The 72,089-nt window shown below is 35.7% G+C and overlaps 2 protein-coding genes across 2 annotated transcripts; one reads left to right on the top strand and one right to left on the bottom strand.

Annotated features, from left to right (window-relative positions):
* Nucleotides 1-5,733: 5,733 nt before the first annotated feature.
* CR88 (Chaperone protein htpG family protein) lies at nucleotides 5,734-12,313 on the top strand. The gene is made up of 19 exons (XM_016347465.3): nucleotides 5,734-6,178; nucleotides 6,631-6,704; nucleotides 7,007-7,132; nucleotides 7,240-7,333; nucleotides 7,433-7,516; nucleotides 7,625-7,768; nucleotides 8,073-8,189; nucleotides 8,671-8,718; nucleotides 8,808-8,888; nucleotides 8,994-9,098; nucleotides 9,187-9,327; nucleotides 9,634-9,726; nucleotides 9,878-9,955; nucleotides 10,038-10,292; nucleotides 10,516-10,618; nucleotides 10,719-10,893; nucleotides 10,991-11,096; nucleotides 11,546-11,635; nucleotides 11,722-12,313. The coding sequence occupies exons 1-19, from the start codon at nucleotides 5,900-5,902 to the stop codon at nucleotides 11,929-11,931; spliced, it is 2,403 nt and encodes an 800-aa protein (XP_016202951.1). The 5' UTR covers nucleotides 5,734-5,899; the 3' UTR covers nucleotides 11,932-12,313.
* An 8,730-nt stretch (nucleotides 12,314-21,043) lies between these two features.
* Nucleotides 21,044-37,288, bottom strand: LOC107643736 (amino acid transporter AVT6B). The gene is made up of 5 exons (XM_016347464.3): nucleotides 36,532-37,288; nucleotides 26,051-26,203; nucleotides 22,782-22,985; nucleotides 21,890-22,355; nucleotides 21,044-21,373 (listed from the first exon to the last, which is right to left on the bottom strand). The coding sequence occupies exons 1-5, from the start codon at nucleotides 36,965-36,967 to the stop codon at nucleotides 21,247-21,249; spliced, it is 1,386 nt and encodes a 461-aa protein (XP_016202950.1). The 5' UTR covers nucleotides 36,968-37,288; the 3' UTR covers nucleotides 21,044-21,246.
* Between the last annotated feature and the right edge of the window lie 34,801 nt (nucleotides 37,289-72,089).

Below are 72,089 nucleotides of genomic sequence, written 5' to 3' on the forward strand. Positions count from 1 at the left end.
TTGAATTAGCAAAAGATTAGCGTTAATGGAAATAATATTAGCTAACAACTCCAGATCACCAACACGAGTTGGGTATTCATAACTCAAGATTGCCTAATTCCTCTTTCCAAGCCAAAGAATGCTCAAAAAGCTACTCAAACATCCAACCAAGCATTTTGTCAAACACTTGAAAGGCATAAAAGGAAAGCATGGTAAATTGAAAGAAAGAATAAAATCTACAACTACCCAATTACAAGGAAACAATAACAACAACTCAATTAAAAATCAAAGGAACATAAAACATCAATTGCATTAAAGGAACCAAATCCAACAAGAGTTCATCAATAAACTAAAAGAGGCATAAAAAGTGAAATTACTAATGCAAACTAAGAGAATTAAGATGTAGAAACAAGAAATTACAAGAAAAACTAAAGGAAAACAAGAATTGAACCCTAGATCTAAGATGCAAAGTACCCTAAGAACCCTAATTCTAGAGAGAAGAGGGAGCTTCTCTCTCTAGAAAACTAAACTACATGATGATAACCTAAAACTAATTGCCCCCCTTTGCCCAAGCTTGAATTCTGCATGAAATAGCCTTAGGAATGAGTTGGATTTGGGTCTGGGCAGCTCAGAAATCGCCCCCCAACGTTTTCACTTTAATGAGGTCACGTGCGAGATGTGACGCGCACGCATGGGTCACGCGTACGCGTCGTCTAGCTTTTTCTTCTCACGTGGACGCCGGGATGCGTCATATCACGCGTACGCGTCGTCTGGACGACCTCATCTTCACTCGTGCGTGTCTGTCACACGTGCGCGTCGATGTATGCACTCCAAATCCTTGTTTTTCCATGAATTCTTCACTTTGCATGCTTTTATATTCACTTCTTTGATCCATTCCTAGCCTTCTCAACCTAAATTCACTAACAATCACATCAAGGCATCTAGAGGAATCAAAGGTGAATTAAGATTACCAATTTAAGGGCCTAAAAAGCATGTTTTCACACTTAAGCATAAATTTAGGGAGAATTACAAAACCATGTTATTTCATTAAATAAATGTGAGATAAGTTGATAAAATCTCCTAAAATAAGCACAAGATAAACCACAAAATTGAGTTTATCATAGAGTTTACTACATTAACACTACTTTGTTGATGTTATTTATGATTATGATTTTTGGCTAATTGGCCTTAAATGGTCTAGACGAACATGTGAATGGATTGGTTTTTGTGGTTGTACATGAATTTTCTCTTTTGAAACCAAAATATAAATGAAAGACATTACATGTCTAAAATAAAATAACAGTGTCAATTGCATTATTTCAAGAACTTTTGGACCCTGTCCAAAAAAAAAAAAGAACTTTTGGACAGGAGAGCTCTTTTTCTCTCAATAAGAGAGTACTCTAAGAACATTGGATTCTTCTCTAATAGGGAGTTTTTCAACCTGTAAAACTTCACAAAATATATATTTATACAATTCTCATACCATCTGAACCATCAAAGCCACCTTGAGACCTGAAATATACAGCGACCAAAGGATTAGAGACCTACAAAATGAACAATATAAAAGGAAACATCATCAAACTTAACAAGACAGGAGAACTGGAGTATAAGAAGGATTGTTTGAATATGGTGGGAAAGATAATAAGTGATAAAGAGATGAGCTTCAAAACATATAGGAATGCTTTATTGGGAATGTGAAGAAACCTAAAGGAGTTGCAGTTATTGATATTGGGTTGAAGAAAATGCTGTTCAACTTCAAAGACAAGAACAAAGAGCTTCAGATTATCCAGAATGGTCCTTGGAATGTCGAAGAAATATAGTAAATCTCTAATTATGGATGAAGGGAGAATAAGTTTTTGAAGTCGATCATGGCTTTATAGAGTTCTGGATTCAAGTTCATGGCATTCCACTTGATCACATGAATAAGAACACTAGAATCATTATCAGAGGAATGTTGGGAGTTTTGGCTGAGGTTGAAGACCTAAAAGTGGATGGCGTTCTTAGAATATCATTTTTAAGGATCAAAGTTGGCATCAATATTACCAAGGCTTTTCCTACTGGTTTCTGGTAAGAAAGAGAGGAGCTGCCACCATTGTGGGTTTTCTTTAAGTATGAAAGGCTACCGAAGAGCTATTGTTTTAATTGTTGAATAATAGAACATGAGAAGAAACACATACAAGAATTTAACAACCATGACATGCTAGGATCCAACCAAGAAGAAGTACTCACCAAGACTAGGAATAAGCCAAGTTCGACCAATTTTAGCCATGGAAGGAGGAAGAAGTTCAAAACGACATGGATGGAAAGAAGAAGAGGAAGAGTAGGCGCGTGAATAACAAAGTCTTAGAAGAGAGAGTGGTGAAGAACAAAGCACTGAAGAAAGCAAGATTAAGGCTGAACAAATTCTGTAGCGTGAATTCAGGAAGAAAAGTGTCTAGAAAAATCTAATAAGGTGAGAAAAAGAGATGGCTGAAGCAGGGGAGTAGGTGAGAGAAGTACAAAAAATCTTTGATTTTTAGGGATATGAGGATGCAGCATGACCTAAGAGTAGCATACAAATTTAGAAGTCTCATGAGGGAGATAAGATAGAGGAATAATGAATGGGCTTTCACCATACAAGTCCAAAAGAGAAAAAAGTGGCAGGAAGATCAAGGGTTGGGTAAATACGGGCCAAAAAAGGATGTTGGGCCCAATATTTTGGTTGATTAACTACAAGTTTGGAAGGGTAAGGAAGACAATCACAAGATAGATGGGCGGGCTAAATAAACACAAAAAAAAAATAGAAGGAAGTTGACTAAATCTTTATACAACAAAAGAGGTGGAGGTGAATAGCTACAAAGAAGAAGATTGGAAGTTTAGCCAGGAAAAATAAATAGAAAGGAAAAGTATAGGCCAGGAACTAAAAAGACTTATGACAACTAAGAAGAAGGAGAAATATGAAAATGTTGACTAAGAAAGGATAAATGAATCATGAAGATAGAAGTGGAAGATGGAAAAATCAGGAAGCTGTCCATGAAACTACAGGGCAGGAAAGATGCATTAGTGGAGCAGCAAGAAAACTTGGGTGAGAACACCTACTATGTTGAACAGGTGAGCGATGAAGATGAAGATGATAGAAGGAGGAAACCTACCGAATGGAAACATAACTAGCAAAGAAGATGGAAACAAGTGCTAATGCTTACTAATGAGGAATGGAAGGAGGAACAAGAGGACATAGAGGACAAAGTGGCTAAGAAAATGAAGAACAATAGTAATGCATTAGATACAGGGGAGTATGACTTATCTCTATATGCTTCTAGTGGTCAGCCATGAGTATCAATAGCTGGAATTGTTGGAGAATAGTGGCTGCCTCGACAATCTCTGAATTGTATGATTTATGTAAAAAAAGTAAAGTCGCTTATAATTTTTCAAAGAGTAAAGTATCGTTTTGTCCCCAACGTTTGGGGTAAATCCTATTTGTGTCCCTAACGTTTGTAAAAGTGATTCAATGTTATCCTGCCGTCAATTACACACCATGAATGCTTTAGTTTGAGTTTTAAAAATTTCTTCTTGAAGTTAGAATACAAATGTCTGGGATAGAATCGATGATCCACTCCGAAAAATAGCTCATCAAAAGTTGAAACTAATTCCTACAACATTTACATAATTCACTTTTCTAGGGACATAATTGAATCTAAACACAAATAGTGGGTATAATATTAAAATCGAACACATCTAAGTGAGACCTAATTGAGAATGAATACATCCAAGTGAGAATAATTGATAAATATAATCTTATTTGTTAGTATAATTGATAGTAGGATAACATTGAATCACTTTTATAAACGTTAGGGATACAAATATGACGATTTAAACGTTAGGGACACAAATAAGACTTACCCCAAACGTTGGGGACAAAAACGATACTTTACTCTTTTTCAAATGGAAACAAGGGCTAGACAAGAAAAAAATGTTTAGGATATAAAGAAGGTTTCATTTTGATAATATGTTTTGAATAGAACCTCGAGGCTTGTCCGACGGGCTATATTTGTTATGGAAATCTAATGCTAATATTAATGTATATGAGTGGTTTGATAATTATATTAAAGCTAGTATTAACATTAATAATGGGCAGATTTGGCAGTGTAACATCCTTAATATCAAAATGTCACGCTTTCAGCTACACTACTCTGATAGAGCAGATATTACGATGACTTCCATACATGTATAATAATAAAATATGAGTCTTTAACTCGAAACTGTATCACTATTTTCTTTAAAAAACTGGAAATACTTTTTCTTTTATTTTATAAGCACGCACACACGCACGCACACATACACACATATACAAAGATCTTTTAAACAAGTAACTTACAAGTATTAATCATCATTACAATCATGACTCCTATCCCTCCTTACAAAAATATAAATCTCAATAATAAGGCGAGGGAAAAAACATCTATGATAATACAAACCATAAAGCGCAAAAATCACGTCATAGGCTTTCTCGTCCACTTCATGAAAAGAGAAGTCTGTAGGGGGTGAGAACCTAACCACACGGTCTCACCAAAAGAGTTTTAGATTGTCATAAAAGGATACGTATAACGAAAAAAATGGATTTTAACTGCAGTGATTATCACTCGTCTTATGAATCTTTTTAAAAAAAAAACCAACAACTACCCATTAAAAACCCAAATTCATACTTCCATTATAAAATCTTAAAAGTTACTCAAACTGTATGAATGACCAACCTGTTCCAAGCATAGGTTCATTAAGTCTATGTTAAACCAGTTTGATTTTTAATACTTTACTAAACTTTAAACATAAATCAATCACGGCCTCCGGCCCATTATATAATCAATCATAGCCTCTGACCCAAGTAAAATCAATCAACACACAAACTACCACAAATCAATGCGCGTATCAACCTTTACCAACTTACCAAATTACGGCCTTCGGCCCAACCAGTCACGGCCTCGGCTCAAAATAATCAAATCTTGGCCTCCGACCCAAAAGAATATCATATCTCGGCCTGTAGCCTCACATATAATCGCTTACACGCCACCACACTCCAAATCAACAAGTCCCAAACTCAAGCAATGAAACAGACAAGCAGAAAATCACACATAGGGAGCAAGTACGACAAGTAGTACAATTAGTAATTAACATGCTGTCAGTTAGGCAAGCCAATTAATTATGCAGACACAAGAAAATGCAAACAAATGCAGTATGATACATGCCTGTCCTATTGACCACGAACTCACTTGTCAGTTACAGTGCTATAATCCGACACATCCGATAGCTAATCCGAACATTGTCTCTCCGTTGTATATCCCCAGGAGGAAACATAAACGAAGAAAAATGTCTTTTCCACCTTCTCCTAGAGGTATTATGTAGGAGTGTACCTTTTCATATAAAAAAAGTGTGTCTTTCCACCTTATAACTAGAGAGAAATATGAAAGAACAATACGAAAAAAAGTGTATTTTTATCTTAACGACCTATTCAATGGTTTTTGAACGGTTTGAAAATTGACGGTTTTAAGAGGAGGACCGAACCGTTTTTCACGCCGATCCCGGTTGATGTCCAAAGGTAAAGTGCACCTTGCATACTAACCCTTGTATAACTATACTACTAAACATGTGCAAAGGTAAAGTGCACCTGGCATAATAACCCTTGAGAAACGGTAACCAACGGATAGAGATGGCGTGGTTGCTGACTTGGCAGAATCTGAGCCTTACAATAAAACACAAAAGCTGCCAAATGAAATGACAATTGCCAGGTTTTCTAGAACCATCTCCTACACTCTCCTTAAACCCTTCCAAGGGTTTTTAATCCCCTTACTCTCCACTCTCTGCACCTACCAACTCAAAGAGATAAGACCCAAACTCAGTTTTCTCTTTTCTCTTTTCTCTCATTTCTCTCTAAAAGCGCTGAAACTGAATGGCTCCAGTTCTCAGCAGAACCGTGGTTACCGCTTCTTCTCTTGGATGCTCGCTCCCTTCTCCGTCCCCTTTCACACCCAAACGGGCTTCCCTTATCACAAGCGCTTTTCTTCCGCCGCAAAACGGTCTCAGAAGGGCCTTCTCTCGTGCTGGCCTCACATGGAAGCAGCAGCAACGACAGAGGAGCGACAGCTTCACCGTTCGCTGCGATGCTGCCGTTGCTGAGAAAGAAGAAGCTACTGATGTTCCTGGTGAAAAATTTGAGTACCAAGCCGAGGTAGGTTTTCTTCAAATTCATTTAAAAATTGCGCCTCTTTATGCATTTTCAAATTTTATTTTTTGCGTGTTGAGAGGATTGGAAGTTGGAACGCTCAATTGGGAAATGGCTTGTGTGCTTTTAAGCAGTGAAATTGTTGATAATTTGTTTTAGTTTTTATCATTTACTGTCTTTTGATGTATTCTAGTTTAGATGTGTTTATTGTTTCAAGAGCACAATTTTTTCCTCAGTAATTTTGGATTAATATATTTTTTGGAAGCATTAATTAAAATTCACTTCCGGTAATAACTGATTTAAGTAATTAAAAATATAGTTATGGTAAAAGTTTTATTATTTCCGTGGTCATCTTTGCCTCCACTATTAAAATTTTCTGGGTTAGTCCCTGTTTATTGATGTTTTATGTAAGGAAACGAGTTCTATTTTTTTATTTTTTATTTTTTATTTTTTTGTAGGTGAGCAGGTTGTTGGATTTGATTGTTCACAGTTTGTATAGCCACAAGGAAGTGTTCCTTCGTGAACTTGTGAGGTAATTACAATGTGAAACTTGTTTGCATCATAGGCTCAGTGGGATTGTATTTATTTTTGTTTAAAGGTATTACTAGTTAGCTGTTTTTAATGGAATGATTTTCTGTGAAATTATCTTTCCAACTTTGTGTTATATTGATGGCTATCATGAGGGAAAGCTTTTGCCTAGTTAGCACTGATTTTACAGTTGTTTCTTCCCGTCTAGGATTTTTCATGTATGTTTTGCTTGCAACATTTGCATATGTGAGCAGTGTTACCTGATTTTGTTGTATTTTGTCTTTGTTCTATTTTTGCTTTTGTCAGTAATGCTAGTGATGCTTTGGACAAGTTGAGATTCTTAAGCGTGACCGAGCCTTCTTTGCTTGGAGATGCTGGAGAACTTGAGATACGCATCAAACCTGACCCAGACAATGGGACAATTACCATAACGTTTGTAACATTCATTCTGTATTTTTTATGGCTTTTTATTTTGTTTGGTGGCCTGTTTTTGCCTATGTATTTAAGATTACTGAACTTTTGTTTTCTGACCTCTTTAGAGATACTGGCATTGGAATGACAAAAGAAGAGCTCATTGACTGTCTTGGAACAATTGCGCAGAGTGGTACTTCAAAATTTTTGAAGGCACTTAAGGTAACTCGTTATGATTTAGAAATTAGAACTGTTGATCAGAGCAATGATTCGAAGCATCAATCATCCTATCATCTCTAAATTTATCTCCACTTATTTCAGGAAAATAAGGATTTGGGGGCAGATAATGGTTTGATTGGTCAATTTGGTGTTGGGTTTTACTCTGCTTTTCTTGTTGCTGAGAAGGTATGGTAGAAAATTCTTATGCTTACGTTGCAGAATTTTTTATGTTTATAATGATTATTTTGGTTGCATGTCACTAATTGGCTATATGTTCATGTTGTTAACAAACAGGTTGTTGTTACTACTAAGAGCCCAAGATCTGATAAGCAGTATGTGTGGGAAGCTGACGCTGACAGTAGCTCTTATGTGATAAGGGAGGAAACTGATCCTGAAAAGATTCTGCGTCGTGGTACACAGATTACACTCTATTTGAGAGTAAGTGTTATTAGTTTCTTTCTTTAATGGATGTATAATCGTCTTACCAGTGCTTGATACATTGTTCAATTACTCTGATTTTGGTAGCATCTGAAGTAAACTTCACAGATGTAACAGAGAGCTCTTCATTGGTGGAGGAAGTTAGCAAATTCTTAATTTTAGATGAAAATCTTATTTCCTAGTGAATTGTTTTGCAATCTCAAAATCTTTTAGGGAAAAAGTTATAACTAGAGATAATTTTATTGAATTTATTGGATACATGTTGAACGCACTCGAATTCCTATTTTGTTCTTTGCTTATCTAGGCAGATGACAAGTATGAATTCTCAGAGCCAACCAGGATTCAGGGTTTGGTGAAGAATTACTCGCAGTTTGTTTCCTTCCCCATCTATACATGGCAAGAAAAGTCAAGAACCGTGGAGGTTAGATTGCTTGCTCTAGCATATTCTACAGTTATTTGTTGTGTGGCTGCTAGTTTTCCTATTTTCTCGTTGATGACATAATTTCAAACTATTTGTATGCCAGCTTTTAATGATAAATGTGTATGTTACACACAAATGTTTCTTTGGATCATAGGAGATGGATGTTCTTTTCAAAGTTTTCCTGTATAAAAAGAAATTAAGCTTCTTTCCTTTTCGCATTAGTTTCACTTTATTAAAACTGTTTATATAGATAATATTGAATCAAAGAAGTGAAAGTTGCAAAAGAAATTTCATAAAGAGTGTGTGTCAATAGAACTGTTTGTTATATCAAGGTGATTTCATTCTATCTGGATTCAAAATATACACACATGGAATCTTACTTTGCTATTCATAATATTGGACTGTATAAAAAACTAAAACATGCAGCTTGAAGGATTGGCAAATGAAACAACAACTTATTCCTTATTGTTATCCTACACAGGTAGAAGAGGAAGAAGAGCCCAAAGAAGGGGAAGAACCTAAAGCAGAGGTAACTTGTGTGATATTTCTGTCTGACAGGGGTGCTTCTTTCTCAAAATATGTTGTTAATACCAAATGTGTCTTGCACTCTTGTTTCAGGGTGAGAAAAAGAAGACAAAGAAGACAAAGACTGAGAAGTATTGGGACTGGGAATTGGCCAATGAAACAAAGCCAATATGGGTGAGCTGGATATCTGCTTTGCATGGTGTTAGGGTGCCAATGGCATGCATTTAACATATTCTTGATAGTGCCTTTTATATTGACTTCATTAGCCACTTTTTGTAGATGCGGCAGCCTAAGGAAGTCGAAAAGGAAGAATACAATGAATTCTACAAGAAGACTTTTAACGAGTTCTTAGAACCCCTTGCTCATACTCACTTCACCACTGAGGTATTTTGATTTGATGATATTTTAGTAACTTTTGTTAGCACATTTTCTTTAGAGAGCTGTCAATGTAACTGCCTTTCAAACTTTGTAGGGTGAAGTTGAGTTCAGAAGTATTTTGTACGTTCCAGGAATGGGGCCTCTTAACAATGAAGAAGTAATAAATCCAAAAACGAAAAACATACGCTTGTATGTCAAGCGTGTGTTTATCTCAGATGATTTTGATGGTGAACTGGTGAGTTTACTGCCATTTGAAATTGTCTTGTATATTATTTTCATGCCATCTTTTTATATTTACTTATAATGGAAAAAATGAGTAAGATATAATTTCTGTAGCATAGTGATTCATGGCAAAGTTTTAGTCATAATTATACAATCTCATGACTCAGAAGTGTCATTATATGTCATCTGCTTATACAAACCTGCACGAGCTCTAACTTAGGTCATATTTGTTGTGTGCTTATTCAATGTTTCCAGCCCTTTTGTTACTCCTCCCAGTGTTAATTGCTGTAAATCACTAATTTCATCAGTGTCTTCACAGTTTCCACGTTACTTGAGCTTTGTTAAGGGTGTGGTTGATTCAGATGACCTTCCACTCAATGTTTCTCGGGAGATCCTTCAGGAAAGCAGAATTGTAAGTGAACCCAAATTTTGCTGCTAATATTGGAAACTCTTTACATTCTAGTAACATGAATGAACGACATATTGTATGTTAGGAATGATCTTTATATATTTATTTATAGATGTGCTTCCCAAAATGTTGTCTGACAATATTTTAATTGCAGGTAAGAATAATGAGGAAGAGACTTGTGAGGAAGGCATTTGATATGATTCAAGACCTTTCTGAAAGGGAAAATAAAGAGGTTTGTTGCAGTATATTCAATTTTTCTACTTTTAAAATGTCAAGGGTCTTCATTTAATATAGGTGGTTTCATGTGGATCCAGGACTACAAGAAATTCTGGGAAAACTTTGGTAGATTTTTGAAGTTGGGATGCATTGAAGACAGTGGAAATCATAAGCGCTTAACACCATTGTTGAGGTTTTACACTTCCAAAAGTGAGGAGGAGCTGAAAAGCTTAGATGATTATGTTGAAAACATGGGTGAAAACCAAAAGGCTATCTATTATCTAGCATCTGACAGCTTGAAAAGTGCCAAGAGTGCTCCATTTTTGGAGAAATTGGTTCAAAAAGATATTGAGGTATGTGTAGCTGGTCATTTTGAGCAAACAATATAGAAAGAACTTAAGCAATTTGAGCCTGTGTAGGTTTTTATGAGACCCCCCAGTTAATATACTTAATTTTGTTGATTTAGTGAATTGAGATACAATTGAATTGAATGGGTTGCTTGATCAAATTTAGTTTTCAGTTACGTTTTTCCTTGAAAAGTTCACTTTTACTGAATAGTCTGAGTATCATTTGTAGGTTCTTTATTTGATTGAACCAATTGACGAGGTTGCCATTCAGAACTTACAAACATACAAAGAAAAGAAATTTGTTGATATCAGCAAAGAAGATTTGGAATTGGGTTTGTATTTTTCTCTTGAAAGTCATATCCTTAGATACTATATTTTATATCTGAAAATGGGATTCGGATGTATTCATGTCTAATATTTTCTCCAATGCAGGTGATGAGGATGAGGTGAAGGAGAGGGAATCCAAGCAAGAATACAACTTGCTCTGTGATTGGATAAAACAGCAGCTTGGCGACAAGGTTGCAAAAGTTCAAGTGTCTAAGCGCTTAAGCTCATCTCCTTGTGTGCTTGTATCCGGGAAGTTTGGATGGTCTGCAAATATGGAGAGGTTCGCCTTCTCCTTTCCATGTGATTTAACTTGATCACGAGAAATCATCTTCTTTAAGTCATTGTATTTAATGCTGTATTTAAGTTCTTTTCTTCAGATTAATGAAGGCACAAGCTCTTGGGGACAGTTCAAGTTTGGAGTTTATGAGGGGGAGGAGAATATTGGAGGTTAATCCAGACCATCCCATCATTAAAGACTTGAATGTAAGATAATTTAATTTGGTGCTTCCGATTTAAAATCCTATCATTATTAGCTCGGTTTTGGATAATCTTTCTGATAAAAGAAAGGAAAAAAGGGACATCAGGTGAACAAGCATCCTGCATTAATGCAGGGTCTGGGAAAGGGTCCACCCAAAGGGTGTAATGGACATCAGTGGCTATTTCTATGGCTTGAACCCATGATCTTGAGGTTGCACAAAAACAACTCAACCCTTTATACCTCATCTTCATAGTCTTTTTGATAGTCGACACAAAAAGAGCTAAGCTCTTCCTGCCTATCAAATGGCATGCTGGGAGAAGATAATTTGATTAGAAGAAACTGATAAACAACCAACCAAAAGAGCATGATTCTTGAATAGGCAAAAACAATTGGTGCACATGTTTTCTTGTTAGGCGCATACGATAATCGGTTTTCATTTTGTATTCTTTTGCAGGCTGCCTGCAAGAATGCTGCTGACAGTGATGACGCAAAGAGAGCGGTCGACCTATTATATGACACAGCACTAATATCTAGTGGATTTACTGTAAGGATTAGTATTTTGGTTCACCTGTATATTATGCACTGTCTGCAGCTCACTGAACATTAATTTCCTGGATCTCAATAATGCAGCCGGACAGTCCTGCTGAGTTGGGAGGTAAGATTTATGAAATGATGGCCCTTGCCCTGGGTGGAAGATGGGGTAGAGCAGAAGAGGGAGATGTACCTGTTGAAGCTGAATCAAGTAGCGATGCTAATTCAGGCTCGGGTGAATCTTCAGAGTCAGAAGTTTTTGAACCTTCTGAAGTCATAGCTGAGGGTGATCCATGGACAACTGATTAGGTTTCCTGTTGGAATGTCTCCATATATTAAAAAATTTTGGTGCTATAGGGAAGTAGGGAACAATGCATACAGAAACGGGAGTGGAAAGGGAGAGATTGTCACATTGGTGATTTAACTGTGTTAAAGGGAATTTTGCAATCTTCTAAAACTTTAAATGGCTTAATGGAATGTATGGTATAGGCTTTGGCTTTTGAGGATGAATCAGATCCAGTTTTTATGGGTGGGAATACATAGGATGTGTCATGTTTAGTTTAATGGCACGGATTATTTTAAGAATTTAGTTAAAACTTAAATAGAATTGTATTTAGATTTACAATATTTGGATGAAATCGCTTATGTTTGACACGAATTTAATGACCTATATGGTTAGAATTTCATTAAACATTTTGGGCTTCTCTGGTGGGCAACTTTTCTTTTTCTATTAACAGAACGAAATACAAACTAGGTTCTAGACTTCTAGTGAGTAGGGTTTAACGGTTTTTTACTTAACAAAATACTATACTTTTTGTTAACTAATCAAATTTTAAATTTTTTATTATTATATGATTTAGACTTAGAGTTTATAATTTAGAGTTTAGGATTTAAAAGAATTTAGGATTTAGGATTCAAAATTTAGAATTTAGAGTTAATGATTTAAGGTTTAGAATTCAAGGAGTAATGTATTTTTTACTTTTTTCTTTTGAAGCCCATTAGCATTCTTATTATTTAAAAAACACCAAAAATTATGTTTTATTATTGCATGAAATATTTTTTTTACAATTTAATTACTTTATTAGTCTCTATATTAGCATATCAATTGTTATATCAAAATGACAACTACATAACTATATCAGAGCAAGATATTACTCAAAATAGTATTTAAAGAGAAATACTTGAAAAATTAAAAAAAATTATTTATTTTGTTGGTCTTTATAATTTTATCATATTTATAATTAAATTTTTATATTTTTTATTTTAATTAAATTTTGACACTTTTTAATTTTGTAATTAGCCTATCTTAGTGTCAAAAACATTAAAATTAAGAGAATATTTTTTCCAAAAAGTATGTCAGATTTAATTATGTTCTTAATTATGGATAATTTTAATATGTTGAGAAATATTCCGCTAATTCTTAATATTTTTTATATTGGCAAGGGACCTAATTACAAAATTAAAAGTAGTGTACAGATCCAATTGAAAAGAAAATAAAAAGTATAAAAATTTAATTACAAATTTAATAAAATTATAAAGATCAGTAAAATAATTAAATATTTTTTTTTAAAAATTTTCAAGTATTTCTCTTTGGATACTATTTTAAGTAGTATCTTGCTTTGATGTAGTCATGTAGTTGCCACTCCAATGTAGCAATTGCCATGCTAATGTAGGCTACCACTTCATCAAATAACTATTAAAAGTGGTTTTTGTAACTGCATGAGTGCCTGTCGTGGCTGGCTTCTAGTCCTTATAGTCGTTAAATTAGTCATTGGGGTAATTGGAGGAACCTGTTTCGCGATTCCATTCACTGCTAAAGCCCAAGTAAATCTATAACAAGATTTCACTCGAAACTCACCAACTTGCAAAACAAGGAACAACACAACTCGAGCGTAAGGAGACGGATCTTTCGGGAATTTATTTTCTGTATAGATGCTGTGGAACAGACTATGAAACCATCTGGACTGGAATCAACATAAAAACCTTTGTATTGTTGATATGGAGGATAATCTGTTTCAATCCTTTTTCAGAAGCTAGATTGATGTGATCCGAATTATACAAGGGAATTATTGGTTATTCACAAAATACATTTTTAAGTTTCCAGAGATGGAGAACATGAATAGTCATTGAGAATTGTGATTTCTTTGCATGTACAAGTTTGGATTTAGATTTGGGGACTTGTCTAAGCACAATCTTCATGATGTTGTATTAGATGTATGGTTATTTTATATGAATATAAAGGAACGAAATTAAAGATCCTAAAGTGTGAAGATCTTCCAAATGCAATAATTATTGTTTTTAGAATATTTTATAGTTCATCTAATTTTTTTTAAAGCAAAGATATGCTGTATTTTTTTTTCTATGAGAAAATAAATGAGTGGACCACAAACGGACAACTGTACACGGAATTTTCAAAAGCCGAAGCATAGCTTACAATAAGAAGAAATATCTAGAAGAAATGAAACTTAAAAGAGTCAAAGAAGAAGAAGATTATCTTGAAGATGCAGAGAAAGAGGCGAACTCCACAGCAACGCTCACAGCCTGAGACAGTACTTCCTCAGTTGAGATTCTCTTTCCCTAAAAAATCATTAAATTCCTTGATAGTTAACTTCTCCATATGGTGAATATGAGCTGCATCATGAGTTGCTTACTATGGCTCCTAAATTTGATCAGATTCAAGCTCTCTTCCAATCACATCCATGAGGGTTGATTTTGGTGACCTGACAGAATATGCTGCCAGTCTAGCCTGCATCAGACCTCGGTGGAGACTGGGCATGATAAGAGATAGTGGAATACATTCTCTGATTGACGATGGTAGCGGAGGCAGGCAGGAAAGACTTGGGCCAAATTGGAATGGATTTTCATCATGGTAGGTAAGCCATTGTGACCTATCTTCCATACGAAAACTCTGAATTTTTGCTGACATTTTATTTTCCAAATTGCATTTGATACTTTGGTAGCTCTGAATCTGTGGTCTAATTGCTGTTCATGTACATGGTAGAAGTAAAAGGCTAATTCATATCCTGTAGAAACCGAATAGTGCCCATTAATTTTTTAACTCCAAATCAATTTATTTGCACCATGGGGAGCTCGATAGATTGTTTGAGCCTCTGCTTGGTTGAAGTTGCTGTTTATGATTTGTTAATCCCAATTGTCTCTGTCAACAACTATTTAACCCAAATTAAAGATTGGTCTAGGCTGTTGCCCTAGGTAATCTAAATGGGGGAGTGTCTCCAAACCAAGGATCATCCCTAATTCAGATTAACTCTATTTCCAATTTTTCATTTAAACACTCTCTCCAATATTTTTCTTCCCTCCGAGAGGCTTCTCCAAGCCTAGTATTGGGTAGAACCCCTTAGCTTAGCGATAGAATTATGATGCAACAATAATTGAATAAAGAAATCTGTGAAAATATGTATTGGAAGATTTAGCAAATGCAAAGGTATGATGGTCACACTTCTCCTTTACAATGATTTCTATTTACTTCTTCATATGGTAGTCTTTCATCCAATTGAGGGCCTTTCTCACTCTCTTGCCAACTGGGCCTGCTTCCTTAGTTGATCTAGCTCTAAGTTCTGCAATCTCTTCAATTGGGCTGGTTTGTGGGGCTGAGTTTGGAGTGCTTGTATCAGCTATTAGAGTGCTTATATCAGCTATTCCCTCCCCAGTAGGGTTGGCAATTCATACTCTACCCGCGGGTACCCAACCCGGTCCAACCCGTTTGGGTAGGGTACGGGTTTAGGGTGTACCCTACCCTACCCTATCCGCACCTCAAATATAACACATATTTTATAAAAATTAGGTATATAGTAAAGGAAGTGAGAATTAAACCCACAACCTCTCTTATGTAATGATTTACAATAAGTGAACAACCACTAAACTAGTTAGTTAATTTAGTAATTTAGAGCATTAGTTTGTTATTTTTTATGTTATTAATATGTGTAAAATTTGAAATGATTGATTTTTATATTTACTTTGAAAAAATTTGATATTTCTGCGGGTAGGGTAGGGTAGGGTAGGATTTAGAACTTTAGGGTGCGGGTAGGGTTAGGGTTGAGAGATTCTCAACCCACGGATAGGGTAGGGTAGAGTTTTAATAGAATTTTCAACCCGCGGGTAGGGTTAGGGTATGGTCAAAACCCTACCCTACCCTACCCATTGCCAGCCCTACTCCCCAGACAATAACCTTGCCCTCAAGGTCCAACTCTGGAAACATATGCAACAGCTGGTCGAAGTCCACCCAAGTTGTTTCCTCCTGTGGTAAGCCCTCCCAATCCACGAGGACCTGCTCCACTTGTTTCCCATCTCTTGAGACGGAGCACCTTCCTAAAATCGCTGTAGGTGCGGGTTGAAACGTCGCTGCCAGCACTGGGGTTGCCGTTGGTGGTTCTCCATGGAACTCCTTCAACATGGAGACATGGAAGACGGGGTGAATCGTGCTACCAGCTAGAAGCTCGAGGCGGTACGCCACTTTCCCAACACGGTGTAGGATGCGGAAAGAAGCGCCTGCCGAGCTTTGGATGCTCCCTATGGAAGAGGGATATTTGACGGTAAGGCTTCAAGTTGAGCGAAACCCAATCCCCCTCTTTGAATTCCTTGTCACGACGATGCCGGTCTGCTTGTTTCTTCATGCGGGTTCTTGCTTGGTGTAGGTAGAAACCCAACTCATCATTCAATATCTCACGAGTCCACAAAAAGAGATCGACCTCTAGCATAGGGGACGTGCCAGGGCAGTAGCCAGGGGGCAAGTTCATGGGAAAACCGTGCAACGCCTCTTGTGGTGTCATCTGTATAGCGGAGTGAAATGAGCTATTATAGCAAAATTCAGCCCAGGGAAGAAAGGCCACCCACTGTTATGGCTGCGAATGAGAGAAAGCACATAGATATTGCTCAAGGGAACGATTAGTGACCTCAGTCTGGCCGTCACTCTGCGGATGATACACCGTACTGTGTTGCAATTGGGTGCCGCCGAACTCAGAGGCTGCGCCAGAAGCGACTGAGGAAGAGGGGGTCTCGGTTAGAAACAATGATAGAGGGAAATCTGTGTAATTTTACCCCCCCCCATGCAATAAAGACCTTTGCCACTGAACTCGCAATGAAGCCAGCTCTCAGGGGTTCAAAATGAGCAGGTTTGCTGAAGCGATCAACCACCACCATAATAGCAGTGTAACCTGCTAACTAGGGTAACTGAACAATACCATTGAAAGTTCTGTCCATGGTCCATACGGCACAGAAAAAGGATTGCGGAGTCCCTGAGATTTGGAAGTCATGTATTTGGTAGATTGGCATGTGTTACATTGCCGAACAAATTTGTATATGTCCCTACGTAGGCCCGGCCAAAAAAATAATTCATCAACAGCCTTATAAGTCTTAAGTACCCCCGGATGCCCAGCCATAGGCGTCGCATGAAATTCAGTAAGTAGCTGGGTACAAAGGCCCTCAAAATCCGGCACCCATATCTTTCCTTTATACATAAGGAGCCCTTCTTGCAATAGATACTCAGGAGGCAACACTCTCTTCCGATATTGCTCCATCAATAACTGAGTGTCAGGGTCCTCCCTCGTAGCCCGTAAGAGTGATGGAGTCAATGAGGTATTGACAGTAGATAAAGCTTGAAGGCAGGCCTCAGAGGGTTCTTCACCCTGTCTTGATAAGGCATCAGCAGCTAAGTTCGTCTTGCCAGATCGATACACTACCTCAAAGTCGAATCCCAATAACTTTGTAAGGTAATATTGCTGTTCTGGTGTGATGACCACTTGGTTTATGAGTTCACGCAGACCCTGATGATCAGTCTTACTGCAGAACCAATGCCCCAACAAATAGTGCGGCCACTTGGCCACTGCCTGGATAATAGCGTAAAGCTCCCGAATATAAGCCGAAGCAGCTGACAAGCGCTGGTTAAGTCTTTTACTAAAGTAAGCTATGATGTCCCTGCTGTGAGAGTATTGCTCCTATGCCATGACCCGAGGCATTCGTCTCAACTGTGAAAGGTACAGAGAAATTAGGAAGAGCCAGCACTGGTGTGTGTGTCTGGGCTGATTTGAGTCTCTTAAAGGCAAGGTCAGCTATGTGGTCCCAGTGGAAGTTGTTGTGCTTGAGGAGTTCTGTCAATGGGGCAGCGAGGTGTGCGTACTTAGTCACCACATGCCCCAAATACTTGAGGTGTGGGTTTGGGCACCTAAGGCGCCATACTTGAGTGCCTAGAATTGGTGGCTCTGGAGAGGAGTTGCAATGGCGCTTGAGGTGCCAATTTGGGCGCCTAAGGCGCCACTATTGAGGCACCAAACTGGTGCCCTGGAGGTAGTGTGTGAAGGGCGTTTGGGGCACCAATTTGGGCGCCTAGAGCGCCACTATTGAGGCACCAAATTGGTGCCTTGGAGGTGGTGGGTGAAGGGCGCTTGGGGTGCCAATTTGGGCACCTAGAGCAGCACTCTTGATGTCCACAATGTTGGTGTCTTGGAGAAGGTTGCAAGGGCGCTTTAGGCGCCACTACAGGTGCCTCCCAAATGGTGCTTGCTCCCTTGTTCGAAGGCGCTAGAAAATTCAAGCACTTCGTTCTTCTTTTCTTCTCAGGCGTTGGAAGCGCCACTATAGGCGCTTGAGGTGCCATTATAGGAGCTCGAGGCGCCATTATAAGTGTCTCCAGGATGATGGTTCGAGCCTTGCTTGCTTGGATTTATGTTGCATGCTTCCTTAACTTTCACTGACTCCAAGACATGCATTCTTCATGTTCCTTACTTTATTAACTTCTAATCCCTTGTAACAAGAAATCAATAAACAACATTGCATCAAAGCATGGCTCATATAATCATGAATAATCCTTAAATACACAAATTCACAATCTAAGCTCATATATTCATGAATGAACCCAAATTCTACTTAATGTTTAATGATTTTCTTCATGTACAAATAAGTGATGATTAGCCATGAAACCACTTAATTATTGAATGAAATTCATGAAATAAAACCCTAAATAATTGAATAACTAACTAAGATGCAAAAGCATAACTAGTACCTTTGAATTTCTTCTCTCCAACTCTCCACCCAAAGTATTCAGACTTTATATCTTCTTGGATTCGATTTTTCCTTTAACTTCAAATTGCTTTCCATTCAGATAAATTAAATTCATTTTGTTGTCTAGTATCTTAGTTGCATCCTGACTAATCCTTGCCTTTACGATTCTGCTCTCCCTTTCCTGCACACGAAAAAAATAAACCTGTAATGTCCCTTCTAATGTCTCCCTTATCTTGTGACCAAGTTCTAGGATTTTACACTATGCTGGTAAACCCAAAAATTAGACCCAAATATGTACTTTGTGTAATCCTCTTCTCCTATTTCCATGCGAATACTCCACCGCCTAAGGTATATGATATAATTCTTAAAGAGCAACGATGATTCTCTCTCAATTCTTATCATATCAGTTTTCTTATTGAAGGAGAATTGATACCTCTATTATGACAACAAAGTAGGTTGAATCTGTCATTAGCCAGAGTTCTCTCACAAGTTTTCTCAGAAGCACAGGTTTAGTATGAGTAACTCCTACAGAATCCAAGCTATTGATAATGATTAAGAATCTCTCAAACATTTTATCAATGATTTTTCTTTCTTTCATAGAGAACATTTCATACTCTTTTCTAAGTATATCAATTCTTGTTTTCTTCACTTGTTGTGTGCCTTCATGTGTGATTTGGAGTTTATCCCTTTTTGATGTTTTGCATCTTGAAACCTTACGAAATTCTTCAAAGCTAATGGCGTAGTACATCATGTTGATAGCCTTGACATTGAGTTCCACCTTCTTTTTGTCTTCATCATTCCACTCGATCTCTTCTTTAAGAACCACTACTCACTCGGTGTTGGTCTTTGTTGGAATGTTCGGATCATTTATCATTATCTTCCATATGTTGTAATCGACAGACTGCACAAATATCCTCATTCTTTCTTTTCAATAGGTGTAGTTTTTGCCATTGAAAAATGGTGGTCTATTGTTGGATTGCCCTTCGGTAAGTGTGTAAGCAACAACATATGCTCCCATGTTGAACCTAGAGAAGGAGGTTGAACCTAGAGTCACTTTTTGCCTTTTTACTTAAATACCAAAACAGCTTTGAAACTTAGTTGATTCCGTCTGCAAAAACGATTTGTCTCATAAAATGTGAACTAAAAAATAGAGCAGAGAAGAGTTTGCACCACCAAATTTACAACTTTGATTTGCAATTTCGCCTCCAAATTTCATCCTTTCTCTCCATCAATTTGATGAACAAAAAAAAGCTTTCTTCTTTGCTGATATTTTTACCCAAATTAATATTTGGACAATGTTGCAGCAGCACATAAGCTTTAATGTTTGTCTAAATTGGTTCAAAAGACTGCATCTTTCTATTCAATATTTGGTCCAATATTCGCTACTGAAGTGCTTGGCCTTTTTGTTATTAGCAAGTCTACTATGAGTCTGCACAAATAAAACATTCATTAAACAAATTTTGGGCTTTAAACCTAACTAAATAATATTTGTTATTATTAAAAATAATATTATTATTTTCTAAACTTAACATTTTACTAATCCATTTCAATCCTACTATTTTTCCCCCTTTTTTTTTATCTTTCTTTTTTATCTCTCATTTAAATTTTATTGAGTAAAATTTTATGTTTTTCTATGTTAGAAGAATATAATAAAATTAAAGCAAACTTACTATAGGTATAAATTTTACAGTTAATTTACCTAAAATCACTTATTCACATAAATAATATTATCTTTTTTCTCTCTCGAGCTCATCAATATATAAAGTAAAAAAAAAAAAAAAAAGAAGCTCCCTGATGCTAATTCAAAGGATTTTCATTCATATAACACATATTTACATGTGTTGAAGGCTTTTTTTATAGACAAAACTGACAACAATTAAATAATATTAATATGAACACATTTGCATGGTGGTGATTAAGTGAGGACAACTTGAAAGAGTTGTATCCAAAGAACACATGAATTGTCATAGTAGTGTTAATCCAAATTAAGTTTGACTTGCCAAATTTTGCGTCTTCAAACTCTCTTATTTTTTTAGCATACGGAAATAATGATAGTTTTTTAAAATTTTTTGGGACTAAAATAAAAAATTTAAAATATTAAAAATTAAATTAAAATTTAACTCAAATATTGGTGACTAAAATAATATTTTATACTAATATTTTAACTTGGGTGTTCAAGCTTATAATTTTCTTTAGACTTCTAAATAAAATTGATTTAATGACTATCAATTATTAAAGGGGATATTTTTGTCTTCAATAATTTTAGAAATGATCGAAAATGTTTTATTTTTTTTTTGTCTCTAAATAAAACAGAAAAATACGATGGCGGCGAGCTGCTGATGGTATATTGTTACAATGCGAATATGGACAAATTGTAAAAGAGGTGATGAAAGTAATTCAATAAATATTTATATAAACATCATGATAGTATGCATTAATGAAGCCAAGTGGTTTTTCAAATAAATCACTTGGAAAAAAGATAAAAGAAAATTTACATTTTACAATAAATCACTCGAGGATAAGATAAAAGAAAATTTACATTTTACAATAAATCACACATTTTACACAAACACCAAATAAAGATCACTCCTTTAATAAGAGGAATGAATCTTAAGATGTTATTCCAGACATGGAAGCTGCATTACTGTATATGGCCAAACTATTTGAGAACACAGCAAGAACAATCATGACAACGGATAAAATCTTATCCTTCTCTGTTGCAATTCCATGAGGGTCCCTGAAAAAATAATGAAAATATACAGGCTAGTCATCATGATAAAAATACCTCTAAAAACAACTAACTTGGTGTAGCTTTAATTTGTACTATTCAAGCATATAATACCAGCTTTGATTAATAGTAAACATTACTTTCCAACACCAATTAACTGTGACATGTTGAAACTAGTTTATTAAAATTAATTTTAAAAATATATTTTTAAAAGTTGTGGTATTTATATTTGATAAACTGAACTAAAAATAATTTTTAATAAACACAAAGAATAATAATTATGTTTAATAAAATAATTTTTAAAAATTATAATGAATAAAAAATTAAAATAAATTTAAATATTTATTAATATAAAATTATATTAGACTTTTAAATTTTAATAACTACAAACTAATTTTAAAATAAAACTTAGATATTTTCAGAAGTATTTTTAACTCGCACCAACCTTTAATTATGTGAACATAACTCTATCACTAATAAATAACTTAATTTAGAAGAAAGGTAAAAAGAGAAACAAAAACTCACCTTATAGATATTGCAGCCGGGAAAACAAAGCCTATGCAAACTGTGGCAGTTGCTCCTGTGAACTGTAGAGCATACCATATGCTAGGCATAAAATTTGCAGCTATATACACTAAAGCAACGAGTACAATGGTGGTAGAAACAAACTTATACTTAGTTGCATTCAAAGACTTAGATGAAGCAAAGATAAATTCATCAAAGTTAAACCGTAGCGAAAAGAAGATAACAGGGAAGACAAGCATAAGGTGGAAGGCATAACTAATGCGAACAATGTCGTTCAGTAGACTGCTGTATGGGATTCCGAGGTCAACGTCGAAGTTGGCGAGAACGTCGTCAAGCGTTGACTCACCAAATAAAAGGAATCCAAATATGGCGGTAAGAATATAGATAACTGAACTCAAAGTCAATGATGCACGCACAACTGGCTGGATTCGGGAAGAATCTTGTAGCTCCATGTTTATTGTATGCACTGCAAAAAATATCCTTTTGTACATCAAACACTAAAAATTACTAAACATCATTGAATATATTGTGTAACCCACACATATACTGGTAGATTCTATATTGATAGTTTTTCTAAAATAATACATCAAAATCAAATTTGACAATTTTAGCATAATTTTAAAAATCATTAGAGAATTGACATATATATTGAAAATTAGTTTTTAAATTAATCATTTTGTGTTTCAAAATATTTACATATATTTCATATACTCTTAAAAGAGTAGTTATTTATATATTAAAATAATCAAACCTTTTTAAAAACCAAAAAGTAAATCAGTATCCTACTATATTTTTGTACTTTTCTTTATATTTCTTTGTTAAATTGATGTAATGAACGAAATAATAGTAGAACATTGAAAATTTAGAAACTACTAAATAGATGATGTCATACCATTGGAATGGCAAACAAATGCATTCACAAGAATTGGAACGGCTGTAAAGAGATTCCATATAGAATTCATGTCTGTAATATTTGGAAGCAACCTCGGAGTAGTTATGCCGCCATTAAATAATTTCATGAATGTGATTCCCACAATTATGACTAGAAAAACAAGTGCCAAAGCTACTGCAATAGCAGAAGTATATCGCAGTGAATCTGCAACCAAGAAAAGTAATGTCATATATTAGTTAGCATTTATTATAGACTATACATTAATAATTATGCTTAAATTCAAAGAGGGTAAAAATATAATATTTCAATAAGATTAAACTCTCAAATTATTTCTCGATGGTTTATATTGTGTCGGAAATAACATCATTTACTATTGAGAATCTTCAAGATCACATACTGCCTGATAAAGCACTAGAGAAATTCGTCACTCCTTAAGCAAAAGCAGCTAGAACAATATTATGTAACTGTTCCTGTTAGGTTAGACCGCGTATATTATACTCTTTAGTGCAATCTTTTTTGGATTTTGTGTTAATGCGGAATACTTATATATCAGACTGCCTTTTTATTTAGAATAATGGGTACTTCAAGATTATAATTTGAGTTCTTGGCTCCTTGTTTCGGTTGATAGTACATTCAAGAATAGCCTGGTACAGTGTTCTTCTGCATTTGAAATTTAAGACAAAATTCAGCAGATTTTCATTTCCTCCACCAAGACTACTATCAAACAGTTGCGCTATCAACTAAAGGCAGTCAATAAACTCAATCTTTCTACCATTGAGCATATTGAAAAAATCAAAACCCTTGTTGATTTACTTCATGCAGTTGGCTACATTATCATCACGGAAGATCATATTTCAGCCATTTGTGATGAATTATCTGAAGAATTCTCTACATACATGCATCCCTAGAATTCAAGCTATGCCTGAATTGTACACTACGGTGGAAATTGAGTCCATGATCAATTTTCATGAAGAAATATTAGAAAGATTTCATCAATCCTGAACCAATATTGCTCAAGCAAATCTGGCGTAGGAAACTTTCAATAATTCAAGATTTTGGCTCAAGGAGAAGGTGGAAGAAGAGGCATTGGAAGAGGTCGATTTGGTAGAGGCTTCTGGCAACAAAAATCTAGACCAAGCTGTCAACTATGCTCAAAGCCTAGGCATCCTGCTCTACAAGGTTTCCTCATATTCAATAAGAACTTCTACAGCTCCTCTTCATATACCTCTCCACAATAATCAACTAGTTCTTTTCAATTTGGTTGACCTCCATCCACCACCACCCTTCTCATTCCATCAACCAACTTTTTATCTGGCTATTCCATCATCATCGTCTGAATCTTTCTGGTGTCCAAATTTCAGACCTAGCCATCATCCCACAAATGATTCATCCAATTTGATCTCTACCTCTGATTATGTTGGTCGAGATTACCTCTTTGTTGCCAATGGCAGTGGTATCCATATATGTCATTCTGGCAATTCTATCTTAACTAACAATTCCAATAATGCTAGTTTTCTTTTAAAAGATATTCTGTTCATTCCTCAATTTGCAAAGAGTTTAATCACTGTGGCTAAATTTAAGATGAGCTGTAAATTGAGTTTCATATAAATTTTTTCAACACTCATCCCATGACAACAAAAGGTGCCACCAAATTGAGGGTACTGACTACTCATAAATATTTAGTGCTATTATCAAACCAGCAACAATTTGTATTGTGTTGTCCATGCATCAGTTTAATAAAAGATTAGGTTTTGAGACAATTTGACTTTAATAATGTTTTTTTGACTGACTGATTTAACTGAAAAGTTTTGATGCAACAACCTCCTGCCTTTGCAAGCTATAATTCTTTACAAGTTTGTAGATTGCACAAAGTCATTTATGACTTAAAACAAGCACCATGAGTTACTTCACTAAGCTCAGTAGCACTCTATTCAAGTTTGATTTTCCTAACACAAAGGTTGATCTCTCACTCTTTACTAGATTCACCAGTTCTTCAATAATCTTCGTCTTATTAGCATACGTAGATGAATAGAGTTAGTGATTTTCTAACACATACTTGTAATTTACTAACACATACTTCTCTTCATATCTCTTAAGCTAAATATATAAGTGATTTACTAACTTGTTTTGGCATGAATAATTCCAAGCCCATTCCCACTACTCCCATGATCTCTTACCTGAAGCTTACTATACATGGCACTGACTTTTTTGAAAATCCAACATTCTATTGCTTTATTGTTGGTGCTTTGTAATATGCCACATTAACTCATCATCCTGAAATTTCTTTTTCCATGAATAGAGTTAGTCGATTCATGCAACAACTACTGGTTCAACATTGGAGTACAGTATAGCTTATCTTGAGATATCCATCAGGCGTAGTCTTACATGGATTAGTTTTTAATCTTAGTATTGATTTTCATCTTGCTTTTTCAGATGCAGATTGGGAGTGATCCTAATGACAAACGCTCATCTAGTGGATATTGTGTATTCCTTAGAAACGATCCAAGTTTTTTGGTCAAGTCGAAAACAATATATTTTAGTAGTTCATCATCTTAAGCAGAATTTAGGTGTATTGCAAACACTGAAAATGAAATCTTATGGATTCAGAAGCTGCTTCATGAACTTAGAGTTCCCTATCCAGCCTCTCTTGTGATCTATTGTGACAACCTTAGTGTTGTCTTTCTTGCAGAAAATCTAGTCCTACACAATCGTACAAACTCTTTCTCTACCTCCATGTTTCTTTAAGAGATAGCTTACTAGCCCTTGAGCTTGAGGGGGATGTAGAGAATAGTAGTACTAGTGCAACAAAACCAAAATTAACTAATTCTATTATGACAACTCAAACAAAATTATCATACACTGATTTACTTAGTCAGTAAGCTATCTCTTAAATACCTATTCTCTGTATTGTAAATCACTTAATAATATGATTCAGATTAGATTGATTCATAGACACAATAATAATTCAGAATTTGAAACTCTCAGATTCAGTATCACTCATCATTTTTTCAATGAACACTCACCATTTTAAAAAAAGAACACATAGTATATATTAATCATACTTCCCTTCTGTTTGTACAATCAAAATGATTAATTTATCATTTTCTCACTAGTGATGATGGTGAGAAAATTTGTACTTTTAAATTTTAGAAGACCTATTTTGTCCTATACTTTACGCAGTCAAAATAGAAAACAAAAAATTGAATGTCCAACACAAAAAATGGTTAAGAACGAATCAAAATGAGAGCTTACTCCTTCGTTAAACATACCTATTTGCTTAAAGAATGCCAGTGGTGCAAGAACAAAAAGCGTTGTCATAAGAAGAACAAAAGTTCGCATAGTCCACCAATGTTCCCCAAACCATCCGTCTAATACACCAAAATGATGAATTCCAGTTGTCGAAGTTCCAGATAGCACATCGCCTGGCAGTGAAATCAAAGTAATTTATGCAAATTAAACTCAGAATCTCTTCATTCTTCAATTTATTTCTTTATATATATTGTTACCATTAAGCTTTAAGGTCCATTCATTTCAACCTTTTTATGTGACAATGAAATTATATATTTATATATGAGACGCTAAATATTGAAAGTACATAAATTTTTGGAATAAGAAAGGAGAAAACATTTCTTTAACCAATGTTCTATTCCTTGCAAATTTTTCTTACTATAAAACCACGAATCAAAACTTGTCCATTCGACTCGACAATACCTTTATAACCACCACTCAAACTTCCAAGTCAGACACAAACCAGCAAATTCTTAAAATTTAGAAAGAGTAATATTACGTGGTCAATGTTTTTAGCTAATATCAGTTAATTATTTTTAAACTGACTTGTTTATTTTAAATATTTTAAATTTTAAATTAAAAATCTTAATTTTAAATTTTAAAATTGGTTGATATTGAGTAACTAAAAGTTAATTTTTTTTTGTACTTGCTCTTTTTAGAGATAATACTCACACGTGTTGGGTATCCCAAGTGTACAACTTTTTTTTTTTTAATTAGAAAACAAACTTCTTGCATCTTCTCTAAACTAAAAAAAATAGAAAGATACACAAAGGCACACACATACATAACACTTATATTAAAGAAAATATACTGTAAAAATTCAGATAAATAATAAATAATTAATTAATAATTAAATCAGAATAAAAAATTATAAATTTTATATTTATAATTCAAAAAAAATATCAGTGAGAATTTAATTTAAAAAATAAAATTAAGTGAAAAAATATAATTAATTGTAGAAAAATGTATACTGGTATTAAAATTTATTTTACTGACCTAAATTTGTTCGGTACTATGAGTGAAAAAGTTAAAATTTTAAAAATAACAAGAAAAATATTTAAAACGCTCTGGATATTTATCTTAAAAATTTTGATCCAAGATAAGATTAAACGAACCAAAAATCATAAACGGGACCATGTTGGACTCAAAACCCAAGTTAACACTTATAAAACCCCTCCATTCAACACCAATTTAGCACTCCATCCTCATTGAAAGAGAGAGGGGCACGGTAGGGGAAGAAGAGAGTGCCCTAACCCTTTTGTTACCTGTAAGGCCCACATCGGTTGGAGAGGGGAACGAAGCATGCCTTATAAGGGTGTGGATATCTCTCCCTAGCATGACGCGTTTTGACGAGTGAGTGTGGGGGGCTTCGGCTAGCATCCCTATCGTCAAAGGCAAAACCGTGAGGCCTTGTGTGCCAAAGCGGACAATATCGTGCTAGCGGGTGGTTTGAGCTGTTACAGATGGTATCAGAGCCAGAACCCGGATCGATGTGCCAGCGAGGGCGCTGGGCTCCCTTAGGGGGTGGATTGTAAGGCCCACATCGGTTGGAGAGGGGAACGAAGCATGCCTTATAAGGGTGTGGATACCTCTCCCTAGCATGACGCGTTTTGACGAGTGAGTGTGGGGGGGCTTAGGCTATCATCCCTATCGTCAAAGGCAAAATCGTGAGGCCTTGTGTGCCAAAGCGGACAATATCATGCTAGCAGGTGGTCTGGGCTGTTACAGATGGTATCAGAGCCGGAACCCGGATCGATGTGCCAGCGAGGGCGCTGGACTCCCTTAGGGGGGTGGATTGTAAGGCCCACATCGGTTGGAGAGGGGAACGAAGCATGCCTTATAAGGGTGTGGATACCTCTCCCTAGCATGACGCGTTTTGACGAGTGAGTGTGGGGGGCTTAGGCTATTATCCCTATCGTCAAAAGCAAAACCGTGAGGCCTTGTGTGCCAAAGCGGACAATATCGTGCTAGCGGGTGGTCTGGGCTGTTACAGATGGTATCAGAGCCAGAACCCGGATCGATGTGCCAGCGAGGGCGCTGGGCTCCCTTAGGGGGTGGATTGTAAGGCCCACATTGGTTGGAGAGGGGAACGAAGCATGCCTTATAAGGGTGTGGATACCTCTCCCTAGCATGACGCGTTTTGACGAGTGAGTGTGGGGGGCTTAGGCTATCATCCCTATCGTCAAAGACAAAACCGTGAGGCCTTGTGTGCCAAAGCGGATCGATGTGCCAGCGAGGGCGCTGGGCTCCCTTAGGGGGTGGATTGTAAGCCCCACATCGGTTGGAGAGGGGAACGAAGCATGCCTTATAAGGGTGTGGATACCTCTCCCTAGCATGACGCGTTTTGACGAGTGAGTGTGGGGGGCTTAGGCTATCATCCCTATCGTCAAAGGCAAAACCGTGAGGCCTTGTGTGCCAAAGCGGACAATATCGTGCTAGCGGGTGGTCTGGGCTGTTACATTACCTATTCATCATCTTTGATTGCTCATAACTTTTGCTATGGAGCTCCAATCGCAGCACTGTTGGGCCACGCGAAGCTTATGGCCTCCTCTTTAATTTTATCCGATTAGTTTGGTAAGTAACTCGAAATTCCAACTCCAGTTTCTCATTCAAAACTAATTTTGTGTTTTGAGCATGGGTATTGAGGATTTTTGGTGATTTTGATGTTATAGAAGTTTTCTAACTTGAGTTTTTGGTGATTTTCATTACTAAATTTAGTGGGTTAAGGTAAGGAAACCTAATTCCTTCATTATCCTTAATTTTAAGTAAGAACTCTAGTATGAATGTTGAAATAATTATTGTGATTAGATTATATGGATTAGCTTGGATTGCTTGGTGGATGTTGGGTGCAAGTTGGGTTTGCTCGGGTTGAGTTGATATGGAGAGATTGCTTCATTTGATTGGTGGAGCTTTTGTTTGGAGGAGGATTGATCAAGCTTGGGTCCATTCTTTTTGGTGAGGAAAGTCAAGTGTTGGAAAGCCTAGGTATGGGTATGGGTCTTAATTTCGGATAGACATTGTATAACACTATGTGAAGACTTAGGTTAATTGCCGCTATGATAGGATTGAATGAAAAATAGTGTACGTTGATGATGAATTATGTGTTGGTATGATTTTGTGCATTGAATTGCTTGGTGTGTAATATGTGTTGATTTGAATGAAATTGGATATGAGATCGTGGATTTATTGCCTATTATGGTGATATGTGTGAAAATTAGATCGGAGGCTATGATAGGGAGAAGTATCCCCCTATTTGGTAAGTTATAGTAAGTTGGATAATTGTCATGTTATGATTTGTTGAGAAATTGGTGAGATTTGATTGAATAAGTACATTGTTGGTATTGATTTAGATGAAAAACCTAGGAAGTGATAAATTGAATTGGAGTTAGGCCCCTGATGGATAGATTGGTTGATTAGATTTTAAATGGCTAGGGAATGAATGGAAATTGGTAGTTGTGTAAAGGTAATGTCTAGAATTGGCTTTGGGTGGTATTGGAATGGAATGAATTGAGAAAATTGGTAAATGAGCGTTGTGCAGAAAATTGGTAAATTGTGGTTTTCAACCAATTTCGACAGGCCATAACTTGATGCTCGGAGTTTGGAATTGAGATATATTTATCTCAAATTAAAGCTAGTGAAAAGACCTTTAAAATCATCTAAATGAATAAGTGCACAAAAAGTTATAGAAATTGAATTTTGAAGGTTAAAAACTGAATTCTGCAGAAGTTGCAGAAAGTTAGGGTGATGCGTATGCACGACCCATGCGACGCATGAGGGGTGTTACAGAAGTAAAATAGTTTCATGCGCATACCATGCATGCGCACAAAGGCCAAATCATGCGTACACACAGCCCATGTATACCTACGAGTTGTATTTTGGAATTGAACAATTTTCGTGTGCATTTCTGCACGTATGCACAAAAATGGATTTGTACGTACGCATGAGGTATGCGTACCCACAACTGTCCTGTTTTTTAGAAAATATTGATTTTAACTGGTTTTGCCTATTAAATTATTTTTTCACCTCTATAACCTCGTTTAAGATCTGAGAACTAATTTTTAGGCTCTGGAAGGCGTAATAGTATATTGAAGGCATTAAATTGAATTATTGTTGGATAAATGCTTGGTTAAATCGGATGACATGTTGCGAAAATGGTGGCTTTATCCCATTTGTGGTGAGGACGGGGATTTCATTCCGCTCACATGTTAAAGAAATTGGAAAACTGATACATGAATGGGAGTTTATAGATTCGAATTGATGAAATGGATAACTAATTGGGGTTAATGAGTTAAATTACTTATGAGATTACTTATGAGATTACTAAGAACACTGATAATGATTGATTATGGTCTGAATGGCTGGATTGGCAAGGTTTAGGTGATATCTCGCTTGTGTATTGACTGAATATTTGTTTGTGACAAGGTCTGGGTGTTATCCCGCTGGTGTATTGATCTGTTATTGCTTTGGCACCAACACCGGACAAGGTCGAAGGTCTCATCCCGCTTGTTCCATGGTTGCAGTGTAGTTGTGGAGACGAAGGTTTTATCCCGCCCGTTGTGAGGATGATGGTGTTATTTCGCTCACGAGATGAAAGAATTAGTAAATTGAATGAGAATATGGTTAATGAATTTAATGATTTCAAAAGCTGATTAAAGACTTTACTGTAAACTAATGTTTTCTCGTGGCAAGGACGGTGGTAAATCCCGTTTGCACATTGAACTGAGCTATGCTAGGACAAGGACAATGATTAATCCTTTTTCGGATAAGGACGGTGGTTAATCTCACTTGCACATTGATTGATATTTGTTTTGAACAAGAACCGTTGGTTAATCCCGCTTGTTCAAGGTACCCAGTAAAGACGGTGGAGAATCTCGCTTACACGTGGACTAATGTAATAGGTCAAATGGTCTTCCTATACTCAACTAAGAGGTCGCGAGTTCGAGTCTCCCTATCTTTGTTTAAAAAAATTGGGTTAGGGAGAAGTTGGATTTTGACAAAAAAAAATTACAAAAATATCCCCTTGCTAAAAAAATACTAAACCTAGCGAAAAATTCCGTCCCACCCTGCCAAAGTTCGCAGTTTAAGTATATATATATATATATATATATTCTATTTTCTGATATCGACGCTTTTACCGTTAATAATTTCGAGTGTGGTGCGATTATTATTTTGTTATTTTTTTTATAGATTTTTAGTTAAATTATATTCTTTTAAATACTATGTATATATTTATTCGTTTTTAGAAGTGGTAATACCTCACCATTTTTGATTTATGATTATAATGTAAGATTTTATTATATAGTATAGGGTGCTACATATCCTAAAGGCCTTACGTCATATCTAATCCACTGAATTATTTGATGCTTTATACATCAGTAGTTAGATTTAAAGTTGTCTTGCTAATTATTATGTCGACAATTTGACTAATAATTTGACGAAGAACAATGATTGATTTTAAATCTTTAGATATAAAAAATTTAGTATTATATTATAAAATTATTTATTTTAACATATAAACTATCAAACAAAGAGATATATAAATTATTAGGGAGTTATTCAAATAAAGATGTTAAAAATATTTTTTTATGAAAATATTTTGTACAAAAGTATAATTTATTTATTTGGCTACACTTTTAAATAAAAACAATACTTTTATAACATCAAAATCTAATTCTACAATTTATCATCCAAGAGTAAAAAAAGAAAAAATTTTCACAGACAATTATAAAATTTTCATTGGAGTACGCACCAAATAATATATTTAGTAAAAATTATATAAAAAGTTATTATTATTATTATTATTATTATTATTATTATTATTATTCAACGATTAACTCTTATTTTTAATAATTATTGTTAAGTAGTATTAGAAAGAAAGAAGAAAAATGCAGGGACTGTATATTTTTACTATTTGGACTTTTGGAAATTAAATTGATAAATCTCCACAATTTAATATAAAAGAAAACATCAATTAGCTAGCATGATTTAGTCATTTATTAAAGCAGCATCTTTTAAGGTGTTAATATAAAATATATCAAAACTAAATTTCTGAGAAATGTCTTTGTTCAATACAAACATGTCAATTTGAAAGTTTTATAAAGTGGTCCGTCCAAAGAACTCACTAGAAAAATATTAGAATTTTCAGTTGGTTGCAATATTTTCTGCACATGAGAATTGTGTGTCTTTTTATGTGTCATTGCATGTGTTGTTTATATATATTTATCTTGGCAGTATTGAATTCATCATACTTTGTCATGACCTCATTATTGTTCAGCACCATTGCTGTTCAATAATTATAGGTGTGTTACAGGCTTACAGCCACACAAACATGCACTTCAATAATTAGGGAAAACCTTATCTTGTTCTACTCAGGATTCTCATATGCCACTTTTTATCTTTGATGCTAATTAATCGGTATTAAAATATGTTATTATAAAAGAACAATGGAGAACGTGACTTTACTAGTGCTAGACTTGAGTGCTCAACTAAACGGGTGACAAGTTTCTAACATTTTGATAAATGACAATGAACCACGCTATTATTGGTACTTAACATACATGTGACATTGTTAAACAAAAACCGTGATAGAAAGAATGACAGAATGAGAGGCAGGACAAGTATTAGGTTTTATTGTGTCTCTATCTTTCTGAATCTTATGATACCATTAACAAAAATAATATTTGTGTATTAAAATTAGTCATTATATATTTTTATATTTAATATATATTTTATTTGATAGCTGATTTTGGTGTATATTTTAAATGATTATAGTATCAAATATATCTACATGCTACTTTTATATCTAATGGAAGAAACGCTATTTTTAGAGGATTCTTAGGACTGATTGTTAAAGATGAAGAGAATGACAACTGTTCATGTTCAACCTTGTCGGTGATCTGATGGTAGTTTTATTTGTAAAATAATACTATTTCTTATTATATTTTTTATAATTTTCTTTTAATAATATGGATTTTTTTTATCTATTCTTAAGTTTTGTCAATTATTTTTAACATTATGTATAAAAAAATTTGTAAATAAAAACAATAATACATATAGCGTTTTTCTTTGTTTTACACTATTTAATTTACGTTCTATTGCTACTTTTCTGTGATCTGATGTTTAGTTTTGTACGTCTTCCCTTCCTATTTTGCCTGATGAGTGAGTTTTATTTATATAAGATATTACAAAAATAATAAATATAAATATATAATTACACAAATAATTTTTGTATGGTATCTTATTGTCGAAAATTTCTTTGATGAAGAATGAAGAGTTTAGCAATTTTAAAAATAGTATGTATTGCATATGATATTTTTAATTTATTTATTTTTTCATTATAAAAAATATTATTTTATTATTCATTCAATTCTTTTTATTAACATAATATGATTTTGAGAGCAATTTCGATGGAATATTATTTGAATATCATTTCTAGTATTTACGGTAATCAAACTAATTTAAAATTAAAATTTATTTTGAATATAATATTTAAAATAAAACTGATATAAACCATATTATTTAAAAAAAAATAATTAAATAGTATCACTTATATAATTTATTAAATAGAGTAATTAAAAATAATATAAAAATTAAATTAAATATTAAAATAATAAATTTTATATTCAATCTGAAATCAATATTATATAATAAATAGTTAGATGAGACTTTGAAAAGTCCAAAAAGAAAATTGAACTAGAAGGAAGTGTCGGAGATGCTCTTACTATCTTTGTGGTTTGTCTATTTTGGGCGGGTCCCATTGTTATCCATGACCATAATATAGCTTTCATTTTCTGTTTTCAATCTCTGTCAAAGTGGGATAAAACTGACCACCACCACCACCTCAAAAGAAATGCTCAAAAGCGATGCGGACATGGACGCAAGCTTCTGTGATTGGATTCTAATTTTTTCTGTTTATTATCCCTCAGCATCTCATGAGACAATTCCGTGTCACTTTCTATTATTTTTTCTTTTTGTTCAAACATTTATGTTCGAGTCACTATCGATTAGGCCACATCTTTTTCTTTTTCTTTTTCTTTTTTTACATAGCTCAGCCTAGGGGTGATATGGTATATATTAGGAATAATAAGATGAGTTAGATGTTTATGTTGGGTAATTAGAGCTGAATTAAACTTGATCAAACTACTGTATGTGAAATAGTTGAATTAAATTTCAACTTTTTACTGCATTATATTTTAGAAAATAATTATAACCCAATAATGAACGAAAATATTTAGGCGATATGTATAAATTAAGTCTAATCTTGTTCTTAATCTAATATTTAAATGTACGTATAAATTTAAAGTTTTTGTATAGTAAAATCATAAAGCTTCTTCAGAATATAGAAGGAGAACATATATAATATTTAATCTAAAATAACAAAAATACTTTATATTGCATAGTCGTTTTCATTTGAACCTGTTTTAATTTCAGTAACAATAATGATAATTTTAATTCACAAATTTAATTTTAATGTATCGACAAATTAAAAAGATTCATATATGTTTGAAAATTAGTTGTTTTTATCAGGGCGACAATCATATAAAACTTTATACAATGAAAACTAAATCCTTTTACAATGATATCTACAAAATAAAAATAAAAATAAAAACAAAAATATCATTGACGGATACTTTTATTATTCATATATAAAAAGCACACACGTATTTCCTTCATTTCTCTCTTGCACGTTTTAACTTCCTACGTACTATCTACGGTTAGCTGTGATGGTTGTGTTTGTTTTAAACAACAACATTACTGCAATATCTTTGATTTTGCATGCTGTCATTCATATTTTCCATAATTGTTTTTAAGGTAGAATTGTTTAAAGTGTTTGACGATGATTATAATTGACTAAACGTCTTTTTTCCATTTAGCGTATACGCTTATATGCTCAGAACTTGTCAAGAAATTGTAGTAGTAAATGTAGTATATATAAGACTCTTAACAAAAGTCGTGCATCTCTCTCTCTCTCTCTCTCTCTCTCTATATATATATATATATATATATATATATAATTGACTAATAAACATCTTTCTTCCAATTAGCATATACGCTAAATATGCGCAGAAGTTATCAAGAAATTGAAGTAGAAATGTGCATCTCTCTCTCTCTCTCCAAGTTATTGGAGTATACGGAAAGATTATCCATTAATCAATAACAAGAATTCCTAAGTAAGACGTAAGGAAAGGATTGTGACTTGTGAAAAGAACGTAAACACTTGCTAAATACTAAATACTATAAATCAATCAAGATCAGATAACACACAATACTATTTCCATTTCAAACAACAACAACAACAACAATAATAATAATAATAATAACGTTCTATAATACATGCACATTATTATTAAAATAAAAAATTCATTAATAAAAATATTAAAGAATTATCATATAATTTTAAGTTTCCACTAGTAAAATATTTATTGCATGCTAACGTAAATAATTTTGAATGATAATATATTTTCCCCCTCAAAGATAATAATTGTATTTCAAAAGGTATCTAATCATTAGAAAAGTAATTAATAATGTTTAGTTCTAATAATTAACAGTATATAGAAAAATTTAAACTGTAATTCTATTTCAAATATATTCTTTTATATAAAATTTACATGATTAAATATATCTACTTCATATAAATTTAAAACCTACTAAATTAATTACCTTGACATCAGAAATTAAAAACATTGAGAAATTTAGAAAAAGTATAGTTAGACAATGAGAATGTTAAACAATATGAACAATGAATATGTTGGATGTTTAATTCAATAGGTATATAGATGATTATGTTCATTATTTTTAATTGGATAGTTATTTTTTTTTTATTCGACTTACTCATGTACAGTTAACAATGGCTGGATCTTCAATTCACTAAGTGTACTGTGCAGATGATTACTCTAATGTTAAGGTTTAGGAAGTAATTTAGGGTGGAGTGTTTTTTTACTTTACTGGGTCAATTTTAGAGCCCATTATTTATATTGTTTACAAAAGTCATTGTCTACCTAACAAACAAAAAAATTTAAATATTGAAACAATGATTCCACATAGGAAAAGTATAGGTAAACAATAAAAATATTAAACAATGTGAACAATGAATGTATGGATGTTCATTTTACTAAATGTATGGATAGTTATTCTAATATTAAGATTTAGGCAGGTAATTTAGAGGTGTAGTATATTTTTATTTGATTGATGATTGTTCATATTGTTCAAGAAAGTCATTGATTTACCTAACATTGTCCTTCGACATAATAGCTTTAAGTTAACAATCATGCACAACAAAATCAACGAGTAAAATAATTATTAGTGTAAAATACATGTTAAAATATAAAATACACATTAAAATATAAATTAATACATATATTTATACACAAATAAATTGTAGTTGATTTTTGGTGTATGTGCAAATAATATTATAATTAAATTAATTAATTAATTATTAAAATGGAGTAGTAATAGGAATTACCAATTATAATCATGTAGACAACAAGTATCCCAAAATTGTTGACAAAGATACATATCTGGAACAACCTTCTTCCAACACGTCCAAATGCAGATTCCATGACTTGAGAATATGTTACGGCATTCCCCACTTTGCTGAACCTCATCAGAACATCCAAAGAGTACTCAGCAAGAACAGCAAGAATCGCAATGGCACCAACCCCCAAGGCAAGGCCTAGAACCTTCATGGTTGCCGGTAAGGCCATGATCCCGGCGCCAATGATGGTGGTCGACAAATTGAACACGGCCCCTGTAAATGATGCGGCCGGCGGCTCATTATAGGGGTCGCCGGTCTTTGTCTTTGATATCTTGTTTGGTAGTAGAAGAGGAGTTTGTTCGTTGTTCACTAGGATAGTGGTGTGGTGTTGTTGTTGTTCATTGTTTTTCTTATACAGTGTCATTTTTCAAGAAATCTCTCTTGAATCTTTTTTATGCTGCCTATGATGGCTTTAGAGAATGTTTTTTCTGTTGGTGGTGGAAGGAATGGGAATTAAAGAGAAAGATTGTGATGAGAGTGGTTTGATTTAATTTCTGCCACATATATATACTAAACTAAAACATGTACAGGTAAGAATAGCTTTTTCCATTCATTTTCATTCGTTATTGTTTGGATAAGAAAAGGAAGGCCCGCGCTTGTTCAGGTGAAACGAAACTGAAATTTAATCAATAAAATATACTGTGTAATGTGTACGAAAGTTATATAGAATGAATTTGACCTTGTCATCAAATTAATAAAATGTAATAATATATATGCTTGTTCCCTTTTTCTCTTTTCGTTTTGTTTTGACGATAAATTTAAAAAAAAGCTTAAACCCAACTTAAACATAGTTTAATCGAAATATAATTACATTTATTAAAATCTTAATGTATCTTATTGTTATCAAAATTGGACTGAAGTCCGGTTCAATCGTAAAACCGGTGAAGCCGGTGAAGTTTGAAATAAATTCCAGAATTTCAAGCGTGGAACATGCGCTATAAGTGCATTAACTCCCACTCATCACCTGCCACCGACACAAGCGAGTAATTCTTATTTAATGCCTTAGTGAAACTATAGGGTAATTTATTTACATAGATAAAATATTGAGAATGAATATTTTACAAATGTACTAAAATAAATTATATATATATATATATATATATATATATATATTATTTGTTACTTTAAGTAAATTGAATTAATTGGATTTAATTTAGTAGGATACATAGTAAATCGACACAAATAAATTTGATTTACTAGTTATTAGCTTCTGGCAATACGCAACTATAGTAAATCGAAGTAATTGAATTCGATTTATAGGAGAGGAATGCCAGTAGTAAATCGATACAAGTTGTTTCGATTTATTGAGAATGTAGCTCCAAGATAAATCGAATCTAATTGATTTGAATTACTAGCTACAATTTACAAATAAGTATTTTGAATTTATTTAATTCGATTTAGCTAAGAGTATGTCTTATAAATACTACCAGAAAGTTTGCTCTTCATCAGAGTGGCACTCATAATGAATAGTGATGATAGCTTTTTAATTTTGTGCACTATAGAGGAACAATTAAGAAAAAAATACGAGAGGTAATAAAATTTACTAATAAGAATCTAATGAGTATATTTATCAATCCTTTTATGAGTTTTGCTCAGCTTTAGAATACTATAATCCAGAAACTGGGAGTTAGTGACATGAAATGGGTGGAGAAATTATTTTATAGGATTTCGATTTCTATTGTTCGAGATGGTGTGAAGTACAACTATACTCCTTTGTAATAAATAATGATAAAGATTTGCAAGTTTGTTTCACTGTTATCGTCAATTTCTAGAGGTGAAAATCCATGAACTATTGGCCAAGCCTAGAGATATGGTTTCTAGCTCAGGAGAATCAAATCAGATTCCTCAATTTGTAGCAATGTCAGAAGCCTCTAGTTCAAGGCCTCTTGTTGTCTCTTCATTTGTGTTTGTCATTGCACCTGAAACAATTTTGGTGGCATTGGTGCAGATTTTATAACCCACAAACTATCCGGCAAGTGCACCGGGTCGTACCAAGTAATACCTCAGGTGAGTGAGGGTCGATCCTACGAGGATTGATGGATCAAGCAACAATGATTGATTGATTGGCTTAGTTAGACAAACAGAAAAGAGTGTTTGAGCAATATAAAAGACATTAAATAATATAAAGAATATTGAAGGAAGGCGAGTAAATAAATTGGGAAGAAAATATGGAGAAGACAATTAAGGTTTCAGAGTTATCTATTTTTCCAGATTACTTTTCTTACTAACTATTTTAATTATGTAGGATTTAATTTATGGCAAACTATATGTGACTAGACCCTAATTCTTTAGACCTTTCTAGTCTCCTTTAAAATTCATTAACTGCCAATTCCTTGGTCAATTAATTCCAATTAGAAGCTGCATGATCAAATTCCAGTTTACATGCCACAAAAACTCTAATTACCCAAAAATAAAAGGATTATATGTCACGTATCCCGTTAAATCCAGATAATTAAAATTTAGGAGAATATGTTTTTAAGCTGTTGTTCAAGTAAAGAGCTTTTTCAAGTTTTACAAGAACTCATAGAAAGAGGGTCATACTTCCGTTCCACCCAAATTCATAAGATAAAGAGCGAAAACAATTCTTAAATTATAAATCCATGCATAAATTAAAATAGAAAAAGCAATAAAATCAATCCATACAAATAGACAGAGCTCCTAACCTCAATAGTGGAGGTTTAGTTGCTCATGGTAAAGAGAAAATAAGGATTGTAAAGTAGAATGGAATAATGTTGTGTTGAGATGGAATGAAAAGTTAACTAATTCCCATCCCCTTTTATATCTACTCCTAATAAATTTAAAATCTCTCTAAAACTAAAAAAATATCTTTTCCTAAAAAAAATAATATTTGAATTTAAATTAGAATTAATTAACAAGTCTTCAGTTGATGGGTGGGGACCACTCGTTTTGTCCATTCTGCAACTTCTAATCTGTGTTTTCTGGACTAAAAACTGGGTCAAAACAGCCCAGAAATTGCCCCCAGTATTTTTTTGCGTTTTTTGCACGTGGCACATGTCACGCGTCTGCGTCGATGGTTGACGATCGGTTTTTTTTATCGGTAAAGAAATATAAAAATATAATCGCGTTGTAAGTATAGCTTCTAAACCAACAGAAAATCCTTTCGTACAAACGTTTTGATTGTCACAAGTAACAAACCCCTTTAAAATTGATAACCGAAGTATTCAAATCTCGGGTCATCTTCTCAAGGAACTGCAGGGAGGTGTTCTTATTATTAGTTATGAGTTTTGTAAATTGGGGGTTTTGAAAGTAAGGAATAAGTAATTTAAATGACAAGTAAAATAAATAAATAACTATAAAATAAACTCTTGGCATGGTATGAGAATTTGGAAGCCCTATCATAGTTATCCTTATCGATGGTGATGAGAATTGAATTTTAATCTCACTTAGTTAACCTTTACTAAAGCAAAGGAAGGTCAAGTGGACTAATTAGTTTGATCCTCAAGTCCTAGTCAATCCCTGTGGGAAGACTAGATTTAGAGCGATTTAGATCAATTAGTAATCTGCTAATTTCAATCACTGCTGAGTTTGACAACTCAAGTGTTACCAATTACTTAACCAAAGCCAAAAGGAAGAAAATATCTAAATTAAATTAAAAGCATCCATATAAATAATGCAAAGCAAAATTAAATATGAAATACCTCAAATCGCATTAATAAAAGAAATCAAATTTAACATGGATACTCATAAATTAAATTGAGAAAATAAATAAAAAGAACATTGAACCTGTAATTGTAGAAGCAATCCTAAAATAAGAGAAATCCTAATCCTAATCCTAATCCTAATCCTAAGAGAGAGGAGAGAACCTCTCTCTCTAAAACTACATCTAAATCATGAAAAGTGAATGATCGAAGACCTCCTTCTGAATGGATGCATTCCCCCACTTTATAACCTCTAATCTGTGCTTTCTGTACTTGGATCTGGGCCAAAAAGGGTTTCAAAAATCACTGGGAGCGTTTTCTGCAGTTTCTGGCGCGTGGCGTCTGTCACACATCCGCGTGGGTCACGCAGTCGCGTCATCTGGGAGTTTTCCTTATCACGCGTTCGCTTTGGTCACGCGTACGCGTCATCTGCGTTCTCCTCAAGGCGCGCGTCCGTGTCAGTGACGCGTTCGCGTCACTGCCTTTTCGCGCTAGGCATGCGGCTGCGTCGTCCATGCGTTCGCGTCGCTGCCAGTTTCTTCAAAAACTCCATTTTGTGCTTTCCTTCCATTTTTTGTATGTTTCCTTTCCATCCTTTAAATCATTCCTGCCTTAGGAGATCTGAAAATACTCAACACAAAAATCACGGCATCGAATGGTAATAAAAGGTAATTAAAATAATTATTTTTAAAGCATAAGAAATATGTTTTTCACATATATCACATAATAAGGAAGGAAAAGTAAAACCATGCAATTTCACATGAATAAGTGGGTGAAGTGTTGAATAAATCACTTAAATTGAGCACAAAATATATTATAAAATATGGGTTCATCAACCTCCCCACACTTAAACAATAGCATGTCCTCATGCTAAATCCAAGATAAAGAGTAAGGTAAGGTTAAAGTGGTGGTATCTCATGCAATGCAATCTATTCTAAATACAACTACCTAAATGAATCATGCAATTCTAATTGTTATTCACTTGTATATAAAGCTTACATGTAGTTAAATTAATTCATATCCTCAAGGAATCATATATGCATAGCCAAACCTTAGATAATGTTAAAGCACTTTTACAATTGAGATGGGTAAAAAATATTTCAAAAACTTGCAAGACAATTAACAATTTAAGCAGAGATATATGGTGATGAGCTATTGAACCCTCACTGGATTTTGTGTTTACTCTCTAGTCACTTAGTGTTTATTGGGTTAATCACTCTATTCTTTTTCTATCCTTATTTTCTATAACTTTGTTCTTCATCTAACCAATCAACAATTATAGAATACAGACATACAAAAATCATGAGGTCTTTTTTAAGGTTGTAATGGGGCCAAGGTAAAGGTAAGGGTATATGTATAAGGCTAAGTGAGCTAATAAGCGAATCCTTGATTAGTCTAAAATCTCACCTAACATACATATTTCATATAAATTAAAGTTACTTAACCTATTTGCCCAAATTTTCTCACTTTGTATTGCAAGCCCATGCATTAATTTTAATTTTTGAAATTTTTCTCCCATGTGCATTGACTCTTTTTATTTTGCATTTGGGGAATTTTTGCATCCCCTTATTTAAATACTGAAAATATATAATTTTTTTTAATCAATACACATGGTAGTTTAATTGTTTTGATTTCACATGAGTATGCTTTCCAAATTTTGTTTTTGAAACAACTTATTATTTTTAAATTCCTACTTTGTTTCTATCATCCCATGTCCCCATAAAATTCCCCACACTTAAACTATATACAATTTCTATCTTAAGCTAACCAAGGATTCAACTTGGGATTTTTTTATCTTATTTTTCTGCTTAAGGCTAGTAATGTGGTTAATAGAGCAAGAGGGGATTAAAAAGCTCAAGGGGGCTAACAAAGGTGATGTAAAAGGTAGGTTAATTTGAGATAAGTGAGGAAAAATTCAAATGATGGCCTCAATCATCTCTTGGTATGTATCTATATTCTATAATTGGACATATAGATTAAAACAAAGTAAAGAACATCAGAATGAAAAAGAAGGGTAAAACACACAGGAATGAAAATTATGGTTTGAATGTAACCATACAATTAAGCTCAAGACTCACAGGCTGTGTGTTCTCTAGCTCAAAAATCATATATCAGTTATACATGTCATGCAAGTAAAAATTAAGAGTTCCCATTATTCTCAATGTAAATCTTAGGGTGGCCCTTAAAATCTTAGTGTTGTTCCTTGATGAAATGTTGTTAACTAACTAACATGGAATGCTATATATACAAGGTGTGTGGATTGTTTTAATTTACTAAGATTTCTAGTTTACTACTTTTATTTTCAATTAAATCAAACTATTATATGCTAAAAGGATAAACTATACTAATGAATCCACATATTCTATAATTAATAAGTTTAGAATTGCAGACTAAACTAAATGGCTAAAATATGAACTAAAGTGCAAAATATGGAAAATAGGGTAGAAATACAGCAAAAGAACAATGTATAAGTACTGAAAAATAAAAAAAAAAATAAAAATACAGGAAAATAACAAAATAAGATAAAAGAGTCTGTAGTGGTTCACCAAAAAGATACGCCAGAGATGGCAACCTCTCCACACTTAAAATAAAGCATCGTCATCGATGCTCACTCAAGTTGGGTGTGAAGGAGTGTCATCAATGGAAGGATGGGCTACTGGAGTCTCTGAGGTGACCTGAGGATCTGCAGACTGGATGAGGGTAGTAGGATCTGTCTGCTGCAGTGGAGGTGCTGACTGGAGAGGGATCTCTGGGTCTGCAGCCTGGATCTGGTGTGGCTCCTCTCGTTGTGACACAGCCTGCTCCGGTCCTGCCTGCTCAGCCTCTCTCTGTGCGTGTGTCTCGTCCTCATGCTCGTCCGCCTCCTCCTTAGATGGCTCTGATGGTGTGTCAGGCTCGGAGGGGATGTCGCCGCCAGATCGGATCATCAACTTGAGGTGCTCATAGCGTTGCTTGTTGCGACGCTCAGATCGCTCATATCGCCCCCGGTTGCGATGCTCCATCTAGTCCATCTGCTGAAATAAGCGGTGCACGAGGTGATAAACGAGCTCTGAGGCAAGTGGAGGTGTAGTGGTGGTAGCTGGGGTAGCAGCAGATGAAGAGGGGCAGCTGAATATGTGGCTGTCTCATCAGGAGCAGTGAGGAATGGAGGTTTGTAATCCAAAGTCTGAAACTTCCTGCTGTGAGGAATAATCTTCTTGCAGTCTGCAGCAGGTGGCTTCTGATCAGCTAGCTCCCAAGGCACGTCAGCTCGACGGCCGAGCTGTGTAATCAGATAAGGGAAAGGGAGAGTGCCTCGGACATGGACCCTGGTCATATAGTACCGGATGAAACGTGGGAGGTACAGATCCTTACCCTCCATCACACACCAAAGGAGGGTGATCATAGCAGCAGGCAGCTCCGTCTCATGAGTACTCGGCATAACAAAGTTGCTCAAGATCTGGTGCCAGAGCCGAGCCTCATCATTCAAATACATCAGCTTGATTCCCTTAGGCATTGTTGTGTTCTTTCCCATGACCCATGGGACAGTAGGTTCAAGGGCTATCTACTGCTTGACAGCATCCCAGTCAAATCGCATAAAGCGCATGTCCTCTTCAGCCTTTTTGTAACCATCAGGCTGATTTGATTTAGGCTGAAGCTGCAGAATATCCTCAATGGCTTCCTCAGTGACCAGTATCTGTTTCCCTCTGAGGTGCACTGCATCTAGGGTAGTCTTGAAATAGTTGCAGTAAAACTCTCTTACCCAGGAAGCATTGACCTCTGTCAAGTTTCTCTCCAAGAAGAACCAGCCTCTCTGTTTTATCTGATCGGAGGTGTACTGCTGTAGTTCTTCTGGAATTTTCAGAGTTCTCTCCAGGTACAGGTTCCTGGAGGTGGCAAACACTGGATACTTCAGCTTACAGTATCTGTTTGTAAATTTTACCGGATCATTGGCAGTGAGGAGCTGGTCAGCCTTCTCCTGCGGGGTAAAGTACTTTTCCTGCCAGGAGTCATCATGCATAATGTCCAGGATAGACATAGAGGATTCACCTCTTTTCTTTTTACCAGTGGTTGCCTTGCCTTTTTGTTGAGGGTCAGACATCCTAAAAAGCAGAAATTCCAGGATATAAATGAAGAATAAAGTAGAAAAATAAGTAGGCAAATAGAATAATAGCAATATAAGCACATAGTGACAAAAGAGCAGTAGAATTATGAGATGAGTTAGGTATATGTGCATTATGGATTGTATTTGAGTTAGGAATCCGAGATGAAAAATCACAATCCAAAATGTAATATAAATAGAATTCATGTTAATTAGGAAAAACCATAATCATGCCTTGAGTTAGAAAGTTAAAGTAAATAGTTAAAAACCAAAAAAGAGAAGTTTGAAAGTTAGATCGGTTAGGATTGAGAAAGAGGTTAGAAAGTAGAAATTAGTGAGTTAGTAAAAAGAAAGTCAGAGTAAGTGGCATAATGATCGGTTTCTAGGTAACAAGAATTTCACAATTATAAGCAACAGTAAACTCATATTCAAGCAAGGAAATCAGGTTGTTGATGATAATCATATAGATGCATGAGTAGCAAAAAATTAAAATCTAATCATCAATAATGCAATTTATTAACCAGGAAATCGAAAGGAATAAGAATGCTGGCCCGTGCATTCATGAATTGGTTTGGTAAAAGTTAAGTAATGCAAAATTCAAAATTGCCAAAACCAACACATGAATGAGAAGGCTAAAATTGGATGTTCCCGGGTAATAAACAGCAAGCAGAACAGTTCATATAAAGTAAAATAAAGCTGCAAATACACATAAGTAATATGAACATGAAAGAGCAGTGTAACAGCAGCATGAAACAGTGAAGAACAGCATATGAACAGTATTAACATCACAGCAACATTAGAATTGCGAAAATTATAAATCAAATAGCAAGAACAGCACAATTATCAGGCCTAAATCCACTAACCACATCCTAGCTACCTAACCTCCTAGAATCCACTACAACATGCATCTCTAACTAGCCTAATTTGAACATAATCGGAACAATAAGTAACTAACTACGAATGATAGAAAAGTGGCATTCGGCAGAACCTGGTATGCGTATGAACTAAGGTAGGGATCAGAGAGATGGCGGTGGTGAAGTGGCGGTGCTGGGAGGGGGCACGGCGGCGCGGTGGCGAAACAGGGCGGCGCGATGGTGGAGGAGGTTGGGTTGGAGGGTGGGGTTTGGGTTGGGTGAGGGGTTGTGATGGTGGGAGGGGTGGCGCTGGCGGCGGGGTGGTCGGGGCTGGCCGCGGTGGGGGGGGGCAGTGGCGGAGGAGGGCGGCGGTGGGTGAGTGGGAAGGTTGGGAGTGGTGGAGGGAGAAAAGAAAGAAGAGAAGGAGAGATGGGGTGGTTTTCAGCGATGGGGTGTGGTGGTGGGGGTGGTGCAGTGGTCGGTGGTGGTGGCTGGAGGTATTGGTGGTTGGGTGGTGGAGGAGGGAGGGTTGCAGAGAAGAGAGGAAGAAGAAGGGGGGTATAGGGGGCGCGATGGGGTTAGGGTTCGCGTTACTGGGGGTTAGTGGATTTGAATCCATGCGAACGCGTGTGGCACGCGATCGCGTGACTAGGGTGAAATGGGGTTGACGCGGTCGCGTGGTTGACGCGATCGCATGGAATGGGTAAAAGATGGATGACGCGGACGCATGAGGCACGCGATCGCGTCGCTGTAAATTGAGCTAAACGCACAATTCCAGCATCGTTTCAGCTTAACTCTTTGTCTTTATTTAGGGTGTTATGCTATCCACGCAATGCGGACGCGTCGCTCATGCTTTCGCGTGGGATGGGTGATTTGCAAGTGACGCGTTCGCATCTGGGACGCGAACGCGTGGCCCATTTTGTGCTAAACGCACACCAGCCGCACGATTCCAGCCCAAATTTCTGGGCGTTGGATTTTTACGCCGATTTTCAGATCACGCGTTCGCGTGAGTGACGCGGACGCGTGGGAGGTGTTTTTCGCGAATGACGTGAACGCGTTAGCAACGCGGTCGCGTCGCGCACTTTTTTTTTATGCAATTATGCAATTATGTAATTATGCAATTTTGCAGTATGCAATGCTAATGAATAATATTTAGGTTCAATAAAAATAATATAATATAAAAACAAACAACACGAAATAAAAATGAAAAAAGAAACGACCATACCATGGTGGGTTGTCTCCCACCTAGCACTTTTAGTTAAAGTCCTTAAGTTGGACATTGGATGAGCTTCTTATTATGGTGGCTTATGCTTAAATTCATCCAGAAATATCCACCAATGTTTGGAATGCCAACAGCCTCCGGGGTCCCAAACTAGGCATGTAAAGCTGTTGAGCAGCTTCAAACAGGTTCTCAGGCTCCCGGGGTGACGAATGTCAGAATAGATTACAGGATCCCAAACTTTGCTTTTAAATCCGCCTTCATTCTGACCTATATTCTTTGATTCGGGTGGTTTAGAAATTGTATTCTCACCAAGATGACCAAACGTCTTCCGAGACCCATTCAATTGGACTTGATACTAATCCTTGCACTTCGAATCGAAGCGCAGAACCTTATTGAACCTTATACACCAGCTCTGAGTACGAGCCATTTCCCTCTTACTCTTAAAGCCGCAGAGAGCTCTAAGCCGGCCATCTGTTTCAAGCAAACCATATTCAAGTGGAAAGGTAAATATAAAGGTTAAGGATTGTACCCACTTGAAGCTTGTATTAGGTGGTAATGGCCTTGGGACAGGTGTTTCCAGTGGTTCTGTAAGTTCTACTCCCTTGTATTCTTCTATGAATTCCTCTACTTCTTTGAAAAATTTTTCAACTACAACTGCGTCCTAATCCAAGTCTTCTATGTCTTCTTCGTCACTCAAGTCATAAGCTGGAGGTTGAGAGAAATCTACCTCGACATCATCTTCATATTCACTTGGATAAGATTCTTCAGGCTCAAGGAGTTCAGTTGCGGATGTGAGTTCGTGACTAGGAGAGCTTGATTCATGATCATCACTGCCTATGGAATCAACTTCTTGGTCTGTTCCGTCCAATTTTTCACAAGGTATATGCTTTGGAGGTTGTGCACTGTCCTCTTTGGGATCAATTTTGAACTTCTCAACAGAATCCTTTACAGCTCTTGATTCCCATGGAAGTTCAGCATCTCCTAAATCTTCAACCACTTCTTCCTTTACAACTATCATGGCCTCCTCCACTTGTTCCAATACAAAGTCATGCTCCTCATTGTCCACCGAAGTTTCTAGTGTCTCCTTCATGCTACGCTCTTCTTTTGATTCTCCACATGCAGCCATGGGAGTATTTTGAGCGCTCAAATGTCGGGAAGCTATTATATTCACTTCCTCAGTTAAGGTAGTAGTGAGTTCCAATACGCCCTTTTGCATCCTCGCTTGCCCTTGAAGAAGAACACGAAGTTTGTCATTCAGTGGAGGTTGGGGTGGGTGTGAGGGTTCATTGGTTGGGGAAGAGGGTTCAAAATAAGAATGTGGTGGTTCTTGGGAGTAATTGGATTGGAATTGTGGTGGGTAAGGGTCACACGGTGGTGAATGGTGAAAAAGAACTTGTGAGTGTGGTGGTTCAAAGCTATATTGAGAGGATGGTCTATAAGCACATGGTGGGGCTTGTTGGTAATTACAAGGGGGTCCTCCATATCTATCAGCTTGATATGCATTGTAGAGTGGTCCTTGTCTATGATATCTTGGAGGGTGTTATTGCCTAAAGGGTTGATCAGATCCTCTTGGCTCCATCCATCTTTGACTGCTTAGACCTTGATGCATATTCCTGTTATAGCTTCCACTCCTCTCAACAAATTTAGAACCAAACTCAAAGTGAGAGGGGTGAGAATTCATAGAAGCTAATAGAAATGAAAGGGAAAAACAAAAACAAATAAACAATTAAAAGAAAAATATTTACAATAACCAATAATAAGGCACACGTTTGCAATTCCCCGACAACGGCGCCATTTTGACGATCGGTTTTTTCTATCGGTAAAGAAATATAAAAATATAATCGCGTTGTAAGTATAGCTTCTAAACCAACAGAAAATTCTTTCGTACAAACGTTTTGGTTGTCACAAGTAACAAACCCCTTTAAAATTGATAACCGAAGTATTTAAACCTCGGGTCGTCTTCTCAAGGAACTGCAGGGAGGTGTTCTTATTATTGGTTATGAGTTTTGTAAATTGGGGGTTTTGAAAGTAAGGAATAAGTAATTTAAATGACAAGTAAAATAAATAAATAACTGTAAAATAAACTCTTGGCAAGGTATGAGAATTTGGAAGCCCTATGCTAGTTATCCTTATCGATGGTGATGAGAATTGAGTTTTAATCCCACTTAGTTAACCTTTACTAAAGCAAAGAAAGGTCAAGTGGACTAATTAGTTTGATCCTCAAGTCCTAGTCAATCCCTATGGGAAGACTAGATTTAGAGCGATTTAGATCAATTAATAATCTCCCAATTTCAATCACTGCTGAGTTTGACAACTCAAGTGTTACCAATTACTTAACCTAAGCCAAAAGGAAGAAAATATCTAAATTAAATTAAAAGCATCCATATAAATAAAGCAAAGCAAAATTAAATCTGAAATACCTCAAATCGCATTAATAAAAGAAATCAAATTTAACATAGATATTCATAAATTAAATTGAGAAAATAAATAAAAAGAACATTGAACCTGTAATTGTAGAAGCAATCCTAAAATAAGAGAAATCCTAATCCTAATCCTAATCCTAAGAGAGAGGAGAGAACCTCTCTCTCTAAAACTACATCTAAATCATGAAAAGTGAATGATCGAAGACCTCCTTCTGAATGGATACATTCCCCCACTTTATAACCTCTAATCTGTGCTTTCTGTACTTGGATCTGGGCCAAAAAGGGATTCAGAAATCGCTGGGAGCATTTTCTGCAGTTTCTGGTGCGTGGCGTCTGTCACACGTCCGCGTGGGTCACACGTACGCGTCATCTGCGTTCTGCTCAAGGCGCGCGTCCGCGTCAGTGACGCGTTCGCGTCACTGCCTTTTCGCGCTAGGCATGCGGCTGCGTCGTCCATGCGTTCGCGTCGCTGCCAGTTTCTTCAAAAACTCCATTTTGTGCTTTCCTTCCATTTTCTGTATGTTTCCTTTCCATTCTTTAAATCATTCCTGCCTTAGGAGATCTGAAAATACTCAACACACAAATAACGGCATCGAATGGTAATAAAAGGTAATTAAAATAATTATTTTTAAAGCATAGGAAACATGTTTTTTCACATATATCACATAATAAGGAAGGAAAAGTAAAACCATGCAATTTCACATGAATAAGTGCGTGAAGGGTTGAATAAATCACTTAAATTGAGCACAAAATATATCATAAAATATGGGTTTATCAATGGTCTTTTCTGTGAGTCACGCGGACGCGTCAGTTACGCGCACGCATCGCCGTGCAAATCTTCAAATCACGCGTACGCGTCAGTCACGCGCATGCGTCGCCATGGAAAGCTCCAAATCACGCGTACGCGTCAGTCACGCGTACGCGTCGCTCCTCGCTGCCATCTTCTTTGATTCTTGTGCTGCAGAAACTCCATCAAATTCCACTGAATGCTACCTAAGATAAACAAAATTTCAAAATACTCAAAGTAGCATCCATATTGGCTAAAAGATAATTAATTCTTTATTAAACTCAACAAATTAGATGCAAATTCACTAGAAAAAGATAGAAAAGATGCTCACGCATCACAACACCTAACTTGAACTGTTGCTTGTCCTCAAGCAACCAAAACTAATATAAGCTTAGGATGTGAATTTGCATGAGAATGAGAGTTCGATTAAGCTCATGTCTCTTCTTATAGTGGGGTTTACAACTGCAATCCTAAATTGTTTTGGCATTTCACTTTATCCTTTGAAGTTTAGAATTATTGGTATCCATAGGAACTCAGAATTCAGATAGTGTTATTGATTCTCCTAGTTCAGTATGTTGATTCTTGAACACAGTTACTTTATGAGTCTTGGCCGTGACCCTAAGCATTTTGTTTTCCAGTATTACCACCGGATACATAAATGCCACAGACACATAACTGGGTGAACCTTTTCAGATTGTGACTTAGCTTTGCTAGAGTCCTCAGTTAGAGGTGCCCAGAGTTCTTATGCACACTTGTTTTGCTTTGGACCACGACTTTAACCGCTCAGTCTCAAGTTTTTCACTTGACACCTTCACGCCACAAGCACATGGTTAAGGATAGCTTGATTTAGCCGCTTAGGCCATGATTTTATTCCTTTGGGCCCTCCTATCCATTAATGCTCAAAGCCTTGGATCTTTTTTACCCTTTGTATTTTAGTTTAAAGGGTTATTGGCTTTTTCTGCTTGCTTTTTTTCTTTCTTTTTCTTTTTCTTTTCTTTTTTTTTTTGCAAGCTTCATATTTTTCACTGCTTTTTCTTGCTTCAAGAATCAATTTTATGATTTATCAGATTATCAATAACATTTCTCTTTTTTTCATCATTCTTTCAAGAGCCAACAATTTTAACATTCATAAACTTCACTATAAAAAATATGCACTGTTCAATCATTCATTCAGAAAACAAAAAGTATTGCCACCACATCTAAGTAAATAGACTACTCTTAAAATTTACTCAATTTCTCATGCAATACATCACTTCTGTATTTTTGATTTGAATTCAAGCTCAGTGAGTAATACATGAGACATCTTTTAAGGAAATTAAGAGAAAACTAATCTAGACCTATGATTCTAATTAATAAAGGATCATGCAACAAACAAAGCAAAAATAGTAGAAAACCGGAACATAACATATTAAAAGCGGGAAGGAATATAGAATGAAAGGAACTCAACCACCTTAATTATCCTAGCGGTCATTTTATTCTTTTGTTGTGCTCCTCCTGTGAAGATGATTCACCTCCCTTTGGTGCCATAAGAATAAATGGAAGACTTCTAAGCGAAGCGTCAACACCAAATTTTAAGGTTTTCTTGTCCTCAAGGAAAGAAGAACTGAAAATAAAAAGAGACAAATATTATGATGAAAGAAAAAGAAAAGGATAAAAGAACAAGAGAGAATTAGGATTGGGAGAGGGAGAAATAAAATTAAAACTGAGCAGCGACCTAGTGTAATTGTGCGGCATAGGGACGCGTATGCGTACGGCACACGTACGCGTGGGTTGCGAGATTTTCTTAATGATGCGTAGGCGTCAGGCATGCGTCCGCGTGCCTTGGGTTTTGTGCGATTCGCGCGAAGCCAGCCGCACGCACACGCAACTCTCTGTTCGCGTGGCTTAGGGACCTATATTTTCATATGACGCGTGCGCGTCATTCACGTGCACGCGTGGATGGCCATTTATGTAGATGACGCGTACGCGTCAGGGACGCGTACGCGTGAATAGGTTTTGTGCTTTTTGCACACTTCCAGCCCCAAGCTAGCACAACTCTCTACCCAAACACATATTTACGTCGAATTCCAAGGTCACGCGCGTACGCGTGGAGTGCCAAAAGTGCAAACGACGCGCACGCGTGATGCGGCTTGTGCTTCCAGCGCTGCTCCCGCTCAACTCTCTGTCATATTTTATTTTTCACACACACCCATCTGACGCGTACGCGTCAGTGACGCTTGCGCATCGTGTGCTCTTTTTTTCGCCTGAGGTGTTTGGTTCCTGTGATGAGATGGTTGCATGATCTGAAAAACAGTAAAAACTTAGTAAAAATCAAATAAGTAAGAAAAATACTACTAATAAAAATAAAACAAAATAAAGCTAAGAATGAAAAGGAATGATCATACCACGGTGGGTTGTCTCCCACCTAGCACTTTTAGTTAAAGTCCTTAAGTTGGACATGTGGTGAGCTCCTTGTCATGGTGGCTTGTGCTTGTACTGATCCAGGAATCTCTACCAATGTTTGTAAATCCAATGGCCACCGGGATTCCAAACTAGGCGCATAACTCCTTCGGGCACATTGAAGCAAGTGACAAGGCCCCAAGAGTGTTGATTGTGAGAATGAATTCCAGGGCCCCAAACCTTGCTTTTACACCCGTTTTCTTGTGGATCACCATTGTTCCCACCGGGTGGCAAGAAATCTGAATTCTCATAGAGACATCCAAACAACCTTCTAGACCCATTCAATTGAGCTCTACACCAATCCTTGCACTTCAATTTGGAGCATGCAACCATATTGAACCTTGCTTGACAACTCTCACCACTAACCATCTTTCTCTTACTCTTAATGCCACAAAGAGCTCTAAGTTGACCATCCATCTCCAGTAGCCCATATTCAAGTGGGAACGTAAAGGTTAGGGATAGGAATTTTACCCACTTGAATATTGTATTGGATGGTGATGGCTTTGGGAGAGGTCTTGGAAGCTCTACTCTCTTGTGTTCTTCTTTGAATTCTTCCATTTCTTTGCAAGCTTCACTAATTTCAACCTCTTCCTCTTGGTAGCTGTCTTCTAATTCAATCTCTTCTTCATTGCTTACCAAGGGCATGTGAGGTTGTGCATCTTCCTCCTTTGTGGGTGCATCTTCCTCTTCTTCCATGTGTGAGGATGGAAAGTTCTCTAGTTCACTGGAGTATAAACTTCTTTGATTGATTTCCTCACTTTCTTCTATAGGATCTTGTATTATATCTCTTGGGAAGGAATTTGCTTACTCCTCTTCCTGTGGTTTGATAATCGACTGCACATGCTTCTCTACATTTTTGACACTTGTCTTTATATCATGTAAAAATTCTTTCATGAGAAGCTCAAGATCTGATGGTATTTGAGATGAATAAGGAGGAGGTGATGGTTCTTGATAAGTGTAAAAAGAGGATGGTTCTTGGTATGAATAGGGAGATAGTGGCTCTTGATATGGGTAGAAAGATGATGGTTCTTGATATGGATAGAGAGGTGGTGGTTCTTGGTATGGATATGAAAATGGTGGTTCTTGATAGTTGGAACATGGAGCATTGAAGTTTCTTTGGTTTTGACTTTGCCAACCAAAATTCAGGTAGTTCCTCCATCCACAATCATATGAATTACTACTTGGGTGGGAGTAGTAATCCATGTGATCTCTCTCCATTATTTTTCCTTAGCACAACACACCAAACAAAATTAAGCGCACCATGTGGTAAACAGGAAAGCAAAGAAGAAAGAACAGAATTCTAAAAATTAAAATAAGAAAAATTAAAATAAAACTAACTAGGAAACACCAAACTTAATTTCAGAAATTAAGAAAAATATTAGTGCTATTTATTTATTTAAAAATAATTTTTTTCGAAAATAATAAAATAAAATTTAAATAAAATTAAAATTAAAACGCCTAATCTAGGCAATCAAACAACTAATAGTTGTTAATCACAGTTAATCCCTGGCAACGGTGCCAAAAACTTGGTGCGGATTTTATAACCCACAAACTATCCGACAAGTGTACCGGGTCGTACCAAGTAATACCTCAGGTGAGTGAGGGTCGATCCCATGAGGATTGATGGATCAAGCAACAATGATTGATTGATTGGCTTAGTTAGACAAACAGAAAAGAGTGTTTGAGGAATATAAAAGACATTAAACAATATAAAGAATATTGAATGAAGGCGAGTAAATAAATTGGGAAGAAAATATGGAGAAGACAGTTAAGATTTCAGAGTTATCTATTTTTCCAGATTACTTTTCTTACTAAGTATTTTAATTATGTAGGATTTAATTTATGGCAAACTATATGTGACTAGACCCTAATTCCTTAGACCTTTCTAATCTCCTCTAAAATTCATTAACTGCCAATTCCTTGGTCAATTAATTCCAATTAGAAGCTGCATGATCAAATTCCAGTTTACATACCACAAAAACTCTAATTACCCAAAAATAAAAGGATTATATGTCACGTATCCCGTTAAATCCAGATAATTAAAATTTAGGAGAATATGTTTTCAAGATATTGTTCAAGCAAAGAGCTTTTCCAAGTTTTACAAGAACTTAAATAGAAAGAGGGTCATACTTCCGTTCCACCCAAATTCATAAGATAAAGAGCGAAAACAATTCTTAAATGTTGTGTTGAGATGGAATGAAAAGTTAACTAATTCCCATCCCCTTTTATATCTACTCCTAATAAATTTAAAATCTATCTAAAACTAAAAAAAAACAATATTTTAATTTAAATTAGAATTAATTAACAAGTCTTCAGTTGATGGGTGGGGACCACTCGTTTTGTCCATTCTGCAATTTCTAATCTGTGTTTTCTGGGCTGAAAACTAGGTCAAAACAGACCAGAAATTAGCCCCAGCATTTTTCTGCGTTTTCTGCACGTGGCACATGTCACGCGTACGCGTCAGTCATGCGTACGAGTCAATGGTCTTTTCTGCGAGTCACGCGGATGCGTCAGGTACGCGCACGCGTCGCCGTACAAATCTTCAAATCACGCGTACGCGTCAGTCACGCGCACGCGTCGCCATGGAAAGCTCTAAAACACGCGTACGCGTCGCTCCTCGCTACCATCTCCTTTGATTCTTGTGCTGCAGAAACTCTATCGAATTTCGCCGAATGCTACCTAAAATAAACAAAATTGTAAAAGACTCAAAGTAGCATCCATATTGGCTAAAAGATAATTAATTCTTTATTAAACTCAACAAATTAGATGCAAATTCACTAGGAAAAGATAGGAAAGATGCTCACGCATCAGTGGCATCTCTATCTTTTGCAGTTGATCTAAATTACGTTAATAATGAAGAAATTGGTGATAATCCATCTTTTGGTGAGCTTACAATTGCAATGATAAAGACTCCTATTATGATCCCGATTTCAGGGGAGGGTGGAAAATCCAATTCCTTGGAGGATGTCACTACAAAAAAAGGACATAAAATGGCAATAATATTACGGCGGTTCTAAAAAACCGCCGTAATATTCAAATATTATGGAATTTTTTGTGGTGCCATAATTAACTTACAGGTGATGGTGGCTTTTGTGGATTCAGGCGGTTTTAAAACGCCATTACCACATTGTATAAAAAACCCCAACCCTAACTTAGCCTTCATTTCCCGTTCGATGGCTACTGTGAGAGAACGGTTGAATCTTTGCCACTCGCGATCTCCTCTGTTCACAATCTCCTCCGGCGACGATCCTCTCCGACGATGATCTCCTCCGGCGTCGTCTCCTCACACGAGAGTCTCCTCACACGACTTCTCCTCCAGCAACAGTCTCCTCAAGTGACGTCTCCTCCTGCGACATCTCCTCCGACGATGGTCTCCTCTTGTGACGTCTCCTCCGGCAACGTCTTCTTCAGTAACGGTCTCCTCTTGTGACGTCTCCGGCGACGTCTCCTCCAACGTCAATTTCCTCCTCCGACGTTTTCCTATGCGGCAATCTCGTCCATCGAGCTACCGTGCGGCGAGTTTCTCCTCCGGCGGCAGACTTGTGAGGTAGGTTCTTCTTCCTTTTTTCCTTTGTTCTCTTGAAAATATTTCATTCTGATCTATTGTCTTAGGCTTGCCTTAGATTGGATGAAAAAATTTAATTAAATTGGTTTAAATCTCAGCATAGTAGTCAAAATAGGTTGCTTACTGTTCTCTTTATTTTGCTTGCAATGATTCTTATTCTTTAGCTGTTTCTTGTTCTGATTTGGCAGTAGATAATGGTTTGATTGGTTAATTTGATGTTAAATTCTACTCTGCTTTTCTTGTTTCGGGAAGGTAGCGTGTGTGACTTCTTAGTTGCATGCTCTTGATTTGTTGTTTTTCTGATTTTTAATGGGTTTCATATGCATGTGAATGGCAATTAGATTGTTGTTTCTATCATTGATCCGATAAGCAATATGTATGGGAAGCAGTTGCTGACAGTGTAATCTTTTCTTCCAACAAATAAGTTGCTGACAATAAGTTGTTTCTGTCTTCTTTTGTTCCTTCTCTCATTCTTTTCTTTCTTTCAGTGTAGTCTTCATGTTTGAGAAAATGCACGATCTTCTTTTTTGTGTTGGTTGAGGATTTTTTCAGAACTTTGAGGTTGATGAGACGCTAATAGACAAAGAGTAAGAACAAGTTGGAGGTGAAACAATGGTGGGACTCCCATTAATGGAAGATCAAGGCAAGTTTCTTCACTTGTGAATGGTGTTGGTGGTGGCCATGATCTTACTGTTGGTAGTGCTCCACCAAGCAATGCTGGATCAGACTATGGCATAATAGAGTTCACAAGAGAGGATGTGGAAGCACTCTTAAATGAGAAAGCCAAAAGAAAAGACAGATTCAATTATAAAGTTAGTGAAATTTAATTGAGCTAATTTGATGATTATAATTATAATTACCTGTTGTGTCAATTGCTTATCTGGATTTCAGATCAAAGGGGTTATTAAAGTTGGAGAAGCAACTGGCAGGTAACTGCTGCCTCTGATAATTTGGCTCTATATGATGGGCTAATTCTTCAGGGGTTCCTAACAACTCATCACATTCTCATACTTTTAGAATTAGAGTTGATCAATTAACCCTTTGACCACTGTAAATATTTTCATTTCTCATGACTCATGATAGACTGATAGTCAGTCATTTGAGGATATTGTGATTTCAATTTCTTTTTCACATACGTGATGTTTCTATTGCATTTAGTGATGTATTGTTACAAGTCATAAACTATTTATCTTGTAGAAATTCATGAGATAAATTACATTCTTGATGCATATGTCTCTCTTGGGAGGTCTGATGCTTTAAATGAAAAAGTCACTGTAAGTTATTGTTCTTATTATGATTGTAGTTATGATTTTGTGCTGAGTTTTAAAATGCATAACCTTCCTGCTTATGATTAGCCAATATACCTTACATTAATTGTTGATGCGCGAACTATAGATTGCATCATCAGGAAGACCGGATGCCATTGCAAAGGCTCAGCCTGTGCTTTCTGGTAATGCATTGAGATCTATTTAGTTATTATAATCGAACTTGACTTTTATGTCTTAAAGAAAAGTGTAATTCTTTTTAATATATTTTTATATTAGCTAATTGTCTCTCTCTTTTTGGACAGTAATGTATGAAAAGCTTTTCACTTTTGAGGGTGAAATTGGTGGTGGCAAGTTATTTCTTTCTTTAGTCTTGCCAAACCTACCTTATATAATTAGATACAATTTTTCTGATAAACTTAGATAATGGTCCTAAATTGCTTTAATAACAAAGCTAACTTCTGTTGTTATAATATTATCTGTCTCACTGCTTTTAGTGACTTTAGGGGCTTATGTTTTTAGATCTTTGATACTTATGTTTGAAAATTTTAGTTGTACTCTAATTTTCCTTTGTTACTCACTAGTTATCATTATCTCCATAAAATCTAAATATCCTTTCTTAGAATACTATTTTATTTATTAATCCTCTAATACCTTTTTCCGTCACACTCACTTCCAACCATCTCTATTTCCATGATCTGAGAAATAATTGATTTTTCAGTCTCAATGGAAGGACTTAAGAACTGATCTAATGCGTGACCAACTACCATGTTTGTTTATCTCATTCTGGATGCTATATATGAACTGTAATTTGTAGTTTTTTTTGGCTTTGTAGTTTCTTTTTTGGCTTTCTTTTTTGTAGTTTCTTTTTTGGTTTTCTTGAATCTATCCGGAGAATAGGGTCTTAGAAGAATATTCTGAATTTTTACAGCAACAGGATAGCTTATCTTTTGGAGAAGGTAATGCATGCTACAAAGCAAATTGCTAGAAGTGATTAGGTGAGCCATATAACTCATGTTTTTGAGAGGCAAGCTGATGGAAGTGTGCCTGGAAATATAACGGAAAATGAGAGGCAAGCTGATCAACCAGAAAGTGAGGGATTAACCGAAGATGATAAAGTCGAGGAATGTATATCTGCAGATAAAGAAGCAAACCTTTGTGTTGATGTTGTTGCTCATGTTTCTGAGGCTTATCATTTTAATGGTTAGAAGTTTTTAGATGGGCTTGATTTTGGTGATTTCATGTGGCCACCATGTATATTAATTAGCTTTATAGAACCTCAGAAGCAAGTTAACTAGTTGCTTTTGTTTCCTATTTCAATATTACACAGGAATGTTTGACTACCAATATGTTGTTCCTATTCCTGCGGAAGTTGCTCAGAGGAAAAAGAGAAATTAGTCAGAACTTGAGGAACCACACTTTGGTGAATATCTTAGTTTCAATATTCTGTTATTTAAACCTGGTGTTTTGATGGCTTTTACCAAGTTATTAGTGTGTGTTTCTGTTCTGTCATAGGTGAGGGTGGTCTTATAGATGTGGATCATGAGGACATTATGCTTATTGTGCCTCCACTTTTTGCTCTGAAGCATATGCCAGAAAATTTTGTGCCTCCACTTTTTGCATTCTTCCACAACCACCACTTATTAACCATTCTCCCACTTTGCGAGATATATGCCAGCCTCATGTCCCCACCCATATTTTGCAAAGGTAATTTCAAGTTTCTTCTTTCTTATGCTCTGCTTAATCATACTCAGTCATTGTTGTTGCTGTTTCAGGATGGAAGAGATTGGATATGTGATGCGTACAGATGTTCAGAGGGAGGCTTTGCCTCATCTTTTCTCCGGCCGTGACTGTATACTTCATGCTCAGATTAGGTTATTCTGCTCTTTTCAATTTGTATGCTTATTGATAGCAAACTTTTCTCTCCTTTTTCCTTGGTTTAGTTTCAACGTGTTAGAAAACTTTTTGATTGATTCTCATATGGCTAAACATTTTTCCTTGTTTACTTATCTTTCCGTGTGTTAGCCTAACATTCAATGTTAAAGAAGTAATACTAATGTGGATCTGTAACCTTATTTTACTTATAATTATCTAGACAGGTTCTGGCAAGGTCACCAAAGTTGCAAGGATGTTGGCAGCAAAGCCAACTGGAGTCGAGGGGGAGCAGAAGTCGTGTACCGTCATGGCTCTCTTGGATGGAGGAACATTGAGAAGACACAAGAGTTGGTTAAAGGTAAAACCCTTTCATCCTCTTTTACAGTAAATTCTGTTTAATTTCTTGTTTTCTACATTTTCGCTGCTATCGATACTAATGGTACACAGTAAAACTAATGCTTTAGCATGTTATATTTTGCAAAATACATTTACTAACTTATATAAGCTATTTCATTAGCATTCTCATATACAACCGCTTATAGTTCATTGATTTGCTTAGCAAATGTGTGTTTAGATAATAAATACTGCACAGTTGTTGTCTAACCTTGTAGAATTGGCCATTTTCTTTGATCAGTGGAAGCATTGAGTCTTATAGAGAAAACCATTTTAATGCTCATTTAGGACACTATGTTATATACATGGATATATAAACAAGATTACTGTTTGGTTGTTCTTAATTCTCATTTTTTGTTTAAATTTATTTTGTGCTCTCCAAGTTAATGGTTTATTTATTTATTCTTTTTTATTTTGTTTTCAAATTATATTTTTGTTGTAGGAATTGGATCAAGAGAGTGAGATTCCATCGTCAAAAGAGTTAGAAAGTAGATCTTTTGAAGCGAATAATAGAGCAGTGTGATTTTTTTTTATGATAGAGACTTGATGTATTAAGAGTTACATACTAAGACTTTCAATACTTTATTTGTATAGGAATTATTATTTTTTATTTCCAATACTAAAAAATTATATATTATGTTTAATATTTTATTTATGAGATGTAATATTTTGTTGATGAGTTATGATTTCTTGTTATTGTGAAATTTTAAACAAAAATTATTTGTTTAACACGGTAAAAATTATCCTTTTAAACGATAAAAAATGTCATTTTTATCCAGTAAAAAGGGCAGTTTGTAACTGTCATTTTAAACAACATGAAATGTCATTTTAACTAATAAAAATGGCACTGTCAGGGTAAAAACGGTATTTCAAAAATGCCATTTTAACTAACCAAAAGTCACTTTGTCAGGGTAAAAATGGCAGTTCAAAAACGCCGTTTTAACCAACCAAAATACTACTCTGTCAGGGTAATAATGGCGGTTTAAACTGCCGTTTTAACCTATTCAAAAACCGCCATTTTAACCAACCAAAATGCCACTCTGTCAGGGTAATAACGGCGGTTTAAACTGCCGTTTTAACCTATCCAAAAACTGCCATTTTAACTAACCAAAACGCCACTCTGTCAGGGTAATAATGGCGGTTCAAACTACCGTTTTAACCTATCCAAAAACCGCCATTTTAACCCAGAAAATAACGGCGGTTTTAACCGCCATTTTAACCTATTCAAAAACCGTTGTTTTATCCTAGGGAATTGTGGCGGTTTTCAGAAAACCGCCGTAATAACCAGAATGGCGCCCAGAATTACGTCGCTTTACAAAACCGCCATTCTTGGTAATAATGGCGGTTCAAACCGCCGTAATTACCAAAAAAAAAACCGCCATTTTTACCAGATTTTTTTGTAGTGTGTATAGCGGGATGACAACCTAGGAAGGAGTAGTCCAGTTAGTTGGGGTGGGGCATCTAGTTCGGAAACTCAGCAATATCCCCCATACTTTTTGACTTTAAATCTAGAGGCTATGGCATATCAGATGTAGAATCTATATTTGGGGGTAGATATGCACAGGATACAATAGCTTCAGCTGAGTTTCATGTTGGTCAATAATTTCAGAGTAAAGACAATGTCATCCTAAGTGTGAAGACTTATAGCATCCATTATGGGGTTGAGTATAGTGTGCTAGAGTCAGATTTATAGAAATTGAAAAGAGTCATACAGTGAGTTATCAAGATGGGCAATAGGTGCATTGACAACCATGCTAGGTAGTATTGCAGTACTGAAGACGAGTCATGTGCGGGTTGGAGGCTAGGTTGTCGAGTCATCAGCTTATTTTCAATGACTTTTTTAGACATTCCCACTAAGAATCCGAGGCCCTTAGGCATTGTAAGCCACTGGTCAGTATCAATAGGACCCAAAAAGACAAACAAGAAGATAAGAATTCAAACTGAATAAAAAAATACATTAAAATTGAAAAAGAAATAAAAAGGATAGATTGAAATTGAGTACAAAGAGAATCACTCTACTCTCTACCCATTTTCTTGAGGCAACAAGAAAAAAGACTCCTCAATCTAACTTGTCAACGCCATAGTTTGGGAATTGAATCGAAAGGACTCCTCAACCTTCTACTCAATTCTCCGATACAACAAGAGAGGGAGTCCTCAACCTCAATTGTCCACATCAAGGTTTCATCACGAAACCAAAAAAAGAGTTTTTAAACCTCTAAATCATTCTATACTACGACTATCCTAGTTTATGAGGTATTTATAACCTCTTATTAGGTTAAAATATAAAACACTCTAAGTCCATAAACATAAGGCCCAATCTAGTAATTAAATAAACAAAATAAAAATACATCAAATTAAATTAAAATATTATAAAAATGTAAACTAATATCTTCTAAATAATACTTGAACTCTTCATATCTCGAACATTTGAATCACGTATCATTCTCCTCCTCTTCAAAAAAGATTCGTCCTCGAATCTTGTAGGTAGAAAAATAGAATATGAAAAGCACAATAATTATAAGGAAGATAATTTTTTTCTTTTTTTATATATTTCTTTTTTTTTCTCCTTTTTTTCGCACTGTATGTTTTTTTTATATTTTTTAAATAGTAAAATCAATAATGATGACAAAACAATAATGAAACACAAACGGAAAATAAGAACACAAGAACTTAAAGAAAGACGCGACAGACACTGGACTCTTCTTTTATGATAAAAGAACAAATATAGATTAATAAGAATTAATCTAATACTTGAGCTCTAATACTAAATGATTAAGAAATAAAAGACAAACAAGAAGATAAGGATTCAAACTGAATTAAAAAATACATCAAAATTGAAATAGAAACAAAAAGGATAGATTGAAATTGATTACAAAGAGAATCACTCTACTCTCTACCCAATTTCTTGACGCAACAAGAAAAGGACTCCTCAACCTAACCTGTAAACACCATAGTTTGGGAATTGAATCGAAGGGACTCCTCAACCTTCTACTCAATTCCTTGATGCAACAAGAGAGGGACTCCTCAACCTCAATTTTCCACATCATGCTTTCATCACGAAACCAAAAAAAGAGTTTTTAAACTTCTAAATTATTCTATACTATGACTATCCTAGTTTATGAGGTATTTATAACTGGTGCACGAATTCCCAAACTCTGTACAACTGTACCAGCAAGTGCACTGGGTCGTCCAAGTAATACTTGAGCGAGTCAGGGTCGATCCCACAAGTATTGTGGTTTGAAGCAAGCTATGGTTATCTTGCAGGTCTTAGTCCGGCGAATCAGAAGGTTGTTAGATTGAGACAAGGGCAATCAGTAATAGGTATATGGTTAAGCATTGTAGTTGCTTTATCTTTCTAAATTAACTCTGGTAGTACTGTCTCTTTGCCTGTGAATGCCTTCTTCTATGGCAGGCTGTATGTGATCAACGCCATTGCCCGTGGTCATTAATCTCCTCTGCTTCAGATCAAATGCCATTGGTCGTGGTCATCCAATCTGACGGAGGGTGAAGATCTAGCAGTTCATTCTCTTGGCGATCCTACTCAAAATGCCACAGACAAGGTCAAATCTTCGGGATCAGAGAATGCTGCTTCTTTGGGTTCTAGCTTCTACCACAGAGACCCTAATCTCCCCAGAAATCGGTTAAACTAGTGTCTCGAGAAGTCCCCAATGAAGTCATGAATTAGTCGTCTAAGAGATGTATAATCAAGCTGGTGGTTCGCGCTTTCCAGTCACGTATTCACACGAACCCAAGTAGACACCTGTGGTTGTCAGGCGCGCGGTCCTAATATGATGAACAGAGCTGATTGTCATTGGTCATCCTATTCACCATGTTGAAGAACAAGTATACATCTTAGAATTAGATCAAATACGGATCGAAGAGAAATAGTAATACTTTTATTAATTCATAGGACTCCACAGGGCTCCTTCCCTCAACCTAGGAGGTTTAGAAACTCATAATGAAAGGAAATACAATGATAAACAAAAATAATGTGTGTCCTCCCTTTGGGAGAATGTAAAATAACTCTTAAATACTAAACAGATGACTAGTAAGGGTAAAACAGTATATTTAGTGCTAAAATCCACTTCTGGGGCCCACTTGGTAAGTGTTTGGGCTGAGTTTTGATGAGATCCACGTGCTAGGGGACCTCTAAGGCATTGAACGCTGGCTAGGGGGTCCTCTCTAGGCGTTTGGACGCTAGTCTCTGCCCTTTGGCCGCTGGACGCCTGGAAGGAGGCAGGAGGCTGGCGTTGGACGCCAGTTTTAGGCCTTTTAATCTATAGCAAAGTATGGACTATTATATATTTCTGGAAAGCTCTGGAAGTCAGCTTTCCATAGCCATTAAGAACGCTCCATTTGGATTTCTGTAACTCCAGAAAAAATCTTCCGAGGGCAAGGAGGTCAGATCCGAACAACATCTGCAGTGCTTTCTCTGTCTCTGAATAAGACTTTTACTCCAGCTCCTCAATTTCAGCCAGAATTTACCTGAAATTGCACAAAAATACACAAACTCAAAGTAGAGTCCAAAAATATAAATTTAACACTAAAACCTCTAAAAACTAAATAAAAACTAAACAAAACATACTAAAAACTATATGAAAATGATGCCAAAAAGCGTATAAAATATCCGCTCATCAATAACCTCTTATTAGGTTAAAATATAAAAAACTCTAAGCGCATAAACATAAGGCCCAATCTAGTAATTATATAAACAAAATCAAAATACATCAAATTAAATTAAAATATTATAAAAATATAAACTAATATCTTCTAAATAATACTTGAACTCTTCATATCTCAAACATTTGAAGCACGTATCATTCTCCTCCTCTTCAAAAAAGATTCGTCCTCGAATCTTGTAGGTGGAAAAATAGTATATGAAAAGCACAATAATTACAAGGAAGATAATTTCTTTTTTTTTTTGTATATATTTCTTTTTTTCCCTTTTTTTGCACTGTATGCTTTTTTTATTTTTTTAAATAATAAAATCAACAATGATGACAAAACAATAATAAAACACAAACAAAAAATAAGAACATAAGAACTTAAAAAAAGATGCGACATACATTGGACTCTTTTTTATGGTAAAAGAAGAACAAATATAGATTAATAAGAATTAATCTAATACCTGAGCTCTGATACCAAATGATAAAGAAATAAAAGATAAACAAGAAGATAAGGATTAAAACTGAATAAAAAAAATACATTAAAATTGAAATAGAAACAAAAAGGATATTTTGAAATTGAGTACAAAGAGAATCACTCTACTCTTTACCCAATTTCTTGACGCAACAAGAAAAGGACTCCTCAACCTAACTTGTCATTGCCATAGTTTGGGAATTGAATCGAAGGGACTCCTCAACCTTTTACTCAATTCCCTGATGCAACAAGAGAGGGACTCCTTAACCTCAATTGTCCACATTAGGGTTTCATCACGAAACCAAAAAAAAGAGTTTTTAAACCTCTAAATCATTTTATACTACGACTACCCTAGTTTATGAGTTATTTATAACCTCTTATTAGGTTAAAATATAAAAAATCTTAAGCCTATAAACATTAGACCCAATCTAGTAATTAAATAAACAAAATCAAAATACATCAAATTAAATTAAAATATTATAAAAATGTAAACTAATATCTTCTAAATAATACTTGAACTCTTCAGATCTTAAATATTTGAAGCACGTATTAGTAATTTTAATATCATTCCCATTGATTCCGTACTTGCAGAGGGTGAAATTATGACGTCATGGTCATTTTTCCTATGTCACCTTTGTCAGCATGTCACTACTCAGCCGGGTATCTAGTGATATCAGATAGCCATAACAAAATCAAGATTGCTTGGAGGCTTTTGATGGTGGATGGATTCCGCCTAGTGCTTATCGTGCATTTTGTGTCCGACACATTGCAGCAAATTTTGCTTTCTCAAGGGCAAGGATATAAGGAAGTTTCTAGTGAGTGCCGCTTATTGCAAGATTGAGGTTGAGTTTGACTACTAGGTTGACATTCTCTGAAGTGAAAACCTAACAATGTATAAATGGGCTAATAGGATAGAATATGAGAAGTGGACTCAGCATCGGGACCAGGGTCGTAGATTCCGTCAAATGACAACTAATATCTCCGAGTGTGTTAGCTCCGTACTAAAAAATATAAGAAATATTCCAATTTGTTCCTCAGTAAAGTCCATTTATGGGAGGTTGGTCAAACTCTTTGATCGCAAGGGAAGAGAGGCTGAGGAAGAGTTAGGGACAGGACAACAGTTTAGTCAGGCTATGATGAAGGCAATAGAGGCTAACATGAAGGTATCAAAGTGTTTGACGGTAACCTTGTATGATTGGGATAATTCTAACTTTAACATGGCAGAGACTGGTAATTTTTCACTTGGCTCTTATAGAGTGTCACTTAGGGATCAGACATGATTGCGGGTACTTCCAGCCACTTCATTATCCATGTCGTCATGCCATGGTTTGCTATGCACACTCTCGTCTGAGTTGGACAACCTATGTCCACGAGGTGTATTGCCTTACCATTATGTTCAATGTCTACAGGATGGAATTCAATCCTCCTATCCTAGAGGATTTTTGGGCCCTGGTGCACGAATCCCCACACTCCGTACAACTGTACCAGCAAGTGCACTGGGTCGTCCAAGTAATACTTGAGCGAGTCAGAGTCGATCCCACGAGAATTACGGCTTGAAGCAAGCTATGGTTATCTTGCAGGTCTTAGTCAGGCGAAATCAGAAGTTGTTGGATTGAGACAAGGGCAATCAGTAATGGGAATATGGTTAAGGATTGGAGTTGCTTTGTCTTTCTGAATTAAATCTGGCATTACTGTCTTCTTTGCTTGTGAGTGATTTCTTTTATGGCAGGCTGTATGTGATCAATGCCATTGGCCGTGGTCATCAATCTCCTTTGCCTTAGATCAAACGCCATTAGCCGTGGTCATCCAATCTGACGGAGGGTAAAGCTCTAGCAGTTCATTCTCTTGGCGATCCTACTCAAAACACCACAAACAAAGTCGAATCTTCTGGATCAGAGAATGCTGCTTCATTGGGTTCTAGTCTCTACCACAGAGACCCTAATATCTCCAAAAATTGGCTGAACTGGTGTCTTGAGAAGTCTCCATCGAAGTCGTGGATTAGCCGTCTGAGAGATGTATAATCAAGCTGGCAGTTTGCGCTTTTCAGTCACGTATTCACACGAACCCAAGTAGACACGGGTAGTTGTCAGGCATGCGGTCCTAGTATGATGAACAGAGCTGATTGTCACTGATCATCCTATTCACCATGTTGAAGAACGAGTATACATCTTATCAATCCGAACTCCGAGTGCCAAGTTATGACCCGTCAAAGTTGGCTAAAAATGTATTTTTACCAAATTTACATAATCCTTCAATTTTAACAATTCTCAATTCCATTCAATCCTAAACCATTCCTACACATTCCAAATACTCATTTATCAATCCTCAACCTTCCAAGCCTAAATTAACTCAATTCTAGCTTGTTTAATACATTAATCAACAACAACATACATTACTCATATATATCCAATTTTCCAATCAAAACTACAACATACATACTCAATCTTATACAACATTTCACACTACATACCTCAACTTACTACATAGGGGATTCTTCATTTATCCAATCACATTTTCATTCAAACTTAATTAAAATCATACTCATTTTGCAAATTCACACTTTATCTCATCAATACTCAATCATCGACTAACATATATCACAATTTTTACTGAACCACACAATCAACCACAACAATTCAACAATAATCCTATGTCCACTAGGCTAGGATTTTATGTCCCATTATATGGTATTTATCCAAAACTTAAACCCATACCTTAATGTCGCAAATTTCAAGTTTTTCCTTCTAACTTCCAAGCCTCAAAATTATTCACACCAATGTCCAAGCCCAAATTCCACAAATCCACCAAATCAAACTTCTAATTACTCAATCTAACACCATATCATACAAATTGGCACAATATCAAAACTAGAGTTCATATAAATTGATGAACCAAGAGGGAAAAATGGATCCTTACCTTTACCTACTGATTTAATGATAGAAACCACCAAGAACACAAGTTAGAGAACTCCTATAACATCAAAATCACAAAAAATCCTCAATACTGAAGCTCAAAACATGAATTCAGCTTTGAATAAGAAATTAGAGGTAGGATTTCGAGTTAATCATCAAACTAATTAGATAGAATTGAAGAGGAGGAGATAAGCTTCGTGTGGCCGCAAACGACTCGTCAATCGGAGCTCCAGAGAAAAAGTAATGGTGGATTGAAGTTGTATAGAGCTAGGGTCTTCTTCTTCTCTTTTCTCTCTTCTCCGTCAACATTGCTCTCTCACTTTCTAAGTGAAATATGCTGAAATTGGTAAGTGGGAGGGGTTTTATGAGTGTGGGCTTGGGCTTTGGGCTCAACATGGGCCCGTTTGGTGATTTTTGGCTCGTTCGGCTCAACCTTAGGTCAAAACCTTTAAAATAAGTGTCTAGTTTTCTATTCTAAATATTTTTCTCATCATTTCTTCACTTTCAATTTTTCTTACTCACAGTACCAGACAGATTAAAGCCGATAAAAAAAAAATTTAATGTTAGTACGCGTTTTTTCCAAAATAATTATATTTTGGCATTGAATTTAATTTTTTAATTTAATTTTTTTGGATTTTATATGTGCGCGCGTGCATTACAAAGGGAGATTCTAGTATAAAGATATTTTGGTGACTATAATGGTTATACAAAAATTGTCAAAATTAAACTTGTATCCATACGCTTCATATTTGCTTGGAGTTTGCTCCCAAAAATATAGTCTCCCCACATTATTTTAATATTTTGATAATAATTTTTCTTTTATTTTTTAAATTAAAAAATTAAAGTCATGAAATAATAAAAAAAGCATTACTATATCATTAAAAAAGAAATTGCAATTCCTAACATTTGAGCTTGGTCGAGTGGTCAACTCACTCGTCCGCTTAAGCAAGTGTCGGGGGTCTGAATCCTGCTTTGTGTATGCAGCAATCTATTGGCCAATAGCAAACTCTTAAATGGAGCTCAGATCTGCGACAGATTAGTCCTTAATCTATTGGATTGGGGGATACGATGGACAACTAAAAAAAACGAGGTGTCAAATAACGAGGTGTCAAATGGGCACGGGAGCAAGTTCTAACCGACTCATCATGAATGGCAAGTCAATACTAAAAAGATGAGTTGGTTTGTATTATTAACAAGTAAAGAAAATGCCAACCCAACTCAATTTTTCCAAGTTAACGAGTTACATGAGTGAACTCATTGGACTTGTTTTTTTTGTAAAGACATTTCCTTTATAATTTTAGCAATATTTTTCATTTGATATCTATATAAATAAAAAAAATTTATCATTCATATATTTTTATTAGTAAATTATCTAAAATCTAAAAAATTAGTTAACAATAAAAAAATTTTATATACAAAATACTTGATAGAGCAAAAACAGAAAGGAAAGAAAAACGAGTTAGACACGCCAACTCTTATCTATTTGACCGGAACATTCGTTTCACTTACGAGTTATATGAATGGAGCTAAATTGATCAGTATTGAATGAATTACAATTTTACTGACTCGATTGCCCATTTTTACGAGCGATTGATAAACCACTATTTTATGGTTTACTTTGTGCTAATTTGAGTGGTTTTTATCAACTCTTTACTCACTTAAATTGCATGATTTTACATTTTTCTTTCCTAATTTTATTCTATAATTGGAAACTTGCTTTCCAAGCCTTTAAATTACCAAATATTAATTCTCCATTTATACCATTCGATGCCTTGATATGTGTGTTAAGTGATTTCAGGATTTATAAGACATGAATGGCTTAGAGGATGGAAAGAAAGCATGCAAAAATGGAAGGAATACAAGAAGTTGAAGAAATTGCTAAGCTGTCCAGCCTGACCTCTTTGCACTCAATCGACTATAACTTGAGCTACAGAGGTCGGAATGAGATAGTTTCAGTTGCGTTGGAAAGCTAACATCCGGGGCTTCGAAATGATATATAATTTGCCATAGTTGATTTGAAGATAAGTGACGCGCATGCATGATTCTACGCACACGCGTGGATCTGCGCAAAACCAGCGACCTGCTCATATTTGAATTCACCCTCAGCGATTTTTGGACTGTTTCTTGCCCAATTTTCGGCCCAGAAAACATAGATTAGAGGCTATAAAGTGGGAGAATCCATTCATTCATAAGAACAACTTTCATAATTCACAATTTTAGGTTTTAAATGTAGTTTCTAGAGAGAGAGGCTCTCTCTTCTCTCTTAGGTTTTAGGATTTAGGATTTCTCTTAATTTTAGGATTGCTTCTTCTCAATTCCAGGTTCAATGTTTATTTAAATTATTAATGCAAAGAGTACTTTTCCATTTAAATCTATTATCTGTTTAATTTTTTCTAATTGAATTTTAATTACCATGTTCCTTTTTATTATTTTCAAGGCATTTTTATTTGAGTAGATTTTTTCCTTTTTGGCTATGGTTGAGTAATTGGTGACACTTGAGTTGTCAAACTCAGCTGTTGATTGAAAATTGAAAATTGCTGATTGATTTGGATCCCTCTAAAGCTAGTCTTTCCATAGGAGTTAACTAGGACTTGAGGAATCAAATTGATTAGTCCACTTGACTTTCCTTTATTTAGTAAGGGTTAACTAAGTGGGAGCAATAACAATTCTTATCACACCTGATAGGGATAACTAAGATGGGATTTTCAGTTCTCATACCTTGCCAATAGTTTTTATAGTTAGTTTGTTTCCACTGCCATTTACTATTGTTACTTCTTATCTTAAAAAAACCTAAAAAGATACTTTTTCTATAACCAATAATAAATCATACTTTCCTGCAATGCCTTGAGAGACGACCCGAGGTTTAAATACTTCGGTTATTAATTTTTAGGGGTTTTGTTACTTGTGACAACTAAACTTTTGTACGAAAGGATTCTTTGCTGGTTTAGAAACTATACTTACAACGAGAGCTTTTATTTGCGAATTTCTAAACCATCAATTTTCTCTTCGTCAAAAATGGCGCCGTTGCTGGGGAATTGCAAATGTGTGCCTTATTATTGGTTATTGTAAATATTTTCTTTTTCGTTTCTTTGTTAGTGTTTCTAGTTTTAGGAGTTTATTTTCATTAGTTTTTATTAATTTTTATTTTCTTTAGCTACTATGAATTTTCAGCCCTCTGGTTTTAAGTTTGGTTCCAATGTTGTTGTAAGGAATGGAAGCTATAATGAGAACATGCATCAAGGTTGGAAGAATCAAAGATGGGAGGAGCCACAAGGATTTGATCAACCCTCTTGGCAACAACCCCCTCCAATGCGCTATAACCAACAACCATTCTGTGATGTATACCAAGACAATAGTTATGATGGACCCTTTCGTGACAAACCACCTCCACCAAATTACTATGGTCAAGAGCCATTCTGAGGTGCGTACCAAGATGATAGATATGGTGGACCCCCTTGTAGTTACCAGCAAACTCCATTATATGCCAATGAACCACCTCCTCAACACAGCTTTGAACCACCATACTCACAAGCCACCTACAACCATTCACCACCATATGACCCTAACCTTTATCCACCCCAATTCCAATCTAATTACTCCCAAGAACCACCACTTCCATATGCACCATATCCATATCCATCGACCCAAGAATCACAGGCTCGCCTCAAGGAAACAGTAGATCAATTTCATGCAACCCTTCATCAACTGGAACAAGCGATAAATCAATTAGCTTCCTGACGTTCGGACACTCAAGAAATCCCCATGGCTTCATGTGGAGAATCTAATGAAGAACGTAGCATGAAGGAGACACTAGAAACTCCGGTGGACAGTGAGCAGCATGACTTTGTATTGGAACAATTGGAGAAAGCCGTAATCGTTAAAGAGGAAGAAGTGGTCGAAGACTTAGGAGATGCGAAACATCCATGGGAAAGCCCAGTCATAGAGCCCCCTTCTAAGGAGTTTGAATTTGATGTTGAGGAGGGTGTACAACCTCCAAGGCTTATCATGGTTAAAGAATTTGAAGGGGATGATCAAGAGATGGATTCAATCATTGATGAATTCTTATCTACATTTGAATCCTCTCCCATTAGACTTGACATGGAGATTAAAGAAGAAGAAGCACAACCTCCCATGCCCTTGGTGAACAATGAAGAAGAGATCGAATTGGAAGAAAACTACCAAGAGGAAGAGGTTGATATTGAAGAAGCTTGCAAAGAGGTGGAAGTTGTCACGGAAGAGCTCAAGGGAATGGAGTTGGAAATTACCTTGCCAAAGTTGTTGGAGACATCTCCCCCAAAGCCATCACCGTCCATTTCTTCATTCAAGTGGGTAAATATTTCATCTCTAAGCTTAATTAGCCCACTTGAATATGCTTTTCTTGAGACGGATGGGCAACTTAGAGCTCTTTGTGGCTATAAGAGTAAAAGGGAGATGGTTAGTGGTAAGAGTTGTCATGCAAGGTTCAATATGGTTGCATGCTCCAAATTGAAGTATAAAGGTTGGTATAATTCTCAATTGAATGGGTCTAGAAAATTTTTTGGATGTCTCCGTGAGAATTCCGACTGTTTACCACCCAAGTGAAAAAATGATGATCAACAAGAAGACGGGTGCAAAAGTAAGGTTTGGGACCCGGAATTCATTCTGGCAATCAACACTCTTGGGGCCTTGTCACTTGCTTTAACTTGCTTAAAGGATTTATGCAACTAGTGTGGGATCCCAGAGGCCATTGGAATCACAAACATTGGTGGAGATTCCTGGATGAGTTCAAGCACAAGCCACCATAACAGGGAGCTCACCAAATGTCCAACTTAAGGACTTTAACTAAAAGTGCTAGGTGGGAGACAACCCACCATGGTATGATCGTTCTTTTTT

This window comes from Arachis ipaensis, chromosome B5 (genome assembly GCF_059453495.1).
Source record: "Arachis ipaensis isolate K30076 ecotype BB chromosome B5, ASM5945349v1, whole genome shotgun sequence".
NCBI lineage: Eukaryota > Viridiplantae > Streptophyta > Magnoliopsida > Fabales > Fabaceae > Arachis > Arachis ipaensis.

Coding starts and splice junctions, on each gene's coding strand:
- CR88 (XM_016347465.3), top strand. CDS start 5,900: ATGGCTCCAGTTCTCAGCAGAACCGTGGTTACCGCTTCTTCTCTTGGA. Junction 10,293..10,515: donor TGGTTCAAAAAGATATTGAG/GTATGTGTAGCT, acceptor TATCATTTGTAG/GTTCTTTATTTGATTGAACC. Junction 10,894..10,990: donor TGGTCTGCAAATATGGAGAG/GTTCGCCTTCTC, acceptor TCTTTTCTTCAG/ATTAATGAAGGCACAAGCTC.
- LOC107643736 (XM_016347464.3), bottom strand. CDS start 36,967: ATGACACTGTATAAGAAAAACAATGAACAACAACAACACCACACCACT. Junction 22,986..26,050: donor GGCATTCTTTAAGCAAATAG/GTATGTTTAACG, acceptor TCTTGGTTGCAG/ATTCACTGCGATATACTTCT. Junction 21,374..21,889: donor CCGGCTGCAATATCTATAAG/GTGAGTTTTTGT, acceptor TTATTTTTTCAG/GGACCCTCATGGAATTGCAA.